This window comes from Dryobates pubescens, chromosome 5, assembly GCF_014839835.1.
Source record: "Dryobates pubescens isolate bDryPub1 chromosome 5, bDryPub1.pri, whole genome shotgun sequence".
Taxonomy (NCBI): Eukaryota; Metazoa; Chordata; class Aves; order Piciformes; family Picidae; genus Dryobates; species Dryobates pubescens.
The window spans coordinates 18659550-18731638 of NC_071616.1; the positions used below are offsets into that span (position 1 = coordinate 18659550).

The 72089-nt window shown below is 41.7% G+C and overlaps 2 protein-coding genes across 2 annotated transcripts; one reads left to right on the forward strand and one right to left on the reverse strand.

The window, feature by feature from the left end:
* Positions 1-17314: 17314 nt before the first annotated feature.
* Positions 17315-53063, reverse strand: C5H14orf39 (chromosome 5 C14orf39 homolog). The gene is made up of 18 exons (XM_054162161.1): positions 52904-53063; positions 49802-49858; positions 49432-49488; positions 46299-46425; positions 40425-40514; positions 35718-35905; positions 35207-35249; positions 34684-34804; positions 33455-33549; positions 28208-28347; positions 27550-27629; positions 24600-24685; positions 24442-24506; positions 22738-22808; positions 21364-21503; positions 20389-20524; positions 18894-18951; positions 17315-17763 (listed from the first exon to the last, which is right to left on the reverse strand). Exons 1-18 carry the CDS (start codon positions 53061-53063, stop codon positions 17561-17563), a joined length of 1917 nt encoding a protein of 638 aa, XP_054018136.1. The 3' UTR covers positions 17315-17560.
* Positions 53064-61627: 8564 nt separating this feature from the next.
* On the forward strand, positions 61628-63996 carry SIX6 (SIX homeobox 6). Its single transcript, XM_009903934.2, has 2 exons — positions 61628-62427; positions 63540-63996. The coding sequence occupies exons 1-2, from the start codon at positions 61856-61858 to the stop codon at positions 63706-63708; spliced, it is 741 nt and encodes a 246-aa protein (XP_009902236.2). The 5' UTR covers positions 61628-61855; the 3' UTR covers positions 63709-63996.
* Positions 63997-72089: the final 8093 nt, after the last annotated feature.

Sequence of the window (72089 nt, forward strand, 5' to 3'; positions counted from 1 at the left end):
GTGTATGGCTGGGGGGTTTTAAACCTGGGAGGCAGAGAAGGCAGGGCAGAGCAACTGATGGAGTCAGAACTGTCATGAAGCACAGCAGATAGTTCTAATGATACTGGCATTTCTCTAGCTCGGTAACATATCTTATCCACCTTCTGAAGAATGTTGACCTTCCAGCAGTGATCTACTACTTTGGGATGTCCTGTGGCAGGTGGCAGGCAGATGCATTCAGCACGCATGGGTACTGATGGAGCTGTGTGCTAAACGCAGCCCTTAGACTGGGCTACTTAGCAAAACTCTTCTATGAGGATTTTAACAGTAGAAATCTGGGAGATCATTTCTGCAGAATCCACTCTGGTCACACACAAGCTGCCACTGATCTGGGACTCGCCTCTCTCAACAGAGCTCAGGATGTGCAGGATGAAGGTCTCAAATATGTGGCAATAATTCGGTTTTAAGTAATCCTGCGAACTGCTGCAGTGCTCAAAAGTCTTAGTAATACTGGCAGGTAGTGGGGCCAGGAAGCATCTCTCAGATGCATTGTCCAGGTTGCTACCACCATTGCTGAATTACTCTGCTTGGAGACAGAATCATAGGATCAAGGAATTGTTTAGGTTGGAAAAACATTTTAAGGTAATCAAGTCCAACCAGTAACCTAAAACTACCAAGTTCACCACCTACCCATGTCCCTAAGCACCACAAATACATGTCTTTTAATTTCCTCCAAGGATGGTGACTCCACCACTTCCCTGGGCAGCCTGTTCCAGTGTTCGTTACCATTTTGGAGAAAAAAAGTTTCCTCATGTCCAAACTAAATCTCCCCTGGTGCAACCTAAGGCCATTTCTTCTTGTCCTATCGCTTGTTACTTGGGAAAACAGGCTGACATCCACCTTGCTACAACCTCCTGTAAGGTAGTTGTAGAGATTGAGGTCTCCTCTGAGCCTCCTTTTTTTCCGGGCTAAACCACCTCGGTTCCCTCAGCCACTCCTCATTAGCCTTGCGTTCCAGCTCATTGCATTAGAGCTCTTGATGGCTGCAGCCTGTCTGTCTCTTCACTGGCAGATTAAATGATGACAAAGAATATGTGCAAAGACCTTTTTCACCTGCTTTGTTTTATGCTCTTTCATTATCCTCTGTGGTTATACACCATGACTGACAGGATAAGCAAATCCTCATCCTGACAGTGTTGCCTGGGAATCCTGAGTACATGCCAGTAATTTCTACCTGGCTGCTGCAACAGGATCAATTTACAGCTCATGAATCATCTTACAGAGCTCAGCTTTAAGAAACAGTGACAGAATAGTCACCCAGAAAGAGGTGTTACTCAGATGCTCTATCCACAAGGCTGGAGAAGTAGGGCAGAGCTTGGGCTGTGACAGTCTCTATAGGTGCAGTGTCCATGACAGGACTATGGCAGGACATCTGAAAGAGGTGGTGAAATCAACAAGTCAGACAAAACCACTACATCTCACAAGCCCCAAGCAAAGACTTTTAACCTGATTGTCCAAATGTTAACTCTTCTTGGTCTGCTTTGTACATCTCCCTGGAGCTCAAGATAAGCAAGGGTCCACCTGCAGTGGGTAGCAGCAAGCTTCTGTGTAAGGTCTTCAACAATTTAATACTGTCATCCAAACACCAAAGCATTTTTCTGTTTTGGATGCTTTTTGAGGCTAGTTCTGACCATTTGCAAGACTGAGAGGATTTTTTTCGCCCTTAATGCCAAACTCAGAGGGTTGATTTGCTTTTCTCCAGTCTCTGTTGATCCTGAGATACTTTCTTGAGTAGTGGGTGATTTATCACAAAGTCAGGGTTAAACTGATGATAGGCTTGGAGTCAAGAAGGAATTTGTGCCATAAATCAGGAGGACATGCACTACTGGACTAGGGCTACAATAGTTTTGCTTTTACCCACAGTGTGTGTGTGGGTAAATCTTCTCCCCAGTATCACTGACACTTGGTAAAGGTGCTAAACACACTGATGGTTCTAATTTCACACACTGGTGGTGTTGCATTTGCTATTGATGTCTGTGTGCTGTGTGACACGGAGGCCAGAAATTATGGCACACAGGGACCGGCATGTGTGCTCTCCTGAGAGATATGTACCACCAAACTGTATTGATATGCACCACCAAACTGTTGCCAGGGGTGTACCTTGGTGAAATGAAAGTCTCTTTCCAAGCCTTTGTCTCCATATGTCTATATATTTCTCTATAGAACAAGAATGCAAGCATCTCTGCTTCTGCCTGCTGTTGACTCCTGTCTCTTCCTCTCATAGATTAAAGCATTAGCTTTTTTTCATTCTTTACCTAAAATTATCCACTTCACACCCATTTGCCACAGATTTTTTTTTGAAGGCAATTATCTGGTTTGTCTTAAATAAAAAAACCTGTAGGCACATTTTTTTCCCCAGACTAAATATGAATTTCATTATACTTTGATCAGTGTTTAATAGCACTGGGGATGTGGCATTCGGAGGCAGCCTGATTTTTGATTGAAAATGCCAGGTCTTTTTCTGAATAGCTCCTTCAGCTGGAGACCTTCCCCATCAGCTCCTTCACAAAGAAAGAGAGATAAATGGGAAGATAAGCTAATTAGGAAAGAAAGAGATATTCCTTCCCTTGACCTAGAAGCCTGGCAAGACTCTCTTTCAATGTAGTGTATTATGTAGTGGTTTTCACTGTTATGCATATATTTAGCACAACAGCTTGCAAAGGGAATAGGGTGGTGAAAGATGGAATTCAAGGGAGGAAAGAAACATGGGAGATCTCTGATCTTATGTTGTGAAGACTACACTGGAGTATACATAAGAGTGTATCTCCATTGTACTGTGGGGACTCTATAGCCTTTAACACATTTGGATTTCTCCACTAACACACTTCCTGGTGACAGTTCTGAACAACAACAACAACAAACCAAAAACACCCACCCCACCACTTCAAACTGCTGTCAAGACCAATAAAAAGCAGCTCATATTCCAAGCAAAGGTGAAAAGATCCACCACAGTCAAATGAGGAATGCAGGGGCCAGCTGGAGAACACATACCTAAAAGGTCCTCATCTTAGAATCATAGAATCAGTCAGGGTTGGAAGGGACCACAAGGATCGTCTAGTTGCAAGCACCATTTTTGTGAACGGGTGGTGAAGTGACAGAGAAGTTTGTAACACCTGAATATCCCTTGGCAGATGCAGCATTCAGAGCCCAGTGAATCTTTCAACAAAAAACATCCAAATTTATTTTTCTTTGTCCAAGTGATTATTGATTGGTTTACAGCAAAGCCAGTGACTAAGCATATGGAGATGTCTGTTACACGCTTGGATTAGCGCTTACATCTAACTTCACTCCATCTCGGTCTTCAGGATCAGCAGAAGACGATAAAGAGCAATTACCCTTGCAGCTTCATTCTATGTTGTAATTCTTCAGCCATACAGCAGAGAAAATGAAAAGAAAAACAACAAAAAACAAACAGAGAAACTAATTAGGAGAGTTAGCAAACTGGCTGTTATGTCTGAAAACCACCCTTCCATTGTTTCCTGAACTGAGGGAATATTTAGAAATATCAAATACAGATTCTTAGTTAGCTCAATGTGCTGCCCCAGGAGATGCCTCTGCTGCCCAGAAGAGGCAAAATTTTAAATGCTTTGGCTATAAATTGTTCTGTTAAAATGGTCAGAGAATTTGATCAAACTAATTTCTTTCTTCAAGGACAGAGATGCACAGATTTCACTCAAACCCACAAATTCATGAAGATGGAGTTTTCTCTATGTTCTTTCTAGACTATACTCTCTTCAGTCTGCTTTAGAGCACAGCACAGGGCTTTCCTGCTTTGAGATAAGCATGGAAAAAAAGATTTTAGTACGAAAGATCCCCCTACCTTCTAACATTAGGAGACGGCTTGGGTTACTAATCCCTGTTTCTAGGAGCAGATGCTGGTTGTCCTATTAATCAAAGGAAATCATTAGGCATTAATTGCACTTAGTAACAGAATAATTGCTTGGTTTACGTAAACTGTGATAGGAATGTTTTTTTCCTCCTGAGTAGGATAAGCTTATTTAAACTATGTCATGTGTACCCTCAGAAAACATGATGAATGTAGACCAAAATCTGGTTTACTTTGCACACATATGAAGAGAGCCAACCTTGGAAACCATGTTAGTGGGTTGATAGATGCAGTCTAAGAAAAGATCAGTCTCAGAGTGCTCTGGCAGAAAGGGAGATTGTTGTGATATGGGAGGAACCAGTCAATAGATCTTGTGTCTTAACTGGTGGAAGTGCTGGCAGATGGTTGTTTTTTTTTCCTGCTTACCCTAGTTGAGGTTTGAATACTGGGTGATCAGCCCTTCCACTGCAGTCTAGACAGGTGAGTCAGTCAAATAGAATCATAGAACCATTTTGGCTACACAGCCTAGGCATAGCACCTTAATACTGCCAATAAGAAGGATTTGTTGTCATAAATAAGTTTAAAATGTCTTATGCTGACAGGGATCTGCATTTTGCCAGCCAAAAATAGCTTCCTCTGCAAGAATTCTTACTCTGCTACCACAGTATCACAGTATAACTAAGGTTGGAAGAGACCCCAAGGATCATCAAGTCCAACCTATCCCAACAGACCTCACGACTAGACCATGGCACCAAGTGCCACGTCCAGTCTCCCCTTGAACACCTCCAGGGATGGCGACTCCACCACCTCCCTTGCAGCAAACACTCAGCCATGGTCAGAGGACACTGTTCCTCTCCTGAAGAGTAAATGGGAGCAGCACCCAGAGCAGACAGCTCAGAGCAAGCTTCATGCTGCTCTAAGAGTACAGATACTTCTAACAAATCTTGATTCTGATAAGAAACCTAAGTATTTCTCACAGTGCTTTTCAAGAAAAGCTGGTCAGCAAGGCATGAAAGAGTCAGCATCAGTTGGAATATTTTTTTTCCATCAACACTGAAAGGTTTACCAGATCTGGCCAGTCACAGAATTAGTTTTCAGAATGTCATTTCAGCTTTTCTATTTTGTACACTGTAAAGAAATCTAGGGTTTATGTATTTGAGATAAAAATATTTCAGCTGACCCCAGACACCCACAAAACATTTTTCTTGTGGAAAAGTACTCCCCTCCTGCAACACAAAAGCAAGGTAGCATTTCACAATGTCAAAACATGTCATAAAGCCTTCCATCTCCTCCCTAGCTTTAATCCCAGGTTTAGGTGGCAGCTGCAAAGTCAGTGCCCTGGGTGCTCCACTCCAGAGTTCTTCAGCTTAGAGTCAGTTTGAACAATCTTTGTAGACAGCACTGCAATGGGGCCAGTATTAATCATGGGGAAAGATGTTTTCAGATGAGACCTTTAAAGGATGTGTGCACAGGCATTCACAAAATCACTCCCTGATGCTAGACACAGGAATCAATTTTGCAAAGTGCGTGCTCAGTCTTTGTGAAGGAGTGCAAGAAGCTGCTGATGTATGAAAGGAGGGAACAGAAACAGAAGGAGGCAAAGTCAAAGAGACAGGCTGGGCACATCAGCAGAGAAGCGTGGTGGTGTTGTATGGGTCTGTTTTCACTGGGAATCCTGGGATGAGCCATGCTTATGTATTACTAAGATCATAATTCAGCTTTATTGGAATCACTACTACATTTTCAGAGACAAAAACCTTTGTGTAAGAGGCACTCAGCTCACTCCCTGTAAGATTCAGCATGCCCTGTTCAACTTGCAGTCTAAACAGAGGAGACACCAGCATGACTGAAGCAGAGACAAACTAACCAACCGTTAGCTTTGCCCCCGCTTTTTCAGTCTACTAAAAGACACTTTCTCTTCTTGCAGACCTTGTAGCACATAAAGATAATATTGACAACGATAAAGCCATTATTAACATGTTACTTTTTACCTATTGAGAACCCATTGAGAGGATGCAAGGAGACTACTGACTGGCCCAGTGACAGACCCAGCTCTCCAGAGGCTAAATGCAACAAATAAATTTGGAACTTGGCTACTGACCTCACTAAAACAGGACTGGCCCCAGCAAAGGTGACACAGCATCTATAGTTGTTCTCATTAGAAATTTCTTTAATGGCACTAACACACAGGATGTCAGTGCCTTTCCATTCACTCAGCAGTTTATTTAGACCCTGCACTAGCACCACACCTGCCTATATCCACACGTGCTTCGGGAAGCAAGAAGCTTACAACAGAAGCATGTGTGGAACACGGACTGTGTTGCTGCTTGTTGGGGTGCACAGGTGTCTGCTTCCACACACTCAGTTTACAAAGACAATGCCCTTGCTGATCATGAACACACAAACAGCCAGATCTACCAGTCATAGAGCATGAGTGGTACTTACACCATGCTGTAAATACTGGCAAGAGGAACAAAGATGAAAACAGCATGTGCTTTGGCCTTGCTCTGTTTTCTGAAGCTAGAGAAAGCATCGGTGAACTCAGACACAGCTAATGCTTGGCTTCTTATTAAACAAACTCATCAGACAGAACAGCTCTATCATATGATAAGTGTTGCCACTTCTGGATAACTGTCAACAAACTCATTTGTGGAAATCAGCTGGTAGCTCTAGCTGTCTCAAGGAGACAGAGAAGGAAGTGCGCTCTGAGTTCAGGGGGTTGGCTCTCTCCATCCAAAAATTCCACCCCAGTGATGCTCTGAGTGTTCTTACTTTCCTGATGGTATATCCAAGGAGCTGACCAGACCCAAGTCATGTTCTCACAGCACACAAGCAGCTCAGATGCAGAAATCGATTTTAGCAGAGGCTGTCGGGCTGGAGCAGTGCCTGGATTAAGTGCAGCCCACTTCACAAATAAAGAGTGACCACTTCGGCATGCTCAGGTCAGCACTGCAAAACAAGGAGGCATGTTGTAAGCAAACACCAGATGAAAAAATACTTTATGCCATGGTCAAACCAGGCCAGAGTGGCAGCATTGAGTGCCAGCATTGGCACTTTGTACAGCGCGGGAGTTACGTAAGTGGGAGCACACAGAGTCCTCTGAGGCATTTCTGCATCAGGATTTCCACATTTCTTTGTTACTGCCCGTCCCAGCAATGGTTTTACTAGCTATGTCTTTACTTCAGCGTCTCCTCAGATCACTGCCCATCTAAGTTGATGTAATCAGCTATTGAGGGTCTGACAAAAAGCTATAGAAGCAGTAAGAAGCAGAGGTCCCTGCCTAGCAGTAGTTGGCCACATCCTCAGAGTAGTGCCCAGTGCTCACTGGAGCCAGTGCACAGCAGGGAGGAGACACTGAGGAGATAAAACATTTGGGTCAAAGAAAAGCAAGTCAGCCAGAATTAACAGGACCCATTTGAGGATCTTTTCCCACCCAGTATTTCTTCTTCACGCTTCATGATCCTGTTCTTTTTCTGATATCCTGCTTCTTGCTTATTTTCTGTTTTCCTGCTTCAACCTCTGTTTGAATGCCCTCCCTTTTACTTTGTAAGATTCTGTCATTCTGCTCCAGATCTTATGAGACAGACACAGTAACTAACATTGCATGTGGCTAAGTGACACTCTGTGTCTTGAGAGTTCACCAGCCCTCAGATTGGAAGTGGCTTAAGTGAGTTTAATGAATCACATCTACTTCCCCAAATTTTATATTCCCTCACAAGGGATAGAAAAAACTAAATTAGTGACCTGAAACAGTGGCCCAAGCCTGCCTGGAAGCAGGTCTGCTCTGGCTTTGGTCCCATGGTTCTAGGACAGCAGCCTATGACCCGGTGTTTTCCCCACTAAGCTGTGCACATCTGTGACACTTTGTGTATAATGTAATGCAAAAACAATTGCCAGGGATTAAGGTTTTGTTTCCGCTCCTACTAATAAATGCTAAAATCCGCATTGACTGCTGAAACAAAATCAGGCCTTACGTGACTCACCCTCGGCATTTGTAAGAATCTTCCTGAAAACAAGACACCTTTGATGCAATGCACAGCACCATATGGACACCCTTCATTTCACCTCCCACAACAGCTGCCAGAAGCTGTAATGCTGTCTGTAGTAGTGGCAATAAAGATAAGCTTCACAGAGACAGTATTTATTGTAGGAAAAATAAGGCCAGCTTCCCAGGCCAATTCCCTGGCTGCTGAGTGCAGGATCTTTATGCTGAATCAGTGCTGCACTGTGGTGATGCAGTGAAACATGCTAAATGCCGGGCTGTGCACACTTGAGCTGCATGTCTGCCTTACTCTGCTTGAACGCAGCTCTGAAAGCACTGGAGCATGCAGACATTGTGGCTATAGTCTCATCACAGTTTGGGGGTAAGAAGGAATAATTATGTTGCATCTCTGGCACTAATTACCAGCCTGACTTATCTTCCCCCATGACTTTCTCCTCCTTGTTATTTGCCTTGCTTTCCCTCATCAGATTTGCTCTTTCTAGACTGACAGGCACTTGAAAGGACATTCAACACTTTGAAAGCTGCTGTTTTTCAGATTTTATAAATTTCTCCCAGCTTAAGTTCTTGATGACAACTCTGCTCAGAGCACAGCTTGTCATGCACCGTTTGAATCTGTTGCATGACACCTTCTCAAGTCATTCTAACAAAACGTGGCCGGCAAGGGGAATTTTGTTTGATTTCCAACTATCACATTTTCCAAAAGCCTAGTGTTAAGGTTTCTTCCCCTCTGAAATGCTATGAAACTAGAGAGAACTGTTTATTTTTTATTAGTTCAGGTGATATTTTCTTCTTAATGTGTCCTGTAGGTTTGAGGGAGCAGGCTGACTGGTACTGAGAAGAGCTAAGCACCCTTAATTCACATCGGCTTCCCTGGAAACCAAAGGTGTTCAACAGTTGTGGGAAGCACTTGGTGTTTTATCATGCAGCCCATCATTGTCTGCCCAGTCTTTTTAAATTGTCAAGGGCTGAAGGCTTGGACTCTCTCTCACTAAAATAATGTGGCCCTAAATGAAGTTGTAGCCTGTGGGCACTCCTATAATACGAATGGTAATTGCTAGGTATGTCTCCCAGCTGTAACTACAAAGTAATTCAGACACATGGATGCTTTCACTGATGGAGGGAGGATGGGTTGCTCCCAAATCAGACTTTGGAGTTCTAACCACAACAAATTTTCCCAACTAGGAATGTTTATGCAGTTTATCCAGTTGTCACATAAACTGAGCAAGAAAATCAAGCTATTTTTTTTACTTAGGAGTAACTGCTTCCATAAAGCTCAGTTTTATGAGTTCATTTATTACACAGTTCCTGAACATTCATGCATATTTATCACAAAGATTTAGCAGTGATAATTGCTTTGCCAGCTCCATACTCACACTGGTTGTACTTCATAAATCCACACACCTACACTGCAATTACACTACAATGCAGCTGTGTGTTTTGCTACTTACCATGTAGTCTTATGAGCGAAGAATTAATTTTTTCTTCAACATTTAGATTTTGCTGGGGTTTTGGGTTTGGGTTTTTTTAATATCCTGGTGCATTCATTAAACTGTATTCACATTACAATCCCCAGTGATAGAACTGTGTAACTTACAAGGACGAGATTCAGCTGGGGAAATGTAACACACAGTAAATGTTACGTGTGCAGATCATTAGGTTACAGAACTACAACAGCGTTAGAGTCACTGTCCTGTAACACATGACAGAACCAGCTAACGGGAGCACATTCACTCGGATAAACCCTTCCACTCAGGAACTTGCAGAGGGCTAACTATTTTCAAGCCCCTGCAAGTTTTCAAGAGACATGCTCAGCACAGGATTATTATTTTCCCTGCTTCATTACAGAAGAAAAATCCCTGTTCTTTGGAGTTGTGCTGCACAATTTAACAAGGACCAAGAGTTTTACCAAGTCTGAGTGTAAGTACATGAGAAATAATCCTGTGGAATTAACCTTATGAAAGGGGAGAGATGCATTGCTGCTCCTAACTTCATTTTTTTAATTTGCAAAGACAATATAGCAGCTGTCAGTCCTGATTTGATGATAATAACAGATAACTTAACCATTTCTGAAGCTCTAGAAGAAATCACTAAGCCAGCAGCACTCCCTTGTCAAAAACATCACTGTAACTGACAACGTAACCCACGAAAGACAGAAAACAGAAATTTGAATCATTGTTTTACTTCATGCCAATACTTGCAGATGACGCAAGCACTCTGCCCAGCCTCTGACAATCTGCTTTATTCCAGCACTGTCAGCACAGATAAAACTCCACAAAAGGAACTGAAATACACAGTGTATCCACCGGAGTACCTTTCTCATTTTTTTCTATTTGTGATGTGAAATGTTCTGTGTTAAAACACTGACACTTGCAGTACGTGAACAAAGAATCTCACACTGCTGCCAGCCCTATGCTGCTATGAACATGACATTTCCATCCTGAAAAAGTCTTAGGCCTCACCCCTTTGCTTTTGCTGTGGATCACAGAGCCCAAGGTAATGCTAAAGCAATTTTGGTGGAACAGGAATTCTTCTGGTTAAGATCATTGGTGCCTTCCTCCTCCTCCAAACTAAGCAGGAGGATAAGAGCAGATGGTATGGGTGGATCTTCCATACCCCAGCAAACCCCGGATATCATAACTACAGAAGCAGCAGGTAGACTTTAGGACAACCCTACAGATGCTTTACCAATCTGTATCTCACTGTTCTGATACAGTATTTCTGATTTCTCTGAAAAATAAACTCTTATAGTCCATTGATACTACCACAAAAATCTCTTGCCTACCATCAACATTTTTAACTCTTCTACGTGGATGTGTAGCTGCTGGACTCTTGACAGCCAGAGAGGCAAATGTCCTTTACATACCCATATGGTCCAGCAGTTGAGGCAGTAGCAACAGTTTCAGGAGCTAATATCTTTCCTTTGGTCTTGCCTGTGGACCTGTGGGAAGACTGCAACTATCCAATGTCCCTCAAACAGTCTGACCCCAGTCTCACTCCCTTTTGATTGAGACTATGAGGTGTGCAGTGACTGTAATAATGTGTCAGTATCATCACCTAATTCCAATGCCACACAAGATGAGTAATCCAAGAATCCAAGTGTCCTACTGATAAGCAACTGTATCGCAGGACAATTTAGAAGAATGATCTGGACAATTAACCTCTTCTGTCCATCAAATTATTGTCTTTTTACACAATTCTTTAAAAAATCATCACTACATCTGATAACTTGAGTACAACTCTGTCTACAAGTGATAATACACTACATTCTTTTCATATGTGGCACCACACTCGGCTGATTCCAATTCTTAGTTATTACTGCACTAGGGACATAGTTTAGTGCTGACCCTTCGGTACTGGGTGAAAGGTTGGACTGGGTGATCTTTCAGGTCTCTTCCAAACGGATGTATTCTATGATTCTGTGATTACATCCATTTGCAATTGGCAAACAAGAATTACAAGTTTTTCTAGCAGCAATCTCAACCCCTGCAAAACCTCACCATGTGGAGCCATTCTCATGGCCCTTAGCTCTAATGAAGTAAGGCAAAGCAGAAGAATCTATCCCAACAATTTCTGCAGTGGTCTGGTAATCAGAATGCTTCCCCTTCACTAACAATGAAACTGTCTGGTTTTTTGAAACCTGGTAAGAGCACAATCCAAGGTAAAGTGGAAGTTTACACAAACTCAATACCTACTTCAAGGAACCAGCTGCTTTGAAGTACTCTGGATGGATGACCAGCATGAGTTTAAAAGCGCCTCTGAAGTTCAGTGCTGGTTTCCACACAATCTGTGATTTGTATCTTTTCTATGAGAACTCTTCCGCCCTTTGGCCTCTGATGAGGAGCCACAAGTATTAGTTCAAGATGGGAGAAAAAATAATCTGAGAAGCCAACTTCTGCATCACTCTTCTTACAACAAAACAGCAGAGTCAATGGGTTTGCAATGAGTACAGGTGATCAGGGCCTTAGTGTAGAACCTGACCCCTAAGATTGCACTGGTAATTACTAGCATATTTCTGAGAGCCTCTTCCAGTTGTGAGGGAGAAAAAGAAACAGGCAACTGCATACAACAGCTCCTCCAACATTTGTAGTAGTGAGAGATATGACTGGTTAAGTGTTTAGGGTGAGACTCCCATGGCAAAAAAATCACCTTTAAGTATGTATTGTATCCAGCAGTATTTGTCAACCCGTGTGGCAGGATCTGAAGTTGTGGTGCACACCAGACCTGCTTGGGTAACTGCTAGAGTGCCTCAAAGGCTTGGCACAGCCCTGAAATGAAATGGAGGATTTTTGTGGATGTTAAGAACATTAAGAAACATTTTTAATCACTTCTGATGCCCATAGCTTCTGGACATGAGCCCTTTGCAGCCATGGCAGTGAGTGACATCACCAATCACAGCATCATGCGTTTTGTGGAAATAGTAAAATTAGCCAAACATGTGCCTCAAGAGAAAGAAAAAACAGCAAGAGACCACACTTAGCTCAAGGCAGTCCTGCACCAGCAGAAGGGAGCAGTCAAGAACTGCAAGCTCCAAACTGAGTTTCAGTATGGACTGTCAACTACCAAGCTTCACAGAATGTCAGTTACCAAGCTTACCACCAGTCACAACAGCTGGTTCCCCACTAGCAAGAACTTTTTATACTTAGCCTTGTAATTCCTTCCCTGAATTTCCCCAACCCAAGTCTCAAAATATTATGGAGAAAGTCCTCTGCCACATGAAATCATTTTTGGGCTGCTTTGTAGATTGTGCTACAATCCAGAAAATAAGTTCATGTTATCAAAGCACTTAACATTTTTTCAGCTGGGGAATCATAACAAAGTATTTGCCTACCGTGTATGTTTTAATATTCTATTAACATGGAAATGTCTACCTTTTGATATCTTCTTTTATACTTTTTTGGCAGCATCTTATGATTTCAATACAAGCTACCTGTGATTGCTGAATTGAAGTGATTCTACTGAAAATAAGAACTTCTAGAATGTAGCCATTTGGGGGGTGGGGGGGAGCGGGGATGAAATTTACCTTTCCAAAGGTAATGTGTTGCAAGTGCTAAAAAGAGCATCATCTTCACATCAAATCAAGCAAAGTGCAGGACTCAAGAAACAACGTGCCAAGAGGCAATTTCTCAGCAAGATGTTAGCATCAGAACACAAAGTGATGTGTCTGGAAGCAAAACTGCTGAGCTGCAAACAACCTGAGTGTGAGTCAGAGAATATTAGGACAGTGCCTGTCCACCAGGACTATAGACTTGATTACATGTGACTTGTGTCAACTCCGGAGACATCAAGAGCAGAACATAAAAGCAAGGCAACAGAGATATTTCTAAATGAGCCATTCAGCCTCTAAGGCAATGAATCTGGCAACAACTCAAGTTCCAAGAGAAAAAGTCAACATTCCAGATTTGTATTCCATGGTTACATCCTTCATTCACTTTTTTTATTTTTTCCAGGAAGAAGGTCACAGAAACATTAGGTTTTAAAATCATTAAAAGACACAATCACTTCCTTTTAAACTAGCCCATAACTTTGAAACCAGAATCCAATTGCCTGTTCAGGCTCATTAGCGTCTTTGGATCCTAATGACCCACTCAGTTGCAGTAAATGAAAAACTAATCCTTGTTTTATGCCATTGGCTGAAAAGGATTAGCCAACTCTTGCTACCCATGCAATCAGCCCTGCACTGGGGAGATTACTGCCATCTAATACTGTAAGACTACACATTCCAAGCTGTTACAGTAAGTAGCACTTAAAGCTTATTTCCTTGAAATGCTTAAGTGTATTAATGCTATAGTGTAAGACTGTTTTCTTATGATGCAATGATTTTCCTGGCCCTGCCCCCAAAGTTTACAGTTACCCACACATATGCACTGATGCCCCTTTACTTCCACAATCAAGTTTTAGTTATGTTCATAATCATGGAATGAAAGAGGAAATAATTGTGGGGTTTTTTTGTTTGTTTGTTTGTTTTTTTTAGGGTCCAAACTAGGCAGGCAACCACATACAGAATTTCAGTGGGGCTGAGTGCAGTGATTTTATTGAATTGTGTGGGAAAGCTGCAATTCTGACTGTAAACAGCTGCAACTGAAACCAAGATTTTAATTAATTCAATATCTGGGTGATTTTTTTTTGCACTCTACTATTAATTTTAAGAAGTATCTAGAAATAGAGCCACTATTTGCATCTCCTCTAATCAACATTGTGGTTTGGTTATATCAACTTACATCACTGCAATTTTTCCAGCCCAGAATTCTGGTTGCCCTGGCTATATTACACATACAGTGACTGACCGGTGATATGAAGCCATAGTGCGATGTAATAGATTTCCCACCCCCACCCCCAAAGCATTCACACAATGTTATCATTAAAAATTTATTATGGTAAAGAACCAGTCTTAAAAATTCTCACATGCCACATTCTGGGCCTCTCAGTTTAGGAAGGATGGTGACTTGCTGGAGCATGTCCAGAGAAGGGCAACAAAGTTGGTGAGGGGCTTGGAACACAAGACCTATGAGGAGAGACTGAGGGAGCTGGGGTTGCTTAGCCTGGAGGAGACTCAGGGGTGACCTTATTGCTCTCTACAACTACCTGAAGCGAGGTTGTAGACAGGCAGAGGTTGGTCTCTTCTCCCAGGCAACCAGCACCAGAACAGGAGGACACAGTCTCAGGCTGCGCCAGGGGAGGTTTAGGCTGGAGGTTAGGAGGAAGTTTTACACAGAGAGAGTGATTGTCCATTGGAATGGGCTGCCCGAGGAGGTGGTGGAGTCACCATCACTGGAGGTGTTCAGGAGTAGACTTGATAGGGTGCTTGGTTGCATGGTTTAGCTGATTAGGTGGTGTTGGATGATAGGTTGGACACAATGATCTTGAAGGTCTCTTCCAACCTGGTTTATTCTATTCTATTCATACTTTAACACTGAACAGTTTTTCTGACATCAAACTAAGGAACTCGGGTGGGTACATTACTTTAAGCATTATATATGATCAGAGAATGAAATTTGTCCTAAAGAATGTTATGCTGTAAGTATGTACTTTATATTGATAGACTTAGATTGAAGTTACAGAAAATGAATAATCTGCTTTTAACTGGAAACCTGATTTTGGGGTGGGAACAGTTTGACTAGTGTCTCATTTTCTATCACAGCTGGTGTGTGAAGCCATGGAACAGCATTACACTAAAACAAATGCCCTATCCCGCAGCTGCTGGAAGTCATTCCATCAGTCTTTACCTCCCGATTTCTAGATGAATTGTTTTAGCATCAGACCCGCCCAGATGTTGCTCATTTGTTAGCCAGACACTCCAGACTCTTTATAAGCATGTTTTGCATTTATGAATCAGTAAAATTAACAGTAACCTAGTAGATGGGACTGCAGTTAAAATCTTACATCGCCTTACAAGTTGTAACAATTTATTTTTACGCTGGAAGATCACTGTGCGCAGAAAGGCAAATGCAGAGAAATGCTTTTGGTGTGTTTTCTAATCAGAAAATATAATATCTCACACAGGTAATTTTTCTCTGGGAAAAAGAAAGCTGAGACATACGTGTCTTCCTCCTGCTTTCTGCAGGTAAGAGCACACAGTATAACCATATTACTGCTCCTGCTGCTGGATGTTACTGGTCTTTAGTTAACTTGTAGTCATGTGCTTTATACCTGATCCTAGTCTACTGAAGATCACAGTCAGCTTAAGTTAGCTTTCCACACCTATAACAGTGACAAAAATTAAACTTATTGACTCTGCATTGAGGAACAAAGAGCTAGAGTCAGCAATCCAGCAGCATAACTGCTGTTGATTTTATAGGCATAATATCATGGGACAATTTTTAGGCAGAATTTGACAGATACTTATGACAAATCTCCATGGATGTTTATAAGCAGCTCATGCCCTTATATTTTGGAATAGTATCTCAAATACTGAGTAGCTGCCTCTTCTGGAGTAGCTCTCTCCTTTATGTTATAATCAGCCTATCCAATTTGTGTAAGTAGACATCCAGCAAGACCTGGAACAATGGTGTCTCCCACTTCAGTCAGCAACCTTGACTTCCAGAACGTAATGTCAGAGATATGGATGGCAGAATTCATTAGAAGACAGGAAAGCAAGCTTCAGTTGTGGAGTAACAGAGCTAACAAAATTGTACTTTTCAGCTTTCTAAATGATCTCAGAATATCTGTCAGTAGTGTACCCTATAATGTTACCCCCAAATAGCACAGAAATTCTCTCAAACTCACCTGTTAGGTCATGGGGCTTTTTCAGATTGTGAGTTCTTCAGCAGATTAGAAAATCTGTTTACAATAGACTAACAAGGAAACTTGTGTTTGGGGAGCATGAAGTCCACCAGATCCATATGTCTTCCTTCCTATTAAGCAGGATCTCAGCAGCACTGCACTAAAATTTCCTGAATCCCTCTCCAGTAAAAAATACTTTCACAATCTCTAGGCACAAGTACTGAAGCTGAGCTGCACAAAAGTAGTCCTAAGACATATAGCAGTTTGGCTGAAAAGAAGTGGTGGCATAGACAACCAAGTTTTTGGTCTCCTAGGGCTTTGCAATTCAGCAGAGGGAAGATGACTCTACTCCTCTTCGGACTTTGTTGACACTATTGGCAGACTGTGCAGACTATTCTGGTAGAATGCTTTTTGTCAACTTGTTCACTTAGTCCATGTGCCCTTCTGACTAGATCGTGCATTTGCAATACCTTCTCTGAAGTCTGCTGAATGATATAGTCTCGCCATTAATTGCTTTGTTCCCATTTCACATCTTGCTTGCCTGCTCACAGGTATGTTTTTTATGTCATAGTACCTAAGAAACTCGATTTCCCTTATACATTTATAAGGAGTTTCAAAAATCATTAACCTACATTTCACACATAACAAAAAAAAAACCCAACCCACCTCCAAAGTGATCTGGTATTTCCTTCAAAACCCAGAAATGTGAAAGTGCTGGTTCTAAAGATGGTTAGGAGGGGTTCACAGGGCACAGTGTTGTGATGGCTCAGAACAGTCAGCATCCCTTAATGAGTAGCCCTGATACATTTTCACAACCAACCATTCTATAAGGAAAACTATTTGTGGAGAACCTGTGGATATACTTGCTGTACTGACCAGTTAGTTTCTGGCCACTGTCTGCTTTTGTGCCTTTTTATGGAAGATACCAGATCAATGGGAATGAACAGAAGTTGAAATGTTAAGTATTGTGACTCTGACATTGTTTCACCTCAGATATTAATACCTACAAAATGCTACATAAAATTAACTAAAATGTTTATTTCAAACATTTGATAAATATTTTGTGTGCAACAGCTAATTTAAGAACATTGTCATTAACTCAAATTCAGCTGTCACTCTTACTAACGCAAGTTTATTTTATGTCAAAAGGCTGAAAGCACTCATGCAGAAGTTTAGAAGCTCTCACAGATGTTTAATTAATTCAACACACTACCACAAGATTCTCATAAGTGTCAATTTAACAGCAGTCTATTGTAACATTTTATCAAAACAACGTATTTAGAAAACAAGGAAGAAAAATTAAAGGTGCACCTCAAAGCACATATGCCTGATGAACATACTCATGCTCTTGCAGCAATTGCAATAACATATTCGTACAAGCAATGAAAGAAGATGAAATGCTTTAACTAAAGAAACTGAAAACATTTGTCAAGGCTAAGCAGGAAAAGAATGTAAAAGGAAGTCAAAGGTATTCAAAAGAAGGTAAATGGTTTTGTATTTTGTAAGGAAGAATGAAAACCTTTCACAGAAGGAGACTCTGATGATCTCTGATCCTGTCCAAATGCAAATGGAAAACTGAAGTCATCTTTTCCATCTCCGAATGCATGAGAAGTCGGTCCCGAGGGGAAGGGGAAGGCAAATGCATCCTCACTTTCTGATTTCCCAAACAAGCTTCCTGTATGAATACATACTAATAATTAGATTAACTCTTACTGAACAAATACTGCATACAATATAATGTGCTTCCTTAATAACATTGTACTCCTGCTGAATGTCAACCTCTGCTGTATGTTTACTAGAAACAGTACTTCCAGGACAGCATTACTAGAATCTACATAGAATGAAGTGTGAAGTACTTGAAGGACTTGGAAAAACAAGACACTTCTGCATAAGGTACTGGGTGAAATATTTTGAATACCAAGCAACAGAGGTATTTGCAAACTGATAGATGTTTGCAGATCCCTTCTCTAGAGAATAATGCAATCAAGCACTGAAATTCTTGGAGAAACAAAGGTACAGACAGGAGAACACCTGCATTTTGTATTTAATAACACAAAATTCACCCTCTTTTCTTTATAATAGTTAGACAGATGCATACAACCCAACATTCATACACTTAAAAAAATAGCTTTGCACTTGCAGCACCTCCACAAAAAAAGGTAGATTACAATTCCTTCCAGAAAGGTGTGTGATCAAGAGTAAGTTTTGATCCAAATGATACCAGGAAAAATTAGCCTTTCATCACACAGAATGCATATGTGTGCAGCCCACTCAGCATGAGTGGAAGATCCTGTTTAAGTCTGATTCTCCTCTCTCACACTTGTGCTCTGAGAGGAACATAATTATTTTCATTTTAGCTGAGAGAAGTTAAAAAAAATCCCAACATGTATTCTTTCCAACACCAAGCGTCAGATAGCCCTAAGTTAAAAAGTAGTATTTACCAAGTATTACTGCTTTTTACATTAAAAAAACCTGTTCTTCTCATCAGTGAAAAAGCCTTGACACTTCATTTTTCATCCTTGCAACTCCTCTTAGTCTGTTTCAAGCCCACCTAACCCTATCCCACTCTTTCTTTCCTTCTCATACCTCTCATTTCAAGATATCTCATATATTTGAAGTCAGACATGCTAAGTAAGATTTAAGCTAGTCAAAACAGAAATTAACTCAATAAGCCTCTGAACTACAGTATCACAGCTGAACATCCATCAAAGGTGCCTTGTTAAGCAGGATCACAAGCTTGTCAGTCACACAAGCACAAGCAGAACACAGCTGCTATACACAAGTACATCTGATTTTCAGACTTACCAATATCTTTCTGTGGAGAGAGAGGGTTCAAATTGCCCACAGGATAACCTTCCTCTATCTGAAATGTAAAACAGTCATTTTTTTTTAACAAATAAACAAGACAAAAGATAAGCTCTAGCACTGATATGTAATAAGTTACTCCACTTCTGGTGAGAAGGACACTGTTCTAATGAATGTTAGTACTCTTCACAAAGTCTGCATTTAAATGTGTACATCAGACCCAGGTAAATTCTTCAGTGAGACAGGTTTCATGCTTACATTTGCAAACACACAGCTTTCATTCTTCTGGAAAAAAAGCAACAGATTAAGAATAGACCAAAATCTGCCCTGTTTTGCCACTGGTTTTTAAACTGAAAAGTTTCAACATTATTTTATTATGTGATATTTTAGGAAACCTCTAAGCAACAACATAATTACTGCCTAATGAGTCAGAAAGAGTAGCAGAATAACCCCTCAGCAGTCTTGAAAAGAGTTCTTAGGCTAGATTTATAATAGATACTTAAATCCTTCAAAACTCCCATCTCAGAATCTCACATGACTGCTACAGGCTGGTAAATTTCTGCCACTGACCAGGCACAAGATACAGTGGGTTTCACAGCACTGGGTGACTTGATACCTACCTCCTTCCTAAACAATTCACAAAGTACTCACCAGGGCATTCCTGCCTACAAAGAGTGGATGCTAGGAGCTGTCAATGACATGTATCTTGCTAACACAAAATAAAGTGGTGTTTGCCCTATTCCTTCCTTCAGCTTTTATCTAGCAAAATCAAGACTGAGCACAGCCACTAAAATAAGAGATTCCTGCATAATGGGGTTGAATCTGCATTGCTAGCAATGACACCTAACCACTGTGCTACATACTGATACACATCCTCAGAAACCAATTATCTAGCCCAGTGAAAATTACTCTAGAACGCTGAAGCTGAGAAACCTGCAAAGGAAAATAAAAGCCTGGGTTCCACTCCCTGCTCCAATCAGTTTCGTACATTTCTCCCCACATTTAAGTGTATCTAATCCACATTTGCTCTTCAATATCCCTAACAGATAATCCTTTCTTCCTTTTGTCAGTGTTCTGCATTTTGTGAAAAATGGAGGGGGGAATAACAATTTAAGTACCTGATCTCTACTTCAGCAATACAAAAGCACACAAGATAGGTGTATGAGTTCTGAGTTCTGTCAGGGTACCTAAAGTTCTGGGTTGCAATGCTGAATCAGAAGCCTTTTTGCGAATCTAGTCACCTATATATTTGCTCAAGATCTGATTTTGCCTTTACTGCAAAGCATCATACTTCATCAGAAATCTTCATAGCAGGACTGCCAGGAAAGGAGATAAGCATTTACAAAGGATGTCAAATGTAAAATTGAGCAAGCTAGTAAAAAAATTATTTGCTACAAAGATAATCAAGCTGAAAAACCTCAACCATTGTCAATGCTGTTTTCTTATCATATTTTGCGTTCTGGAAATTTAATACCCCCAAATGTTCATTTTTTACCTCATCAGATGAATTTTCTGCTCCAAACAGAGAGGAATCAAATAAATTAAAGCCAGGTGACTTCTGGGAGAAGTTCATGAGAGAAAAGAAGGCAGGAGATTTTGATGTTCCTTCTTCACAACCTAAATTGTGAATACTGTAAAAACAGAGAGGAAGAAACCACACTAAGATTTTTTTAAAGTAGCATAGATGGATATTTTGTTCTATTTCTTCTTTATTTGTCACTTTCCTAGATTCCCATAGTTTCTGACAATAATTTCTTCTTCCAATATAAAGCTGCTAACACAAGTAGTTAAAGAAAAATGAGGTGGTGTTACTATTAATTCCTTACCCTTTTACCAAAAAGACTCTTTAAAGATAGAAATGTTACTGCAGGAAAAGCCAACAATTGCAGCTGAGGAGCTACAGAATACAGAACTAACCAGGTTGGAAAAGACCTTTGAGATCATCGAGTCCAACCTATTACCCAACACCATCTAATCAACTAAACCATGGCACTAAGTGTCTCATCCAGTCTCTTTTTAAACATTTACAGTGATGGTGACTCCACCACCTCCCCAGGCAGCCCATTTCAATGGCCAACCACTCCTTCTGTGAAGAATTTCTTCCTAACATCCAGCCCAAACCTCCCCTGGTGCAGCTTGAGACTGTGTCCTCTTGTTCTGTCACAGGTTGCCTGGGAGAAGAGACCAACCTCCACCTGGCTACAACCTCATTTCAGGCAGTTGTAGATGGCAATAAGGTCTCCTCTGAGCTCCGTGTCTCCTATTTCTAAGCAGTCTCCCTCTTTGAAAAGAACTCCAAGTAGAAGTGATACATAAGAAGAAAATCTTATAAATTAGATAGAAGTCAGAAAAAAAAAAGTCAGAAGAGCTTTCTAGAGAAGTTTTTCTACAGTGTCTTTCAAAACCAGTGGAAATGCTTATACAATAACAATAAACACAAGTTTGCTCAAAATCAAAGCTGAAGTCGTACAAGTCAAATGGAGGTGTTTTAGAAAACTGAGGTTCCTTCCCCTTTGACACAGGTGTTTTAGGTGGCCTCAAGAAATGTTCTGCACTTTCTTCTGCTGTGTCCGAATTATCTTCATTTGACTTAAAGCATGTGTGTATGTCCTAGTGAAAAGAAACAGACAATAGCGATTATGGCGTATAATATATCATTAGTCCATTTACCTACAAATATGTTCTGCATCTGGTTTAGGATTAGTTAATTTTATTCTCATGAAAAATAAAAAGGTTTTAATAAAATACTTACAGTGATGTATTTACCATACCTAATCTTAAATGGACATTTTGTGAATGAAACTATATATGAAAGTTTTAATAAAGAAAAATAATTAAAACCCCCCCAAACCTCTCAAACTGACTGAAAACACTAATTCCCTCTAAAATAAGTCTTAGGATAATGCTTAAAGTCACACTGGAATCCTCTTGATATGCCCCAGGGAAATAAAGAAACATCACCATCAGAATATATTTCAGCTGACTGAGGTATTTCCTCTTCCTCAGAAGATGATAAATGACAATGGATTATGTTGGATAAATGACAACTTGGATTCTGTTGATTTCCATCAGACTCAGCATTGGCATCAGCCTATGGTGAGCCATGGAGAAGATGAGGCATATACCAAAGGTTTTTTTGTATACTGGTTTTGGCTGAGAGTTGGAGTTGTGGTAAGAACAGCATTAATAGCATGGGAGTGCTCCAGTTGTTGCTGAAGGGTGCTCACACAATGTCAAAGAATCAGAAGATAATTTCTCATGCTGCCCCACTGGTGAGTAAGTTGGTGGTGCACAAGAAGGTGGGAGGGGACATAGCTGGGACAGTTGACCCCAACTGATCAAAGGGCTATTCCATACCATATGATATCATGTTCAACAATAAAAGCTGCAGTGAAGGAGGAAGGAGACTATTTGAGTTACAACATTTGTCTTCACAAGTAACCACTACATGTGAGGAAGTCCTATATTCCCAAAAAAGGCTTCCTTATTCTGTTTCTCTGGTGTACACAGTTTTTGCTATACCTGTTAAACTGTCTTCAGTCCTCAAGTTTTTGCATCTTTACCCTTCTGATTCTCTTCCCTATCCCACACCACTTTATACAAAAAACATGCTGCCCACAGGACAGTCATCCTAAATAGCCTGCTATTAAGATAGCATAAAACATGATCAAGAACAATCACCATATTAATAATCAGAAGGCATTGATTTGCTTCTCATCTCTCGGGTGCCTTGTCATGAGTCACTTTGCCAGTTTCTGAGACTTACCTCTTGCCAATCCAAAAACATCAAGATACTGCAACTCTTCTAAATAACATAATTACTTATAAGAAATTATTTTCTTACTTGAGGTATGTATGAAGAATCCTTTGGTTCCTCTTCTGCTTCTTTATTAACACATTTGGCCTCTTGATCTGCTACACAAACAAGACACCAATGCCTGTATTATAACAGCATTTTAAACAGATAAATCAAAATTACATTGCAAGAAAAAAATGTTTGAGAAAGGTTTACTAACTTGACATTGCTGCTGGTAAAGAAATGTTCTAACTGTAGTTTTCATAATAACCCACTTTGTGGCTATATCCATTGTGGTGGTTTAAGCCTTAACTGGGAGTTAAGAGCTCAGATGGGGGCAATGCTGAGAATCTCTCCCCCACTCCCCCCTCCTCCCTCCCAACAGAGAAGATAAAAAAAAGGAAGGAGCAAATCCACCAAACAATAATTTGGAGTTGGCTTGGAAGTAGAGAGGTAAAGAGTTTTCTTTAAACAATATATATATAACAATAACAGGTAAGGTTCACAGGGGCAAGGAACAAGGATGGATGGGAGGGGGAAAAAGAAGAATAATACAAAACCAGTCTCTCTCTGAAGAGGCGCGGAGGCAGCAGGGAGAAGGATCAGGCCCGACCACGTGGCAGAGGAGCAGGAAAAGCAGCCGCAGTAGCTCTCGTCCAGGAGAGGCAGGAGCCAAAAGGAGACCTAATAGCTGCAATGCCCTGCTTTTTATACCCTAGCTGGGCAGGGAGGGGGGAGTGGAACAGACTCAGCTTCCCAGGGGGAAAACACCCTGCAGGGAGGGCAAAGCACTCACAAGCCCTCCCCCCTTTGTTTTCAGAATGGGCATTAACCCACAACATCCATACCCATTGTTTTGCCACTTGTGTACTATCCTTAAAGCAATGTTCAGGCTGGTTTGGTGTGTTGTTCAAGCCTAGCTACTTTTGCCCAGGAGTACTGTGTTCGTCTAATCCAACCATTGTCCTCTGAGAGTGCAACCACCAGAAACTGGGAGGAAACAATCCAAAAGGCCCACCCATATGACACAAATGAAACATATCTTAGAGAACTGGGCAAAAGCCACGATGAGTCATGAGAAGAATGGTATCAGACTGCTGGTTTTCAGTGAAACATTTCAGGCACCATGGGGTAAGATCTTGTGTTTCAGGACACATAATTAGGATCCTAGTCACTAAAAAAACAGACTATATTTTCTGGCATACATCTGAATTGGCACTACAATTAGAAAAAATATTTAAACTGAAGCTCAGTGCCTTGTGATTGCAGAACAATTGGTTAATTTGCAACTCCTGGTTTGTTTCTGTAAATATTCTGTATGTATTTCTCAAGCTAATTTTATTGTATTAATAATCTTAATTAAGATTTTTAAATTACTGAGATTTTTTAGCCCTTTTCTGTTCATTTTCTCATGCCTTCTGGGAAGAATTTCAGACTGGATTTCACTTTACTCAAGTAATTTGAGACTACATGAGACTGGATTTACAAGAGATGCTGAAAGGTTCCTCTCATTAGCAATGGTCAGTGCTGAATGAATCTCATATTATTGAGCAGTTCAGTCAATTAAATTAGGACACGACCTGTCTGTTGTATTCTAAGTTTGAACTAAATAATCAAGGTGGAAAAGGAATACAAATGGTGGCCCACTTAATACCAGAATGAAAATCTGGCCCCTCGAATTTGTTATAATTATGTGATCTAGCATGCAATAACAGCACAACCTATCACAAAAAATGAGAGAGGCACTTTTACCTATAACTGTATTTTCATTCCTAAACTGTTGACTGGAAGTCATCTGCTTTGGAGGAAGTACCAGTCTAAAAGACAAAAAATACTGTCTGTCTAAATATGGATTGTTTCCATAAACTTTAATCACAAGAATGTCAATTACTTTGGTAAATAAAAGTTACCTGAATTGCATTTGGTTTTGCAAACTTGCTGTTGATGGAACTGGGGAAATTTGTGGATTACTCTTCCCTGCAGTTTCAATAACCGTCTAAAACACAGCAAAAAATTCAAATGAGGCAGCATAAGAAACTGTCACTTCAACAATATCACTCAAATTTCTCCTTAGACTGTGCAAATCCATTCTTTTAATCACTCTTTAGAGATCAGGCAATAAACTCTTGTTTACTGTCTTTGCTTCACCTGCATTTTAACGGCGTGATACCCAAAACCATTTCTGTATTTTTCTATAAAGTTGTATTCACAGCACTGATAACAAGAAGTGAATAATTAACTATTCTGTTACACAAATAGCATTACATAATTTACAAACTTCATCCAGGTTTTCTACTACTGCAGAGAGGCTGCGCTCCTGCTTGACAACACTGAAAGGGCTGGAGCCTGGCCTGTCTCCACCTCCAAAGGCCAAAGTTGAGTGTGTGCATTAGTGAAAGTCTCCTGGGTAGACTAAAACATGCAGAAAACATGGAAATACCCTTGCCTCACAGATATTCATCAAAGCAGAAGCCCTAACTCTGTATTGTAGCATGTAGTTGTGCCTTGAGGGCAGAGTAGCAGTAGGAATCTATGCCTCGGATGTAGATAACACATTATTTCACAGGGAGCTGCTAGTTTTACCTTGGGTTTAATTTGTAAAATATATCAAACTGAATTCAGTTCAGGGTGGGGGACAAAAGTGCTGGTTATGAAGAATCTGTGTGGCACTTCACTTCTGTAGTTTACAGCACATCTCAAGCACAGCAACCTTCTTTCTTCTAATCTAATCTATTTCCCTACTCCATCTTTTTCTCCTTGTTGCCATCACTCTTAAAATTCCCTTAACTAATCTTCAAGTGCAATTCTCCATGTCCAACTCCCTCAGCCAGTCACAAATCAGAATTGCTTGAAATTTCTTCTGGTCTTGTTCTACTCAGTGTAGCCATTCCCTTCATGTTGTCTTATCTAATGAAAGCTGCTGCTTCTTCCACAGGCTCCACTTTAAACTATTTAGCAATTTGCTCACTTGGTCTTTCAGTTCTCTTGACATTCTTAAGTAAAAACCAACTGATTCTGTTAACTTTTTACATTATGATTTTTGTTGTTCTTTAAAATTTAGTTTTAAATAGATCCAATGAGATGTCCCTTATAAAGAAAAGGTTTAGTATAGAAACTTCCCCAACCTTCTGCACAGAAAACACACTTGCAAACTATTTCTTTCCTGTGGTCTTACCTTGTGTGAATACACCTTTAATTCTTTAACAATCTATTTGTTCTGTGAATGTTCTCGCACTTCTTGAGATTTTATTTGTGGTCTTCTTAACTGTGCAAGCTGTCCCTTCAGCTTGTTTCTGGATTGATTTATTGTGCTTGCATATTTAAGACATTACAGAATCACAGAAACATTCAGGTTGGAAAAGACCCTCAGGATCACCAAGTCCAACCCATAACCCTACTCTACAAGGTTCACTCCTAAACCATAGCCTCAAGCACTACATCCAAATGACCTTTAAACACATCCAGGGTTGGTGACTCAACCACCTCCCTGGGCAGCCCATTCTAATGCCTGACCACTCTTGCTGTGAATTTTTTTTTCCTAATGTCCAGTCTAAACCTACCCAGTTGCAGCTTGAGGCCATTCCCTCTTATTCTATCACTAATTAACTGTGAGAAGAGACTAGCAACAGCCTCTCTACAACATCTTTCCAGGTAGTTGTAGAGAGCAATGTGGTCTCCTCTCAGCCTTCTCTTTTTCAAACTAAACAGCCCCAGTTCCCTCAGTCATTCCTTATAAGATTCATTCTCCGGGCCCTTCATCAGCTTTGTTGCCCTCCTCTGCACTTGCTCCAGCTGTAATACACTTTACCTTCTCAAAAATAGTGCCATAGGAATTATCTCTTTATATGTGAGAGACAGAAAAATGTAGTTGTGGATTCCTCGAGTGTACAAAGAAACACTAATCATGGTTTTATTCCTCTCAGACCAGATTTTTGATCCCGGTTAAATCTTGGAACTGAGCTGTTAACTGCAGGCAGACACATACAGCATAATTGCAGGCAATCCTGTGTAGTGCCTTGCACATTTGGTCCTTTATGTATTCAGCCTGATCTAATTGGGGATGTCCCTGCTTACTGCATGGGGGTTGGACTAGATGATCTCTAGAGGTCCCTTCCAACCCAGTGCATTGTGAGAGTCTGTGTTATTCTCTGACATCCCTCATTATGGAGTAGATGTCTTACCATAGAATTGTTAGGGTTGGAAGGGAACTCAAGGATCATCTAGTTCCAAGCCCCTTGCCACAGAGAGAGACACTTCATGCTAGATCAGGTTGCCCAGAGCCATATCCATCCTGGCCTTAAAATCCTCCAGGGATGGGGCTTCTACCACCTCCCTGGGCGACCTCTTCCAGTGTCTTACCACCCTCATGGTGAAGAATTTCTTCCTAACATCCAATCTGAATCTACCCATTTCTATTTTTGCTCCATTCTTCCTAGTCCTATCACTACCTGCCACCCAATCAGTTACAGAAGATTGCATTCCTTCTTTAGAATTCCAAAAATATGCTACATACAATGACATGAATCTACAAAGATTATTCTAATTTTCAAAAACTACACAAAATTAATTGGATATATGATCCACCCTAAGTTTGACATTAGAATGCTCACTATGACTACCAGCTGCAGTTTTTAAGAACAGGTATGTTTTCAGTGGAATTAGAAATTATGCCAAAGAAAAAAAAAATTATGATGATTACCAAGTATCAGCACATTGTCAAGATTAGCATCTTGATTACCATGCAACAAGTTTTGTGTAAGATATAATAGCACTAGGTATATTTGAAGTGTTTTAAATTTAAGCAACCACATAAAATAGATTTGATACTCCAATGATTTTACCAGAGGGAGAGCTGCATACCTGTGATGAGTTTTCTTCGAGGCTGGAGGAACTGCTGGTGGTCACTGGAGGTTCCACAGGTGTTTCTTTTTCTTCTCTCCCTAAATTAGCAAGTATTACTTTGTATCATAGAATGGTCTGGGTTGGAAGGGACCTTCAAAGCTCATCTAGTCCAACACCCTCTGCAGTAAGCAGGGGCATCCTCAACTAGATCAGATTGCCCAGAACCCTGTCAAGCCTCACTTTGATTGCTAGGGTCCCAGCCACCTTGGCACTGTTAAACAGAGCTGTGGAACAAAGCTCACACATTGTTCTGTTAATAACCAATACAAAATATTTATTATAATATATGGAAGTATCTATTTGCTGCAAATATTTACTAATATTTACTGTATTCATGCCAAGAGTGTTAAAAGTAGGGTTCAGATTTTTCTGACACTATGCTTTTCTGACACTATGAATCAGATACACCTGTTATGTTACTTTACTCATTGCATAGATAAGAGGGAAGTTGGACATAGATTTTTCCAAAAATAAAGACAGGTAAAACCCAACTTCCACTGAAAGCCTGGCTTCAACTATCACAGCAGGAACAGCTCACTAGATCTGTTACAGTTTCCATCCATTTATATGAAAACAATCCCAAATCATCATGGAAAGATCATTAAACACACCATACCTTTTTCTCCTTGTTGCCTTGAGAACTGAATACTCTGTACAGACCGGACTAATCTCCAAGGAGCGCATGGGACACGCAATGGCTTACACAGCTGACGTTTCTCATTTAGCGAAGATGTAGGTTCACTTTCTTCAAATACCCTACCAAAAAAAACGTTAGCAATTGCAAAAGAAAGGAAAACACAAAATCGAAGTGCTTCAAGTAAGTACAGTTTTCAAGGGAGATGAATGTTTCCAGGGAGGTTCTACCTCTTTCAGCTCCAGCAGATGATAAAAATTGATGTTTTCTTTAAACAATGTCAGACAGAGAATATCACAAAAAGAAGATGCCATAAAGTAGCACTAAGGCAATCTTAAGTGTACTGCTGACTCAAATTTTACCAGTATCAAAGAAAAATATAAGTAGTTTGGAGTTTTACACTTTAGTCAAAGTACTTCATTATTGTAGTTCTGAAAGCACATTTTCACATTTAGAAACACTTTTTCTCTCCCTGCAATTGTCTGGAATATTTGCTACACAGACAAAAGCGAAAACTGCACCAAGTGTTTTCACTTGTGGGGTAATTATGCTGTCTGGGGGTGATAAACAGCCTTTCTTAAAGTGTGGGAAAGACAAAGGCTAGCAGAACAATGAAGGCTAAAGTGGCTATTTGGCATAGGAGCATTTACAATTTTTTTTTTTTAATAATGAGTTTTATTTTATTTTCTCTCTGGCATTCCTGCTTAGAACCTCTGTGCTTCTAGCTACAACATCTGGTTTAGAGCTGACTAAACAATGCTCTTCAGAACAAATGAAGAATTGCATCGGTTGTTTTGTTCTCCTGGAAATTTTCCATAAATTAAAATAAGATCAAATGTAGGATGGACTTGTAGTAGTGGAGGGTAAAATTGGTGACACTGCTAAGAAAATGCCAAACTCAAAACTCTGGAGAAGATAAATGGACCTAAGAACACATTAAACTAATATACATGCACAACAGTGACCACATAAAACCATGAATGTACCCTGGTGAAATAAGTGAAGAAAACACTGTCTTCAGCTATATACCCTAAAGATTTTTTCCAACACAAATGATTCTATATTTCTGTTCTATGTACATTTAGTGCTGTGCTGGACTAAGACCTAAGAATCTATATAAAACATATGCCACAATGCATCAGTTAAAAACAATCAATTGGAATAATACTTTAAAAAAAATTTAAAATGTCTTTCAGTTTACAGTAATTGTAGATACTACCTGTGTGAAGAATGAGTACTACAGGAAATAAGATGTGTATATGGCTGGTGTACCTTTAAATTCAGATGCAGAGAGCACAAAAACAAGGAGAAATAAACCCAGAGCTAAGCACAGAACTCTGGCAAAAACAGCATCACTTTATCCAAAATGAATTATTTGCCTGCTTTACCAGAACTGTTATTCAAAAATTAACTGCACAAGGCTGCTCCTGCTGAGGTCCTGAGTTAGACTGTTATAAACTTAAACTTTTTTTTTTTCTTCATGGAACTTAGGATGTCAAATTGTGGTTTTAAAAGTTCTTGGAGTCAGTTTCCATGTTCCTAGTAGACACCTCTGTATTTCTACAAATTCACTCTCCATGAAATAAAGCATTCTTTTACAGTGCATGTCTGTCCAGGAAAATGTGCAGACGACAGTTATAAACAGGACTCAGAAGCTCTTAAAAAATGTGGGGTTTAAGTAAAAGAACTTTCCAAAAGAACCCACAGTTTAAATTTATGCATATGCAATGCACCTGCTCCCTTCCATCCCCCAAAATGGTACTGATAAAACCCAACATGCACCTACTCTGGCATAATTAATAACCATTGAAAGGAAAACCAAATTACATCCTGAAACTCAAAATAGTACAAACTGTAACAAGGTAATTTGTCTTCTTTCTCCACTTCATTGTTAGTAGACATCTGAGAAGATATGAAATCTTTATCTACATCCATATTGCAAAACAGAGAATACCTTTTTTTAATAAAGAGCAAAGAAAAAAAATACATATTCTTAAATAATTTTTTTTTAATCTCATTTCCTTAGCATTGGTTTATTCTGTGCAGAATAACGAGGCTCAAAGATTAGTGTGACTGTATCTCCACTATAGGAAGCAAGTGTACTTGGTTATGCATATGAAGAATCATGCTTGCCACTATGGAATTTACCAGGGCTGTGTATCGAAGCCATGTTCAGTATTCTAATCAGGCTCATGCCAGCAAGTTCTTTTCCAAACAGGACTTTTAACAACTTGTGCTGCAAAGATACTGAAAGAGCTGCACTAATCCACTATGCCAGATCCTTTACAAGCAGTTTTAGAAAAAAAGAAGAAAAAATCTCACTTGGAACATCAGTTATTTTAGTATTCAGAGGTGGAATTAATACATAATTAACTTGAAAAATAACCAACTCAGAATTACAGAATAATGGAAATAAACCTCTCTCAAATATTTTACAAGAGCAAAGAGAATGAGCATGATACAAGCCACAGCATGGTTCAAGATGTCAGCCTTCCTATAGAATAAATATAATCTTTAGTGGAGACCAGAGCTTCAAAATAATTGAGTCCTATTTGGTGACTGATGAGATCTCTTGATTTGGAAATTTTAACCACTGTACTAGTCTGTGTAACTGGTGAACTAGGAGAGTACACTAATCAGAGAAAACAGTATGAGAAGAGGAATCTCTTGCAGTCAGCCTAATCAGTAGCTAGCTGGCCAGCCATAAGGCATTTAAAACAGAATGTTCCAAGCGTTTTAAAAGAACAGTTATCACTGCCACCTTCCTGCCCAAAGGGTAACATCTGTTATCAGTAGCTATTAATTAGCTTGTGTCTTGATTTTTTGTCCTACAGCCCTCTAAAACATTTCATGGCTATTAATTTGTACATCACCCTGTTCAGTGCTTTCATTGCTCTGGATAGTTCATTCCCTTCATGCTGCTGGCTTCTCTTCATGCTAGTCTGCATCAGTTCATGGAGATTCACAGTATAACTCTTTTGTTTTCTCCTTCTTTTGTGGCAGAAAATGAAGGTATCTTCTTTTTCTTCACCATGCTCTCTTTGCTCAGTAGTAACCTTCTAGTGACCCACCAGCTCCCAAGAAATTACTGCCTTTAGTACCCAAATCCTGCCATTACAATTTTGTGTACTGCCTTGTGTCTGCAAAGGTTTTCGTTCCTATGAGTCATTATGTCAGCAAGTTTGCTGTTTGTCATTTTTCTCACTGTGTTAATAATCACAGATTCATAGTACACTCATTTTTAACCCCAGAAGTCACTTAATCAGATGCTTCTGTGCTTTCCAGTGAAGACCTTTTTTTCAAATACTCTACTATTAAATGAGAACTTTCTAAAAAACATTTTATGCCATTTTCTGCAAATCTCTATATAATTAATATCTTTTATGTAAATAAGCCTTAAAATTTACTCTAGAAAAAACATACCAATTAATAATCTGGTAATGGCCTGATACCATATGCTATATCACATAAATGCACATGGAGGTCAAAAGGCAATTTGAGTTAGGATGGTATAAAATGTTTACAACATCTTTTAATTATGACACAAGCCATGGAATTATTGCTTCAATAAAAGTAGCCCAAAAAAAAATCTACCTGTATGCAACTTCAGGTGAAGGTACAAGCACCTGAAGACTCGAAGACATGAAGACAAATAGCGTGTCCAGCAATGCACCCTGTGAACTTCTCTCCACAAGGAACCTGACTGAGTGCTTCTTACATGTCTGTGCACAGAGCACAGATCTCTACCTTTTATAATTGGTCTTTGACTGGCATTTTTCTATCTACAGATTTGACAGGCATGGGTTTCTTTGAAAACTCAGAGGAACTGTTTCACTCTTTTTTTTTTCAGTTAGTCTTAAAACTGGGTTTATTGTTGCCTGGTTTCTGAAATCTTGCCAATTACAAAAATCTTACGCAAGAAGGTAGAATAGTTTACAGGTCTGTAAGAAGATATTAAAACGTCCCTGTGTGAAGCAGCCTAGGGATGATTAAAATGACACATTTCTACAGATAGAGTCTACTAAACACCTATTTAAAACACCTCAAAACTCTTCTATTTCAAGCACACTACAAGCCCCTCACTACAAAAATGACACTGGGTTGCTGGAGTGTGTCCAAAGGCCAGCAAAGCTGGTGGTCTAGAGCACAAGTGTTATGAGTGGCTGAGGGAACTGGGGTTGTTTAGCCTGGAGAAAAGAAGGCTGAAAGGAGACCTAATCTCTCTCTACAACCCCCAGAAAGAGGTTGTAGTGAGGTGGGGGTTGGTTTCTTCTCCCAGGTAATGAGCAATGGGATGAGAGGAAACAGCCTCAGGTTGTGCTTAGGTTGGATATTGGGAACAATTTATTTACTGAAAGAGTGGCTAAGCACTGGAATAGGCTGCCCAGGGAAGTGGGGGAATCATTGACCCTGGAAAATGTCAAAAAACTTGTACACCTGTAGCTTGGTAACATGGTTTAGTGCTGGACTTGGCTGGGTTAATAATTGGACCCAACAACCTTGGAGGTCTTTTCCAACTTTCATCATTCTATGACTAATGATTCTACAATATAAAAATCACCTGGACAAAGTCTTTGGGACATATTTGCAGTTTAAGACGGATTTTGGTCTGAAAGTGTCAGCTCTAGGGGTGATATTTTGAGACCTGCAAGATCTCCAGATAAGTGCAAGATGGTCCTGATGGTGATTTTAATTCATTCTAATTTGAGCTCAAATTAAAATGAATCCCACTTGTAACTGACCACCCACTCATTTGTTAAGCCATTATGCCTGTGTATGAAACCTTCATTCATGCTTGGTATTAAGGTTTAAATTTCTTAAGTAGTTCAGAGCTGAAGATAAATGTCATGTGGAACCCTGACTCCTTTTCCCCAAATGTTTTTTTAGTAGAGTTAATGTATTTTATCTGTGGTTGCACAGTCAATGTAGCTGTATTCAAAACTATTCATATAGATCTATCATCAGTGGCTGTGAGGACCAAAGGTTTCTACAAAATATTTTTTGAATAGTAAGCTTCCAGAAATATTTAGCTTCCAAGAATCAAAATTTGACACCATCTTAACCCCAAGAAATATGGAAGTTTTTTAATTGCATGAATAAATCTCATGATCAGGGTTAGGGAAGCTTGCCAGACGTTTAACAAGGATTTGTGGTTTGTGACAGTATGTGTGTGAATGTTGAGATAGTCCTCTGGATGAAAACAAGGGAAGAAATTATTTTAAAATGTACCTTTCTTTAAACTCCTTCAGCTTCTCTAGACTTTTCTGCTTTTTTCCTTCAATTATTTTGGAATTATTTTGATCTTCTGTAGTCTCTTCAAATGTCTTAAAAGATAAACAATAAATATTTGGGTTTGTAATTTGAAAAATTACAGATATGTAATGCAAATGTTTTCCTAACCTGATGAAGAGTTTTTGTAGCCAAGACTGTCTGAAGAAATAAGCAGAATGGGGTTAAACAGAAGTAATATTTTTTGTTGGACTAATGGTGACAACTGAATACACAGGTGTTTTTGAGTACTGCATACTCTAAAGAGTACTCTAAAGATCTATTCAGAACAACTTGCTCCTTTCCTGGTCTCCTTCAATAGATGCAAATAAATTCACCACATCCCTTCTTACTATACATTTATATGGCACATACCACATTATGTGAGTGTCAAATAGTACCACAAAACATCAACAGCAAACACCACCCATGCAGGATACACTTCTATCAGCCTGAGGCTGGCTGAAGTGCACATAGCTGAGACGGCAGTAACTGCAGTCTCCAATCATATGGTTCAGAGAGGTAAAAGTGTCCTGACACAATACTATAAAAGTTTACAACTCTTCACAAGATTGGGCTGCTCAGGCTTAGGAGAGACCTTTTACTTTCCAGCAGAGGCATGGATCAAAATGCTGTTCCGACAAAATCTTTCTTTGTTTGTTTTTTGAAAGCTTCTTCCAGTCATTGTAACTGTAGTGATATCCTGTCTAAAACCAGCCAGTTCTACTTCTGAGTTTTATTGAACCACACAGTTATGGGGGGGGGGGGGGGGGGGGGGAGGGTGTGCAGGGAAATAAATTTACTCAATTCTTTTTGTAAAGCATATTTAGACAAATACATGTGTCTTAACAAAACCTTTAAAACCAGTAGGACCTGTGAAATCTGTATAGTCAAGCCCTGGGGCACACTAAGGAATGGCTCTGCTTCATTTTGAAGTGTATTCTCTGGCCCTGTCAAGCTAGCCCGATGACACATGGTGTAAATCAAGGTCAAGAGAAAGCAAGACTTAAGAGCCTTTACTTTCATGGATCCCCTTCTGTAAGAAAATATATGTGATACTATAGACACATAATTACTAATACTGGAATCATCATATTGGTCTGGGTGCTTGAATATACACCACTTTTTCAGGTTTCTGAAAATATAATGGTGGCACACATAACTACATAAGAAAATTAAAATACCGTTACCTTTTTTAAATACTTGATTTTCATTTCTAATTCCTCTGCTTCTTTTTCTAGTTCAATGGATTCTTGTGTAGCAGCTGCAGCAAGCTTTAACATTTCCTGTGTTTTTTGCCTCGAAGAAGCACTTTCATGTTATGGAATATAGATTGCAACATTCCTTTTTTGAAGGAGACCCCAACCCTTTGTCAGGTTCTTCAGCCTGGTATGCCATGAGCTCAAATGTGCAGTAATAGAAAGCTCTGGCAGATCTATGTTTCCTGGACAAATCTTCAAAGCTCACTTCCTTCATGAAGTATTTTGAGAGATGTCATAAAGTAAAATTTTATCTTCTTTCCTCAAAATGCTCCCATAAATTTAAACTGAAGTATAATAGTTGACCTTCAATTTTCTCACAGAGGAATGTCAATGCTGCCCCCCCTAAACACAAATATATAAATAATTGCTCTGTTTTTCGACAGGAAGTTGTGAAATGTAAATATAAACTTTCTTGCCTGTAAACTCTACAAACCCTACAAATCAAGGATACATCTGCAAAGCCCAGCCATTTAGGGATTTAAAAGGAACAGGATCTGCAGAAATAAAATTTAGTTTTGGATCATTAACTCAGAAATCGAATTTCCATTACAAATATAAGATAAATTAATAGATCAGGAGCACTTATGTGTGTGTATGTAACAGAACTAGCAGTGTAAATGAGAAGAATGCCATTAAAAACAGCACTAAAAATGTGATAAATTCATTCAAAATGTTGAGAGGTTAGTTCTAAAGTAATTTTAGCACTTTTTTTTTTCCTGAGAAGCCCAACAGCAAACCTCTCCCCATTACATTCATGGGTTGAAGGAATGAATATGCTTACTCCAAATACTTCTTCAAAGATTTTTTTTTGGCTACAGACTGTTTTCCTAACAAAACAAATACCTTTTTCACTGGCATAAAAGAAACTCTGGAAAATTAACCAGAGGATTTCTGTACAGCACTTTTAACACACAGTGCACTGCCAGTAGGCTCTACCATAAAAGCATTGATAAAAGTAGTACCCAGTCTATCCAAACAGGCATCTTCTTTCCATTTATATTTTTCACACAGTTTCAAAATTCTGCTTTGGATTTCTTCAATCTCTTTCCTTTTTTTGTAATACTCCTGTGCAAGGGCAGTTTCTGCGTATTTTTCACAGTGTTGCTTCAAAACCTCTTTATATTGAGTTATGTAATCCTGATACATTTCCCTATAGAAATACAAGAGATTTAAATTTTTACCACATGAAGCCATGGTTTATAAGGAAAAATAATATTAATTTATGAAATCAGCTCATTTAGACTTGCTGCTGTCCTGGAACAATATGGATTAGAATTAATATATCATTATTTTGCTCTCTCCATCTTCCAACTATTTTCAATGACGACTATGCTGTATGTAACAAAGAATACACGTGTGATGCAGAAAACAGGCAAACCTCATTGTTCTGAAAGAAATGCAGAACATAACACATTTAAAGGCAGCCCAGCAGAAGAGAAATTGTTTTTCCTATGTAATTCTCATGAAACTCACTGCAGGCCAAGTTATCTGCTCTTGTGTATTGGCACAGCTCCACTGGTTTCACTGGAGCTGTATCAAACTTACAGTATGAGGGAATTTGGCCTAGCATCCCATATTTAGAGCAGTCTGATGATGCATCACTGGACTAAGAGCTGCCTCCAAGGAGATGCTGAGTAATCTGTCTCAGAGAAGCCTTAAATGCACATATTAGTCACACTAAAACAACAGGACTAGTCATGCTTAATGTTAAGCAAACACTTCAGTATTTCACTGGCAAAAAGCCAGAATGCTCATCTTCTTGTAGGACTGCCCTCTAAATTAATGTTACACTAATATAATTTCACCAAGATCATGTGAGCACACAGCTACAAATTATTAAAATTAGTAGCAGCAATTAATGTTCATGGCATCTTTAAGACTTTAAACAGCTTTTGAAAAGACTGTACTACAAAAAACAAACAAACAACCCCAAACAAACAAATGCCATAACAAATAAAGCTGAAATTTGATCAATATTGTGTTTGGAAAGAAGAGGAAGAAAAGTGCTGTTCCACAGAACAGCTGTCCTCTAGTGTTAAATCAATGACAGTGACTACACTGAAAAAGACATTTATTTTTTTTTTAGTCAGGTTTTCTCATTCAGACATGGAATTTACAGGATAGATTGCTAATGACAGATCAAATGTTCAGCTATCTCATTGGGATGAGTCTTTTACTACACCAATAATGCTGCTAGGCATGATTTTTGTTACAGGTAATTTTCAGCACCAAAGTGGCATCATTTGGGAAAGCTGAATAATTAAGAATGCAATCAGGGAACTAGTTCTGCTTCTTAATATCACAACGATGTAATGTAGGCATAGACTTGCAAGACGTCTGTATTTCCCACATAGGCAAGAGTTAATTATTAATAGATTTTAAATTATGAATAATAATACCCAGAGCCAAATAACTACAACTCTCTCTGCATTTGAAAGCAAACACTTAGTAAGTGCTTAATAAATTAAAATGTCCTGTTTTTTCAAATTCTACATTCTATGCCACTTATTCCTGAAAAACAAAAAAGGACAAATTCAGTCATATGCAAAATACATATCAAGAATCTGATGGTGCTTATGCAGATGGCAAATGTTTATGAAGAGATATTCCGGCTACAAACACTCAGCATGTGCCATTAACACAGATCAGTCCTTCAACTGATAAAGAAATATAGACAAAGTTTCTTGGTATTAGAATACGCCAGTATAAATCACAGAATGTGAAAGAAATGCAATCCTCTAGAATATAGTTATATGAACAGCAGAGAGAGGCAAATTTTTAAATGCTAAGTTATTGGTACTCCTGTAGATTATCCGGAAAGTCCTTTGTGAAAGAAATGATGGTGCATAATAGCAACTAAAGCCAGAGATCCACCTGTTCACCTGCACCATGAATCAAGCCTGCATCAAGCAGCACCTCTCACTGCTTGCAAAGCACACAGTATTCCTCTTTAAAGAATAAGTTTTATTTCAAACTGCTATTCATCATTTCACACAGCAAGCCTGAAAGGCAGACACTCCTGTCTGCCCACAGGCTTGCCCAGGCAATGGAAGGGAGGAAAAAATGTGTCTAGATTCAATAGTAGAAGCTCTTGTTCTTACAAAAGGAAAAGTCACAGGGGAGGAAAAAAAAAATAAAAAGAAAAAAAGTAAACTCTTAATTTTCAAGGAAAGCTGTGCTCCAGACACTAGTTCCTATTAAATGGACTGAAGTTCATACACCTGTTAATACACCTGTTAAGGGGAATGAAGCTTTAGATCAACACTCTGAAATCCAGGAACTGACACTTCCCAAATTTCAGGTGGAAAGTTACACTCATTTATTTATTTTTCTACATAAATGGTCTTAGGAATCTAAGTTTCTTGATTCACTCAATACTTGTGCATGCTGTACAAAAATCCCAGGTAGGAAAGATCGAAAATCTTCAGTTCTATTGAATTTAGTTAATGGATGCTATGAATGATAGCTGAGCAACTAGCAAATTTCCTGATGTACAATTAAGGATGTATTACAAATACATTTTTAAAAAAAATATAAATAAGGAAAATTATTTGTTGTATTTGGTACATTCCAAGCTTTTCAAAATAATCCTCAAACATTATATTCTTTTCCCAAAATGTTCTTTCCACAGACTCATATTTATGGCCATATGTTGCATAGTGGACTTGAGGATTTTTCACTGTTTTTAATATTTTTGCTAAGTAATTCACATCCTCTAACTCAGGCAGTTAAGCAGAGGCTCTTTAGAATTCAGAACTAAGTAAAGTTTTCATCTAATGACAATGGCAAAAGGACAGCACCCACAAAACCCCTGAACCCATGGACAGTTGTTTTATTTCTCTTCCATTCTTCATATCCCTTATGTTTAGCATCAACTTCCAGTTCATATAAGATTTCTTCTATGTTCTTGAAACCATAATAACAAAAAAACAGGGAGGGCTTTGAAAGTCTCCATAATAAGTGCCTAATTAAATGCAAACTGATCTGCCCATCTTTTTAAAACTTCTTCCCATCTCAAGCAGCATGGCCTCAGTGTCCCCAAAAGCCAGGCTAAAAAGCTCATTCAGCATCTAAAGTTCTAAATGCACTTATTTTTCTTCCTAATTTAAATACTTAGAATTTGCTGAATGCACATCTCACTAATCTGCATGCATCATCAACTGCTTCAGTACAGAAGGACTCTGTTTGAGAGACCACTTTTGTAAAATGCATGAATTAAATTTATTTTATGATTTATATTCATGATGTCTTATAATTAAGCTCAGGAAAACAGATCAAACACTTTTATGCTGGAATCAAAACTAGTTATCTAAAGAAGCAATTTAAAAGTAATGCTTCTTTGGCTTGTCAGCTCAAATTAGTTAAAGCCAAAATGGCTTAATCATATACTCATAGAAAGCCAATTTAGCCTGATTTTTTGCCAAATAGAGCTCTGAACAGGAAGAAGACAGATAAGCTACTAACTGAGTTAATTAAAGGCTATCAGGCATGCTATTCCTGCTTTCTTGGACAACTGGCAAAAAGAATACTTACAAAAGAATCAAGGCCAACATCTTAAATTACCCCAAGTTACACCTCTACATTGGTCTTTAGATTTCTAGGTGGGTCTACCATGATTTTTTTCACCACAGGCCTGACAATCCTTTTCCTTGTCACAAGCAGAACAGTGAAGGTGAGCAACCCCTCTAAAATGAAAATCTGTTTTACCTGAGAAAATTCTGTATCAGTGAAAACCCCCAAGGACTGTTCCTTATTCTACTGAATCCAGGCAGCTACACTGCACAACTAATTATTTCTTTAAAATGCAGAATCTAATTAATGAAGATGAAACAACTTAAATGCCACTTACTGAAGAGAAAGAAATTTGCAATTAACACTGACTAGAATCTTGCCCACAACTGGTCTTATAGTGGTTTTAGACCAGGCTTTCCTGAGCCACTCAACCTATTTTTCAGGATTTAATATTGGATTTGCATGCTGTGTGGTTCATCTGAAGAATATGGAGCAGTAGACAAAAATGTGATGTGTATATTCTAATAATCAGATGCAATTCATATTTATAAATTATTTATAAAATCATTGGAATGCTTCTAATTGTTATCTTACTTAGTCCATATATATGTTCAAAGACTTACATTCAATTAAATGATACTTCTGAAAAAGAAACAAAGTGCAAAATCATCATTTTTTTAAAAAAGTCTTCCCAAAGCTGAATATCTGAAGCTCAAGAAATCACAGTGTACATGAAGATATTTCATAGTAATGGCCCCCAGAAAATCATTCATAGATAAAATCTCTATATATTCTGGTAAACATGCTCTGATATTTCATATTCTGCCAAAGCTGAAGCATTAATTGCCTTAAATTTATTTATTTATTTAGATTTTTTTTTTTTTTGGTGAAATTCTAGGGAATTGAACACGCTAAGAAACTATAATCAGCATTTGGAAAGCAATAAATTTGAAGAAGCCATATTTTATCCTGTCCTAGAAAATAACACGTGAGCTCATATTAATGTAAACTGACATTTCTTTTAATTAACTCAGCCAATTGTATCGTCCTGAAAAGTTAACAACTTTGTGATGCAGCCTGGGCTATCTTTGCTGATCAGTTCAGACAGGGTAAAAAGCACTATTGCCAGAACCCTCATCCCACGTGAAAACAGATACCTCTCTTTTTCTACAGCTTCTTGTAAAGATTCGAGTTCATTTTTCACATATTCTTCATGCTTGCTAAGAATTACATAGGTAGGTTTCCAGCTGTGGAGAAAGTATAAAAAAGAAGGCATGTAAGTGTTCTTTCCCCAAGCAAAAGCCATTTGGAAATTAAGACATCAAGTTATTCAGCTAGCTTACTAGAACAAATACATTATCTGATGTTTTGAAAGTCAAGCATAAATGGGTTTAACACAGAAAGCTTTTATATGCACATTTATTTTCTTAAGATTTTAAAGGTGCAAATTCAAGAATATACAGTTAACAAAGATTATAAAACACTCTTTTAAGGAATAAAGAGAGTGAGCTTCACAAATTTTTTGGACCCTAATGCTAAGCAGTTAGGCATCTAAATTCCTGTTAGGTATTCAGAGCTGTGCCATCAGTAAATCCTTTAGATATGTACAATATTCTTGACTAAGATGCACCTCACTTTGTTCTCATTGCTGTCACCAGCACCTATTTCATACCAAAATGCAAGCAGTAGTCACAGACTCAGAAATTCCTCCACTTGCTAAGCAAGTCCTGCTCAGAAAATAGCCAGAAAGAGACTGCATTTCAGTACAACAGTCCAGACACTGAGAGAACTGACCTAGCAGTGTGGAGTTACAGGTCCACATACCTGCCACTTCTTACTGACTAGATCTGAACTCATATTCAGCCCCTACAGGAAAACATGCCAGCTAATAATGAACAATAAATTAATGATGAAAGCTGAACTTAGTTTCTGTCCAGCTACATTCTTTTTCACCTCTAAGTCCATATATATTTTCCACCTCATCCACATATATTTTCATATTCCACAGAGTTCAGAGGATCACAGGATGTTAGGAGACCTCTGGAGGTCTTCAAGTCCACCCCCCCTGCCAGAGCAGGACCATATCATCTAGCATAGGTGGCACAGGGGCGCATCCAGATGGGTCTTGAAAGTCTCCAGAGAAGGAGACTCCACAACCTCGATGGGGAGCCTGTTCCAGTGCTCTGTGACCTTTACAATAAACAAATTCTGCCTCACATTGAGGTGGAATTTCCTGTGCTGTAGTGTACATCCATTGCCCCTTGTCCTGTCACAGGGCACAAGCGAGAAGAGGCTGTCCCTTCCTTCATGACACCCAGCCTTCATGTATTTATATACATTTATTAGATTCCCTCTCAGTCTTCTCTTCTACAGACTAAAAAGCCCCAGGTCTCTCAGCCATTCCTCATGAGGCAGTGCTCCAGTCCCTTAATCATCCTTGTAGCCCTCCATTGGACTCTCTCAAGTAGATCCCTGTCCCTGTTGAACCAGGCATCTGGCTGTATAGGATGTCTACACAGCTAAATGTATCTGTTCTAGAAACACGTCCTCAGACACAAGGTGCTGAGTGGCTCACACCAAGCTCATAATTACATTCCTCTAGAGCAAATATGGCTCCACATCTGTAATGTTTACTCCAGGTCTCCTCTAGTGTGGCTCCCCTAAAAGCCTTGAAATACAATTAATCCATTTTTGGTTTTACTTCTTATTTCTGGAGTCTTGTAATGTAAGTGCTATGATGCAGTCAACCAAAGTGACTTTGTTATAGCAGGATGGTATAGACTGCTTTGAAAGTACAGCAATGTGAGGAAATGCATGAAGGGCACACAACTAGTAAACTAACAGTACTTAATCAACATTCAAGTGTTAGAGATAGCACTTCCTTGGATGTGGGAACTCCAGAAAATCAGGCAAATAAACTTTCTGATTCAGATGTGATCTTTAAAAGAGGCATATAATGTCTCTTTAGAAAGTAAGCATTCTGCCTGAAAATAATGTTGTTAGGAGCACAAGCCAACCAGGCCTGGACATCTCCTACCCTCTCAGATAAGGTAACATAAAGGTATCTGCACAGAAAGTTGTAACTTCCAAACAGCCATTTAACACTTAACAGACACCAAAGTGTTTTGAGGTGAGGGAAGGGACAGAAAAATTACTTAAGTCTACTGAGCTAAACAGGCATATGTGCTGCTGACAAATACTCTGCTCAGTCAGAGGGAGTAACCTCTGTAATGACAGGTTGTCAGCAGGTATCTTCTGAGGTTCTGGGAGCCGAGATTCAGATGATGGATGAATAATCTGACAGACTGGGCTAGTGTAGGACAGAGACCCTATTTCCAATTTTACAAAATCCCATGTTTCCTCCAAGGGCACCTCCCACATGAAAAAAAAAAAAAAATAGCACACCCTGTCTTCAGTCAGGGCTTAAACTGATTGATAAAAGCAGCTTTTGTCCAGAATACAAGATACCCTAAGGCAACACAAACTCCCACAATGAAGTCTGAGTGGATCTATCTGTCCTAGGAGATGTACACACAAGCCCCAATTTTAGGAACATATATATAGACACTATTAAAGCTAAACATTGTGGAAATATGGGAAGGAAAAATCCATACGGACTGAAGAGACTAAATGGAACAGTATAGATACATTTAAAGAGTTACCTCAACAAGAAGGAGGGGAGAAATGGCAATACAGAACAAGGTTGCAATCGAGCAAAGCACATAACTCATCACTGGAGACATAAGACCAACTGAGGGTGCATATGGCCCACTTTGCACTGCATGTTCATGAGTAGGGTAAATGAAGGGCATATTTGGATGTGAGTATGCCCTATGATTCAAAACAGAAGAGTTTGTAGTATGCAATAACACAAAGTATGAACATTCATTTAGAAAATCACTCCAAAGGTAGAATATGATAGAGGCTTCGGTAACAGCTAATTTAATGTAATTCCATCAAGGAAATAAATAAAGAACAAAGACACGATAATTAACTTGCTAAACCAAAGCCAAATAACCTTGAACAAAAAAACAAATGTATTTCAGGTGCTGAGACAACACACTAAAGAATCAACATTTACAACATCAATAATGATGGCCAACAAAAACAGCTGAATGAGAAATTGCTTCATCCATTCAGGAAATTTAGCACTGTTGGCACAAATTGTTTGACATCACTGGCGATTAAAAATCTAAATACAAAAAGGCTGCTTCACCAGATCTACTACAAATTCAGTAGAAAGCTGGATTTTTAAAGGCTGAGGTTTTTATAAAACTAGAAACAAACATATTTATATGAAAATCTACTGGCACGCAAACTTTTCTGCTCCAAAAACTCAGTGCCTTTCTTTGGAAGAGAAAAAAAATTTCAGGCAATGTAAAAGTTACAGAGCTTCTCTTGATCAATGTACAAACTGTGTCGTATTTTGTGTTCACATCTATTCAGCAGACGTGAAAGAAACAAGTAGTACAAGAACACTGTTTTGTAAACACAGGGTACACAGGATTCAAGTAGCTCATCTAAAAGTTTGCTAAATGCATCATTGCTTCACAGATGTTCATGGTAGCTATCACATTTATTTGTCCTTTCATGAGCTAGGGTATAAAAAAACATCTTCATCCTCACTTTTTTGAAAGCTAGTAGGACAAGACAACAATTTCTTTTTCAAATTAACAACATTCCAAATTCATCTGGCTTTTATTTTTTATTTCCTAGAAATCTCACCATCCTTGAATCCAAATTTTAAAAACAGAAGAGAATCAATACAATTGGAGTAGGTTCAACCAGATGTATTTCACCACCACGTATTGTTCTGGAATCAGTGTTTCTAGTTTGAATCATTCAAGAAAATAAATACTAGAAAAATGTCATCACTTATCTAATCATACACATTTCTTTTTGGTCATGTTGTACATTTGGTTCTTTATTACATAGACAAAACCACAGTAGCATCCCACTTCACCTGTCTCATCTATCATATTTTCTGTAGACTTGTTGAATACAAAACCCCCACATTTTGTTCAAAGGCTTCAGAGATACTTCAGCATACTTACAATGTCTAGTGATCCAGATGAAAAGTTGCCTCCCTGAGAGCTCTATTGGGCAGTACTGGCAATTTGTCAACTATGAGGGTGAGTGTGACTTCCAAAATTATATTTGAGTTTGCAAAACCAACATCAGAATCATGGTCAGTATATATGGAGTATCAACTACAATAAATTTTAGAAGTTTATGATTCTAGTACCTAAGTGCTCTAATAGTCTGTTCTTATAGCTAGGGCTTGTTTATCACAGCTTTCAGTATGTCGTTAAATGACATTTTCAATAATTTAAGACACAGTCTCCTCTCTTCTGCAAGCATTGTCCTTCTATGAATACATGTATTCATTAATGAGTCACTTCTCATTTTCAGTCTCTTTACGCTAATGCCATTAATTATTCTTTGTAGGACCTGAGCCAAACCCCATTGAATTCAATGATTAAAATTTAGAGCAGATCCTTAGTTCTACCCTTCATTTTTTAATTTTTTTTAAATTGCATCACTTAAGAGTTTATCATTTGCAAATAAATTTGCAACTTCAAAAGGTATCTAAGGAAGCAGTGTGAAAGGTATCAGAAACTTACAGATACATTCATTTCATACTGCAATGGAGGCAAGAATTTAATGCAAAATAAAATTGGAATTTTCTTGTCAAGGTCAAATATTTTCCTAAGTCTTTTTATGTTAAAGTTACAAATCAGTATGGCATGGCAACTGATGCAAACAGCTAGCCACTATACCCACTTAAATCATTAACAGTTCCATTCTTTCTTCTGTTTTCAGAGAGTTCACAATAAACCTAGACCAGGCCCCAGTGCTATCTTTACTTTTCTTTTTATTCTTAGAAAATCCACACTCTCCATTCACATCTTTAAAAAAAAAAAATAATAAAATTTATGTTACAGACATTTTTATTCAGTTCCTTTATATTTTATTATTCATTATCAGTAGGTATAGAATTTCAAGAAAGCAAAAAACAGAATTTACTAACAATTCATCACTTCATCCGCCAAAGACCTAGGCAGTTTGTGGAGAGACAAAAGCTGCAACACGCCGAAAGGGCAGGACTGTATCATTTGGGCCAAACTCTCTGTATTGTCAAATATGGATTTGCCTTTTTAGCTACCCTTGCAACATCTGAGATTGTCATTTGTAAACATTAGATATTCCAGGTCAGTTAAGAAAAAAATCCTTGTAGACAAATTCTGGCTTGAGAAACTTAACTAAGATCCAAAAGCGATCTGCATTTGAAACTTGCACTAATAATCTGACAGAAAATTTTCTATAATCAGAACAGTGTGACTATTTGGTATTTGCAGTGTTTACTGCAAATAAATAGTTAGTATTTAGCATTTGGCAATCTGCAGTAAAAATTACACCAAAATCTTCTATTAGAATTGCAGATATATCTGTGTGTGGAGACAGTTCTGAGAGAGAATATGTATAGAATAACAACAGAAATCTTAGGAGAGAATATGTATAGGGCAAAAAGATGTCAACTAAGAATAGAAAGATGCTTCCATTTCAGAAGCCAAATTCAGAATTAAACAATGAACATAATGGAGACTTACTGTCAGTAATAGTTATGAACTTGTTTTAGTTAACAAAAATTAACTTTTTTTTGAACAGTATGCTTAATAATGTCCAAATTCGACAGAACTCACATGCACCCAAATATAGAAAAGTTATGTTTCTATCACCTTACTACTTTGCATGCTTCAAAGACAGTACCTGTCGTCTCTGCAACCTCTTGATTCTAATTTTAAAAAATCCAAAACTTCATTGTATCCTGGTTTTCTGTAATTTACTTTTTCAGGGGATAGATAATACTGCTGGTTTTGTACTCAATGATTTGCAGCTTGAAAAAATAGAATACTGGTGTTTAACATCACTCCTGCTAGAGCACATACACACACATAATTTTACATTACTCCCTCACTGACTTTGTTAATGCCATCCATAACTGAAAGTCCAGGCTGTATTATACTTACGCCTTGCAGCTCTCCTTACTACTCTTATTTTGCTTGTGCAAATCAGCAATTGCATCATTGCTGTTATTTATATTTTCTTCCAACCTAGCAATTTCATTCTTTTTTTCTATTATTTTTGCAGTATGCACTAGAATTAAAAATAAATACAAAAGTAAGAACATGTATTTTCAACACACCTGTGAAATAAAAGTCTACATTCAGAATTACTTTATCTCTATTTTTTACACTCAGAAATACTTTATCTGGAGAATGCCAGATGAGTAAACAGCCTGCAACTGAGCAAAGCAACAATAAAGTGAGTTTTGACTATGTAGTACACAATTATCATTTATTATTGTGTGACTGACTTCGGAAGATTATTTGTGCTGTTTCTGCACCCTAGTCTATATAAAACCAAAGTAACTCTCAGTGGTAGAAAGCAAAGCACTCTTAACAGCTAGAGCTGAACCTGGGGTGTTTTTTTTTTGAAGTCCACAATGTTTGCAGACACTACAAGTAGTGTACAGGGAAAACACAGTGTAATCCACTTTGCCCCTGTTCACAACTGGGGAGACTGCAGTACAAAAGTTGCCTGAAATGAAATTCTCATTTAAACATTTGGTTTCTTTTACAGAAGTCCAGAGACACAAATATTTTGAGTGGGAAAGCTGACTACAAAATTGGAGAAATAAGAACTTCACTAGAAGCAAATAAACAAATTGTTACTAGACACAGAAATAGAGAAATTAAAAGAAAAAGGAAATTTACTCAAGGTGGAAACATGCAATGCACGACAAATTAACCTAGGAGACAGAGGTTAATTAGTGAAAAAAATATGTTATGATGACAAATCCTTAGGCACTATGATACCTGCAGAGATTCTTAAGGAAGATCCTTAATTCTGCTTTTTCTAACAGCAGACAGCTGCTAACATTTTCCAAATGAGTGATTAGTGGAGAATCCATGTTGTTGAATGATCAGTGCTCTCTTTCACAAGTAGAAATTGTGAGAGCCATCATGCAGGCTCACCTTGCAATGCCATGAGCACAACTATGTGGACTTCTTTTTTCCCTCTGTACTGTTTATTTCTGATTGTTTTTCAGACAAGGTTTCAGATTTAGTAGTGCAAAACCACACCTTCCCATCACTGCTACCCTGTTGCCTAAACAGAAGTCAGTCACAGACACCAAATTCTCCTCATCTGCTGAACCAGGAAGGGCACCTTAGTTATGCAAGGCACCTTAGTTACTGCTCTAGAGCTTCAGGTCATCCTGAAGTTTGGGTCTGGTTTTGCAGAACTTGCTAAATATGAATTTTAAATGCCACATGCATCTATATCAGGAAAAAAAAAAAAACACTTCTGAGGAAAATACCAGTCCATGAAAACCAAGATGTTCTCCGTGTATTTTAATAGCATGACTTATTTCAATCTAGCTTCAATTAAGATTTTCAATATCTTCGTATTTTCCGTATTTTAAGTCAATAATTTGCTTTTACTTAGCATAAAGCCTAACTATGGAACAACCAACATATACTTCATTTTCTGTAGAAAAAGCAGATATATTTGGAAGCAAACTGAAGATGACAGTTTGAGATTTAGCAAGGTATAAGATAACCCTTAACATAGCTATACCCTTAACATTTGACTTAGTATTTTCTATAAATTAACACTTCTGTGTCAGATGTGAGCTCTTCTACTCACCCTATGCTTTCTCAAAGACCCTGCAGATGAGATTTATCTCACCCAACCTCATAATGCAGGCACCTGCTTCAGAACTAGACACTCATGGCTACAACTACACTCAGCACACACAAGCAGACAATTTTTACAGCTTACATTATCTAATCTACTTTAAACTCTTTTTTTCAGGGCAAAACAAATCACACCCTCAAAGTCCCTATTTCCCTCTAGTGATTATAAAAAGGCACTCTAGCCAAAAACACTCATGAATCTCATACTAAAAGTCCAAGGCTGAATGCTACAACTGTTCTGCCAAGTAATACACAGAGACAAAATTAAATGAGAGGAATGATTTCTGGGCAAATTTTTGAAAGAACCAAAACTGTAAAAATATGGAGTGTTGGCAGTGAATTCACCTATATTTAGAAATCTCTGCGCTGTACACACAAATGGCTATAAGAGATGACTACACAGACTTTGGATTTTCCCTGAAAGCATGCTTATTTACCATAAGCTTGCACAAATGTTTAAAAAAAAATCAACTCTGACTTCAATTACATGATTGAAGTGTTAAAACAGGTGTACCAGATTTAGTATTACAGATGTTTTCATGATTAAAACTTATTATTGACAATCTTCTTAATGAATAAGTACCAGCTTGGACATCTCAGCCAGGATTATTAAAAATGTTGCCATCAAAAGGAACACCAACCAGACCACAATTCTCTCTCCTTCTTTTTCATGAACCTTCAATATCTATCTATGAAGTACCAGTGATGAACAGAGACGTCCTTGGACTGTAAAAAGAATAATTTCTCTACCACAACCATTTTTGTGAGCGATTCCACATAGTAACAGCATTAAAATAATAATAATAAAAAAAACAGTCTTAATTTCATAGTACTATGCTGTCTGTAACTCTTGGCAGGGGGAGAAAGAATTTGATGTAGAGCACGACTTTCTCATTGGGTCTACTATTTTTATTATCAAACAAAATCACCAGCTGCTTGATTGCAAAAAAATAAGAACCAGGCTTGAGTAGGTAGTAGCAACTGAGAGAACCTTCTTTATTTTAAGAAAACAGAGAGAAGAAGCAGTGAGGCAAAGGTCCAAATCTGGATAGAACAAAAACCATGAAGAAAGGGAGGCAAGTGGCAGATGTATTGAGCAAACACAGCTGAATCAAAGGACTGCCAGTGATTGTGAGGAAATAGAGTAAGAGCGGAAATGGCGCAGCATGGAACTGGCTGTCCACGAGACAGCTGAGCAGCATTGGCTAAAAGTAGCAAGTAAAAGCAAAAGTCTGCTCAAGAGAATGCACAAGTATTGATGGAAAAAGATGAGATAGGGTGAGAGCAGGACACAGGACAGCTTCTATTATTAGGCTTGCTTCCGCTCCTGAAACACAGAACACGTACCAGAACAAACAAACCAAAAAGCAGTCTAATAAAATTATAATTTATCACTACTCACGATTTATCTGTTGAGTCACATGTTCCTTGGCATACGAAGTTTGCTCTAGCTGGAAAACTAAGAAGAAAATGAACTCTTTTTCATACACACACACACACACACACACATATATATGATTTGAGCTGTGAAACAAATGTTTGTTGGGTGGCATTAATTGCACAAGCACTGATTAATGAAGAGTTTAACAAAATAGCACTTTTACTATTAAATAGCTATTACTACCCATCTCCATAACCTCACAGCTAACAAAAATAGGCTAATATCATGACCTTAACATTATATATTTATTTGAAGCTAATATAACTGTTTAAAGCAAAAAAAAATCACTCTATGTACTGTGTTAGTGATTATTTTTGATATAATGACCTACCAAAATGAAGCAGAAGTTTGTCTAAGTTGTTCAAAAGCCTGTCACTCATTCTGTAAACTATGAAAGAAAAATGCATTTTGAGGATTTATGCACTCAAAAGCTTTACTGATACAACAAACAAGTCAAAATTACAAGAGAATACCATATATTTTAAGATAAAAGGAAGAAAAAGAAGTTTTAACTGCATTTGAATTAGTATGCAAACCACTTCAGAGGAAACAAATTTTTGAGTGGTAGTGGTAGTGGATTCATTGAAACTCTAAATCAAAGTTAGCAAAAAGGAGGCATATCATTTAGGTAAAGCTTCACTCCTGGAGCACCTCTATGTTTGAGAGCCTTTGTGTTCTTAGAAGGCATGAAGAACGAAAGAAAAGATGCTTGTGTACAAAACGTGTAACCTCTGCTCCAGTTGGTTTACTAAGCTTATCAACAGTGATGCTGGTAATGGAAAAGCTACTTATCCATTCTGTACACTCCTCCCATTGTAACTGCGATGCACATTTAAATCAGAAAGTATATCTTCTGGCTGGAATCAACATAAAGATCTTTTCTAACCTAAATGATTCTATGATTGCAGATGTCTAACTGAGATTAAAGACAGACCTCACATACAACGGAAAGCAGATTACTACAAATCCATTCTTCTGTTTGTGTAGTGCTGCTATGTGCAGAAATTTAGTTATAGGCCTTTAAACAGTTTGTGAGTCACACAGTCCACTAAAAAGGATGCAATAACCATTTAATCAAAATGCTGTTCACTCAGATACACTCCACATTAAGGAAAGTTATATGATACTTACCTGTTCCACAGTGGCTTCTTCACAACATTAGTTCTGTGTAAAAAAAGTAAAGCCACAACAAACTGGTGATGAGGATGAGATCCTAATCCAGGATAAAGTGGAATAGAAAACAACTGCAGAATTTAACTTAAGTGGCATTAAGGCTACATACTATAGCATTGAGGCTGGAAGCAGGAGGGGCTGGGGAAAGCATTTAAAATGCTGGATGTTTGACAGAAATGAATTTGCCTAATAGTTAAGTGAGGATCAGAACACCTAATCCAAGTGACTGGATTAGTATAGGCTCTGATAAAAACTCTGAGAAAGATAATAGTTTTACCAAATGTATTTAAAACCCTAGTTGCTAATGCCTGGAAACAAGATAACAAACAGATTCTGAAAACACTAAGAAAAATACTAAGAAATACTGCATCAAGAAACAGGTCAATGCAGAATATTTTTGCTTTTACATATTATGAAAGAAAATCCTAAATAATTCCCTTGGGTGCAAGAATTAATTAGGAGCATACATTAAAAAACTGTTCTCTAGAAACAGTTTAACAGTGTTTGTTAGTTGTTTCCCTGATAGTTCTCATAAAAAATGCAAAATATTGGGTAGTACACAGAGGACACACAAATGCAAAATAAAAAGCACAAACACTAAACAGCAAAAAACTTCTATTCATTAGTTTATGTATCACAACACAAAGTTTATCAATAGAGCAGATTCTACAGCTGTATATTACTGAGATACAAACTATGCTATCATCGAACCACCAAGTTATGATTAATCTTATCTTTTGAATGCTTCTGTAGAAAAGAGAAACAGAACTGAAGCAAATGTTTAATGTTTTGCTGTAATTTTCCAATACAATTTATGTAAACAGTAAAGCTGCAGAAAATGGCAACACTTCTGAAATCATGCGTATGTAGAATACCTGCCATTATAGATAGTTAAAATGAAGTAAACTGCAAATAACTGCAAATGACAAATGCTATCCTGTGTTGTCAATTGCAAGGATACCTGTCACTAGGAGAAATGCTATCCTGTGTTGTCAGTTACAAGGACACCTGTCACTAGGAGAAAGCGCTGAGAGATTCAATTGCACTAATCATCTGTAGGGTGTTTGTAGATTTTAAAACAGTAGCTAACACCAGTCAGAAACAAAAGCGATCTACATTTTGGACAGCTGATAACTTCCAGGATGTGACTGTAGTGAAGACTGATTCTTGGTCTTACTGGAGAGAAAAGTAGCATCCAACCATTAAACAACTCTGGATGATAAGTTCAGAGTTTGTTCTTATATGGGGCTATTATTTTTGTTAAAGAGAAATACATAATATTTAGCAACAGGTAAAAGAGCTTCAAACTTCATATATTACTTCTAATGATGCTATCCAGAATGCTGCCACCAGAAAAATTACTAAGCATCTTGCATTTTTGTACATTAATGTAATTATATGGAATTCGATTGTGGCAGAAAGCATTACAAGACTGCACTGAGTGTGCAAACCACAGACAAACCGTCTGATGGAGTCTCTAGCCATTATCATAACACTGTCATTAATGCCACTTCTCATAGCAGAGTTGCAGCAGTAGCTTCATATACCATCTGCCAACAGCCATTTCTAGGTTCTTCATGAAGAGATGAAAAATACCCCTAATCTGTGAGGTAAAATTCTTCCTCAATTCTACCCCCTGTCAGTTGTGCAACAGTATTGATTTCTGCTGTAAATTATAATTGCTCTTTTGGGAGCAAGCTGTATTTCTCTTGTGCTATTCATTACTGTTTTAAAACTCTCTTAAGTGACCAGTTATGTGACTCTTCTTGAAGTTAAGCAAGTATTTCAATTTCTCTGTTTTTAAAAAAAAAAAAAAAAAAAAAGCCTTTCATTGTGTGGTCCACAGTTTTAGGAACCCTGAGGGCAGACTGAACGCTGCCTTGAAGGTGATGACATGTCACCTTTTTTGAAACTGCTTTTGCTTTCACTGTTCCCCACAGCATCAAACTGTTTTCCTGGCCAATGAAAACTGTAGTTATTACATCTGAGTTTTAAAAAATTGTAGGGCTCTTCATTTATTAAGTCCCTGTTTCTCACAGTTATTTTGTTTTTCTCTTTTAAAGCACATGGCCAGCGTGCATTTTGTACCCTGCCTTCATCACTAGCTATCGACATGTCTCTGAAGTCCTCAGCAAATGTATGGGATTGCCACGTTCTAAACACATGGAGGGTACTGAAAATTATTTCCTAAATTCATGGAATTTAAAAATTAAATGGATTTATGTAAAAATAGTAGGGGGAAACCCATCCTGTGGGATACCAGAGGGCTGCAGCTGAGGGCTATAAAACGGTGACACAAAAAAAGGGTTGAGGCCCTCCTGGCCGAAAGTGGTAACAGGGCCGGGGAGGCCAGGCAGCCCCTTGGCATTCTGGGAGGCCATCAGCTCCCGGAAAGTGACCAGAGCGTGGTGGTTCTGCATCGCCTGAGGTGCTAACAGAAGTGTATGGGCAAGGTGAGCAGTGGCAGCCGCCAAGGGCCTCACCCGAGGCCATCAGGCAGAGGCGGGTAGAGCACGGCCACCGCCCCGCTCTCTTAGCTTCGTCCCCCCATGTTCCGGAAAGGAACAGGGGCAACCTGGATCCGCACCCAACCTAGCCCGGGAGGAGCCTTCCACACCTACAGGCGCCTCGGGGGTGTGATCATCGTCTCGTCGCTCTTCCCCACCGCCGGCCACGACCCATGCCCCTCACTGCAGCGAGGTGGGAAAATGGCCGGGCAGCCGCCCGCGGCCCTGGGCGTCGCGAGGGGAAAGGTGGCGGGAAGGAGGCAGGGAGATGCGGTCCGGACTGCAGCACCGGCCTCCTGAGTGCTGGAATGAGCCCTGTCAAATGGCGCGGAGAGGCCGGCAGGTGCCACTTCCCAGCCGACGCCTCGTTGCCCTCCTTGCCGTGAGCCGCCGGCAGCGAGGGTGAAAGCTGCCAGAAGCCGGGCTGTCAACTGTGAAACCTGGAGCATCTGCCGGGAGAAGAGGCTGAGACCGTTTTGCTAGCTGGTCAACCAGCAATGGCTATCGGGTCCCATCGCCAGAAGCTGCAGCTCTCTGCATCCTCGGGGGCGTTATCAGCGGGATTCCTGCCCCTGCCCGTCAGGGACCCACTCGTTTGCCGTGGCAGTGAGAGTTAGGAGGTGACGATGAATATTTCCGAGGGCTGCGGGCCGAGCCGGAGGTGCCGGCCGCGAGTGAAAAGCGATGAGGATGCTCCATCTACCGGGCAGAGCGCGCAGGCGGGCGGGAGCCGGACGGCTGCAAGGAGAGGGGGCCGTGGAAGAGGGGTAGCTTCTGGAAACCTCCTAGGGGGTTAAACATACACCGGGATGCCACACAAAATTAAGAGACTGCAGCATGTAACTCGCTTCATCCACCCTCCAAGCGCCGCGCGTGTTGCTGACCCGGGAATAGTGACTGCATAAAGCCTTCCTGCCCTCCGTTAGCTCACATCTAAAGGTGCGGCCCACTCCTCTGGCAGTTTAAAATCGCATTGAAGTGTCACACTTCACATCCAGGAACAGTGCTTTGCATTGAAGATGCTGGGGAGCATCACCAACCCCAGCAGCTCAGATGCGCAGGGCAGCCTCACCACTCACCTGAGCATAGGTTGTCTCAGTTTATTTATTTATTGATGTACAGTATTACAAGGCAAAAAATGCATAGCCCAGGCATGGCAGAAAGTAGAACAGGACACTTGCCACCAAACTGCGCTAGCTGCAGAGTTGATTTTACCTTGCTGTTGGAGGCTGATGGAGGCAGAGGATGGATTTAAGACTATCCATAAATAAAGCAAAATAAGATTGGGGGGGACAAGGTGGAGGACAAACACACAAAAAACCCCAAACACAACATAATAACAAAATGTAAAAAAAAAAAAAAAAATCAGCATGGCTGATGAAAGAAGAAAAGACAGGGAAAATAGAAACAGGATTGAAAAGACAGAAAACTATTTCTGCCACTCGCAGCATGGGTGTTGGCCAGATGTGATGCAAGTCAGTTCAACCAACAAGAAATGCAGCTTCAAAAAGAAACAGCTGACCTACCTGGCTTCAGGTCAGCAATGAAGGAGGGAAAAGAAAACAGAGAAAGAAGTGGAAAACGGCATGTCCTTTTGGAAGCCACGTGTCTGCAGCCTCTGCTCTGTGGACCCCGATGACAGCTTTGTCCTTTTCTACAGCATCTCCCTGTCATGGTGGGGCGAGAGCCTTCTCCCTGTCCTGCTCTCCAGGAACACCTTCATTCCAAGAGGCTCCACAAGCAGGTTAGCAAACCCTCTTCCCAAAACATGTAATAAAACCTAAGGAGAAATTGCTTTAAAGCAATTTGTCTAAAGACAAGCACAATCCCACACCCCCTCAACATGTAGAAATAGGAATTTAATATCAGAGTAGCAAATAACGTCAATGATGCTCGTTAACACCTCCCAATATCCCAGCAATTTAAGAACCAGTGTCAAGGGAGTCTGAGGTTCCCAGAGATCAAGGACCCGAGCTCACCCGGAAGGTTGTCAGTCATTTCAGCAGGCTTTGGTTAAAGCCAGCAGGGACTTCCCGGTTAATTCCCTCTAACGACTGTCAAGAGGTGGTCCCGACTGGGGCTTTTCAGGACCAGGGAGCTCCATCTATTTATTACAAGGACTCCCGACCCGAAGTTATCACTGTGGCATCCACCCCAAAAAAAAACTGGTTTCTGAGTCTGCAGAAAGGAGAGCTTTGTGTCCCGCAGATTCTGCCTTGTTTGTTTTACATCGCTTGCCAATAACATCCCTAAAAAACCCCAACAAACAAACATCAACACCCCAAAGTCATAAATAATTACTTCCTTTAGTGGTCGGCAGGCAGGAAGGACTCTTTCATAGTAGCATCCCTAGTCAATGATGAATGGGTTGCGTACCTCTGAAAAGATAGATGATAAATCTGAGGCTCAGCAAGAGCACCAAAACCTACTCCACAGCCGCTGGCAGACCCCCAGGCCAGCAGCGAGCATCTCTCTTGATGGCCTTCACTTTCCCCATGACCCTCACCTCTGGTTTTGGCTGCTTCCCCTCAGACCATCAGTTTCCAGCTGATGGAGGGAGCAAAGAAACCCAGGACTTCCCCCGTGGAGAGGACAGGGTACCCTGTGACCCCGGCGTCCCCAGCAGCACCTCTGATGGGGGTTGGGAGGCTCTCTAGAGGCACCTGCACCAAATTCCCCCTGAAGAAAGCAGGGGCGCACCCCTGTACTGTGCTCCTTGAGCCTCTCCCGTTTGTCCTCCCGCCAGAGGGAGAGTGATCGCTGCCTAAACTCTCACTTAGGGGTAACGACCGGCTAGAAACAGAGTCCCTGCGGTGTTTTGTGGGCACAGGAAGGGGAAAGATCACGGCTGGAGAATGACAGGGACAGTCTAAAAGTGTCCCAGACAAGTGCTATTGTTCTGGACTTGAATAACTAGCTCATAAAGGCAATGAGCGGAGTGGTTTCAGTACTGGCCAAAAACTCGGCAAGGTTGAGGGACCTCCTAGGTGTTAACTTGGGAAAAGAAAAAAAAATTATAGCAGTTTCTCTGGTAAGGGATGGATGATTCCCGAGCTCATGCGGCTGCTCTGGGATAAACTTGCTCCTCGAAGCAGCATCGTGACTGCTGGAGCCCAGCCGGGACTGCTGCTCACCTTCCGCCGTGGCCCTAATCCTGTTTCTAAGATCGAGGTGGTGCCAGGCAGCTGGACCAGGAGCTGGACTGGTCTGGGCGTGATGCTACCGACTCCCAGACTGACCCAAACCTGCCGAGAATGTCCCTCACAACAAAAGAGAGACACAATTCCCAAGAAGCCCTCACTCTCAGCAAGCAGCCTCCAGGGAGGGGGGAAAAAAAAAAAAAAGAGAGAGAGAGAGAGAAAATAAAAACTTATTGGGGTCGGGGGAAAAGAGCCTCCGAATGGTCAAAACAGTCCAGATTTATTTAAATATTTTATTTAAATATTTTGGAGTTTTGCTTGATTTCTGTTGTTGAAATTTTCAGTGAAAACCCTAATGGAAACTGTGGCTTTGGGGAAGAGTGAAAGTTTCACATGATCATGCCTCAATTTAAAAGGAGGTTTGATGCTGTGTGTATTTCACCACAGGTAAAGGCAGCAGCCAAACAAATCCCCATGGATTGGGGACTTTAAAACCAGGGCCACTGATACCCTAAAGAAAATTAAAGGTAATCTTGGGTGGTAAATCATTTCTCCCTGTAGCCCTGGCCTTGAGCAGGACCCTGTACAAGGAAGGGTTTTTCTTACCAGTCTCAAAATAATACCGGTGCTGGGTTTTATTATTATTATTTAGTTTTCAGTGTTTCTTTGTTCTAACGTCGAATATACCAGCCATGATCTGATACTTCCTGTCAGAGGTAACCTAAATAACACGCCAAAGGACAAAGATATAAGGAATACATCTGAGAATGAAAGCAGGTGAACATTTGTGTTGGCTCGACAGCATTTTAGGAACTCTTTGGTGCTTTCGATGGTTGTTTGTAATTTCAGTGAGGACCCCCCCTGCACACTCTCCCTAATATTAATCAGATTACAGCTTTAAGCATAACTACTTAGGAAGGAATGGAGGGATTGATAGCTGCTCTTTCAACAATTATGACACCCTTAAGAATACAAAATGCAAGCAGACAAAATACATCGAAACAGGCGTCATTTCCCTACCAGATGTCCCTCACCACATTACCCTCAGTGGCTTGGTGGGAAACGCTGCCGGGAGCCCCGGCCCCTGTCCTCGGAGGAGGTGACATTTTTAGTAACCTTTTCTAAAAGCGACAGCGGGCACTCTGCTCCTCCTGAGCATCCCTGTGACGACCAGGCGGAGCCAGGAGGAAGACGGGGAGCTGCGTCGCTCCCCAGTGCCCCCTCAAGTCCTGCCCGACCCGGAGCGCTCCCCAATATCAGGCTGGGTGCTGCCCGTACCGACCCAAAGCCAAAAATCGTGGCTGATTTTTCAAGTACCGGCCCGAGGGCCTTCCTGCCCTCCGTCTCCCTCGGTCACCACTGCAGACTCGCTTAGCATCACTTAGTGAACTCCCACATCTCCGGCAAGCCTAGAGAGACCTTTGAATTAGGGCTTCTGGTTCCCGGGGGTCTATTATTAATGCAATACTTAACGCAAGTCAAAGATTTTTTAAATGTATCCACACTTCTGCTGTGCATGAAAACTGCAACTGGATAAAATGATCCCCAGGGACCACGACTGTGAGACTCAGGGGAGCTGATAACTGCTGATACGGAGGTGTACAGACATGTTGCTAAGGGTATTTGTACTTTAAGGCTCTGAGAGGGATGTCCTGTCCCAAGGCCATGCACACCATGTCGATGCAAGCCCTCATGGATTCCTGGCAGCACTTCTGGTTAATCTTTTTTAACGTGCTGGTTTATTCCTCCCTCTCCAGTGGGCTCACCTCTGCAGGGATAACGCCACCTTCTACCTGTAGCAAGCTTCAGAGTCGTCACCTAAATTAAGGCAGTTATCATTGCTGGTTACTAATGTCACGAGTAGTGTCACTAATACGCGGGGATGAGGCAGGATGAAAAGGGGTGGAGGGGGGTGCAGGGGGAAGGGCGTGGAGAAGGGCGAAGAACTAAAAAGAGAGGAAAAAGCAGAAACGAAGCAGAGACGCCCGAGTGCACACCCAAGCTCGCAGGCAGTTCTGATGAGACGTAGGGACTAGTTCAGGAACCTGGACGCCCCAGGACATTCCTGGGAATCCTCTCCTGGGTCTCATAGGGTAGGGCTCGATTTTGGGGATCTCTCCCGGTCGCACTGGGGAAGTAAAGCCCCGTCCGGCAAAGCTCCTACGGAGCGAATATATGACAGGGAACCTGCCAGGGTCCCGGCCACTGATATAGCTCCCCAAGGGGTGGGAAAAGTACGCGGGGGCCCCGTCGGAGCTGATTCCTGTCTCTGCGCTGGTGGCAGAGAGCAAGTAGCCCCCGTGTCCCTTCCTAGCCAGGGACCAGATGTTTTCCCTTGACTGTGCCGCTTTCCCAAATATAGAGCCCAACGTTCACAGCTGGAGATGGCAGAGCTGCTGATTTCCCGCCTCATGTCACCCTTGAAACGGTTAATACAGAGTTCTTGGGCCCAATTTGGTGGCTCTTTTTCTTTCTTTACTTCTCCCCTTCTAGCAGAGCTGCCAGCATCTCCCCATCCGGGCCGGTTTCTGAGGAACAAAGGCTGGGGACCTGGGGGACAGGCCCTCGCCTCTGCGAGCTGCGCTCTCTGCTCTTAATGAGGATTCATTTCTTTAGCCTACAGTCCTGGCTTTCATTATGGAGCCTGTCTCACTCTGTTCATGATCATTAGGCTGCAGCCCAGTAACCCCCTCTCCAGATCATGTGCGTGCTTTCTTTGCCCCCCGCCTTTTTTTTTTTTTGTTGTTTAAAAAAAAAAAAAGGAAAAAATAAAAAGAAAGACCTTCAATAATATTAGCCATCATCACCATCGTCGGGCCGGTCTAAATTAGCTAGCTAGCCATTAACACGGGCTTTCCTCCTCTCAACATCTTTCAAAGCAGAGGTTGTTCTCCGTCGGCCCCTGTCCCGGGATGCTTTAGGGGTTGTGGGACCTCCGAGGGGGTCTGCGGCGGAGCAGGCTGCGGGGTGGCGGCTCCTTTTCCCGCGGGGTCCCCACCTTCTCACTCACTCCCTGGGGAAGTCTGATGCTTACACCGAGGAGGTTTGGGGGCTTTCTCCCTGCCCGGAAAGGTTATTTGGGACCTTTCATTGAGCTGCCCCAATTACTGTTTCTTCCTTGATAGAGAGGACGGGTGGAGTGTAAGAGGTCTCTTCCTCAGCAATATTTGTACATTATTGTGGTGGGTTGAAAATTCCCACACACACACTATTAAATTTGCCAGACCAGCTCAGTTTTCTTTTTTACACCCAATAGTGATTTATTTACATTTTATTACTTTCTGTTCAAGATCTGTGGAAAAGAAAATTAAAGGCATAGCCTAGAACTACCACAATTGTATTTTCTTCTATGATTTTTTTCCTTATTCCTCTTTTTTTTTTTTTTTCCCCTAAGCAGAAGGGCAAATCAAACCTGGATCTATAAAGTGAAGCCGAAGAATCTCTTCTTTCATTTTTTAAGTTTCCGTGGAGTGTCTCTGAACCCATGAGTTTTATCTGTGCTTCTATCTCCCCAGCTCTGTCGGGTTTTATGAAAATGAGCAGTATTGAAAGCTTTTCCATCCCGCTAGCTGTGAGCCTCACATAAATGATGTAAATGGCTCCAAGGGTTTTTTTCAAGTGAACTGTGTAGATCTGTGAAAATAATATCAGGGTTTTCCGTCAGAATGAGCTTAGCACTGTACTGAGGCATACCATAATCTGACCCGACACCTCCGACCATCTGCGCTATCTATCTGCCTTCTGATTTACCGAATCTTCACGAGCAAAAGACAAATTGTACTTGATACTAAAGAAAAGACGGCAAGCCCCAGTCCGTTTCTGTGGAGAAATGATTGGAGAAAATGTAAATCTGTTTAATTTCAGACTACGAGCAAAGGAGCGAAGCAAAGGAGCTTTCTTTAAAAGGCAAGAAAGGAAATTTAAAAAAAAAAAAAAAAAGGAAAAAAATTTTTAAAAGGAAGAAAAGGGAAAGGAGTAACAAGAACAAGATATCAAATTAAGAAGGCATTTCTCTGAATGCTTTGACAAGCGTTCTAGGAAAAAAGGTGGGGGGGGGAGGGAAGGAAATTGCAAAAAGAGAGAGAACATATTGAGCTTAATTCAAAATATATTCTGCCTTCTCGAGCGCAGATTCTAATGTTCCTGGGAAGAAATTGTCACTGAGCATCTAATATGTAGAATAGAGATCAGCTTCTTGGTTTCCCTCTCCACCCCTTCTCTCTAGAAAGCAAACGGTATCCTCCCAGTCTTCCATCCTTGCCCCGAGATGGCTGGAGCTTTCCCTGCACCTCCGAAGGGGCAACAGTGCGGCCCCAGCCCTGTGGTTACTACCTCGGGGCGCAGAGGGGGAAAAAAACCACGGGGAACGATTCCTACTAGGTGATCAATATTTCAAAAGACTCCTGAAATCTGCTTTAAGTCGCTGGCCTGACCTACAAATGACTTCTCACTCCCTGCGACTATTCTAGGCGTCTATTCAGGACCACTCAGCCGAAAACAATAAGGTTTTAAATGTAAAAAAAAAAAAATTAAAAAAAAATATAAAGCTGTAGCTGAACGGCGTAGGGCGCTGGGCTTCCTCGTCTTAACGGAGATGGGAAGTCGGCTCTAGAGGGAAGGGGGGGAGGTTTTTCCCTATATCTCAGGTTTTCTTGCGGTACTCTCGCCGCATCCATTGTCACTGTCAGTCCCAGCACCACTGTCACTGTTCTGCCGCCGTTTTTTCATCTGATTTCTCAGCCCTGCCTTATCGCCCTCCCCAACCCCGGGCGCTCTGAGCTCTAGGTGTGCAGCACCGGTTTGGACCCCACCGCTTTACCAAGGAGAGTGCAGGGGGCTCCCGGCCATCCCATAGCGGAGCCGCTCCCTCCAACTTTCCGGCAGCAAACCGCAGCGGGTGCCGGGTGTCCCCTTGCCCGCGTCGCAGTTCTGACCCTGCCCGGAGCGAAGGGGCAGGGCGGCGGGGTCGCGGTCCCGCGGGGAGAGGGCCGGGGCGCCCCGGGGAGCGGGACGGGGAGCCGAGGCGGGGAGCCGAGGCGGGGAGGTGCCGCCGGCCGGCGGTGCGGGACCGCCGCCGTGATTGGCAGCGGCTGTCAGTGAGTGGCAGCTCCACCATGGAAACTCGAGAGCCAATCTGCCGAGCCCGGCAGCAAATCAGCCGCTCCCGCAGCAGCGCGGCGGCGGCGCTGAGCTGGGCTTGTGTCTTTTTTTTTTTTCCCTGTTTTTCTGTCTTCTTTTTTTTTCTTCTTCCCTTTTTTTCCTTTTTTTCTTTTTTCTCCTCCCTTCCTCCCTCCCCCCACGCCCGCCCTCCCCCGCTGCTCCATCCTCCTCCGCCTCGCCCCTGCCCACCGCCCCCAGTCGCCGGAGCCGCCGAGCGCTCCCCATCGCCTCTCCGCCCTCCACCGTCCCTCCCGCGGCAGCTTCGCCAACCCCAGAGAAGGCAGAAGCGGAGCGAGCGGCGGCCGCCGGGGCCGCTGCCCGCTTCCCCGCCGCGGGGGTGTGCGGGGCGGCGGCGGGCATCGCTGAGGGTGCGCTGAGCGCGGAGCGGAGCTTGGCGCCGCCTCCATGTTCCAGCTGCCCATCCTCAATTTCAGCCCGCAGCAGGTGGCCGGGGTATGCGAGACCCTGGAGGAGAGCGGGGACATCGAGCGCCTGGGGCGCTTCCTCTGGTCCCTGCCCGTGGCCCCGGCGGCCTGCGAGGCCCTCAACAAGAACGAGTCGGTGCTGAGAGCCAGGGCCATCGTGGCTTTTCACACAGGGAACTACCGGGAGCTGTACCACATCCTGGAGAACCACAAGTTCACCAAGGAGTCCCACGCCAAACTGCAAGCCCTCTGGCTGGAAGCGCATTACCAGGAGGCGGAGAAGCTGCGGGGCCGACCCCTGGGGCCGGTGGACAAGTACCGGGTGAGGAAGAAGTTTCCGCTGCCCCGCACCATCTGGGACGGCGAGCAGAAGACACATTGCTTCAAGGAGCGGACAAGGCATTTGCTGCGGGAGTGGTACCTGCAGGACCCTTACCCAAACCCCAGCAAAAAGCGGGAACTGGCTCAGGCCACGGGACTTACCCCCACGCAGGTGGGCAACTGGTTCAAAAACCGCAGGCAAAGGGACAGGGCAGCAGCCGCCAAGAACAGGTAAGGTGCTGCCCGTCCCGTCGGGGCACAGGGCCCTCTTCCCGCCCCAATTTAGGGAGGCTTTTCCCTCCGCTGCCGAGCCCCACGGGCCACACAGACCGGTCTGAGGATGCCGGGCAGAGGCAGCGCGGCCTCGACGCTGAGGCTAGCCCCACCTCGGGGGACGGGGAAACGAGCCTGGGAAATTTCTCCCAGGAAAGTGCAGCGAGATGAAGTAGGAGCAGAGGGAAAATCTTCTGATTTTAAAATTTATTTACTTATTTTCAATACGGAGGTGGTCCTCGCCTGGGCTCCGCTTTGGATGCTCTTGGAGGAGCGGGACGGTGGAGAGAGATCAGCCGGGCAGCACGGCTGACGAAGCTGCCGTGACTCCGGCAGGACCAGGTGGCGGCGAGGCCATGTTCTGTGGCTAAGGGGAGACAGCCTCCCCCTTCAAAATTCTGACCGGACATATATAGCTATTTCATGTATGTCCAGCTGAAGCAAAGACTACAGTACCCGTTTGGGGCCCAGGTCGTTTGCAGAGAGCTGCCTTGTCCTGAGCATCCGCCGGGAACCCTTCTTGGAATAATTCTCTAATTTCTCTTCTCCTTTTTTTTTTTTTTTTTTTTTTTAATTTCAAACCCACAAAATCTCAGCTATAAAGGCGCGGGGTTGTCCCAACTCTAGTAGACGCCCCATGAAGCGGGGAAGGGCGCACAGCCTCCCGTTATTTCCTCTCCAGAATCCTTTGAGGGGGGAGGTATCCACTCGTCACTCCGTAGCTGCGGAATGGGGCTATCACCCTCATCCCGTTTTCATCGGCTACGAGGGAAGATGTAAGGCCTGCTGGAGGGTAGCCTATGCCGGGGGATGCTGCAGCGATTTACCGGCCCTTCGGATGAGTCCCAGTTTGGGGACAGGCTGCTGAGTGGGGGGACAGACGCTCTCTCTCTACAGGCCCAGGAGTGGCGCTAGCCCTGGGGTGAGCACCCAGTTTCTCAGACAGCGCCAATAAACTGGGCTAACTGGTGTGAGCTGGAGGTGGGGGTGCCGGTGGGAGTCCCTCAGTGGGGGGAAAGAGGGGTGTTCTCGGCAGGTCCGGTGATGCTGTGTGTGCCGGTTCCTTGCAGGCTACAGCAGCAGGTCCTAACGCAGGGCTCGGTGCGCTCGCTGCAAGCAGAGGAGGAGAGCGGCGGGGAGGCGGGAGGGGCCGCCTCCAGCCCCACAGCCAGCCTCTCCAGCAAAGCGGCCACCTCCGCCATCTCCATCACATCCAGCGACAGTGAATGTGACATCTGACACCACCGCCATGACAAACTGGGGGGAGTGGGAGGTCCAGCTAACCGGTGCCTGCCTGCCTGCCCACACGGCCGGAATAGTGGGGCTTGTAATCGTCCAACCGCGGTCCCCAAACCCGAGGTATGGGGAGCTCCCCAGCCACACGCCTCTCGCCCGCGCCTCCCTCCCAGGCCTGCAGCAGACTGCATTAAAAAATGTGATAAAAATCGTTGTCGCCTTTATTTCGAAGGATTTGCAGAATTGATGCCTAAAACAAAAACAAACAAACAAACAAAAATCCCACTCAAAAAAAAAAAAAAAGCCCACAAAACTTAAAAAAATAGACACCTCCCCAATGCCAAGTTGCAAACTGTCTGAGAGAGACTGCCATTACCCCTCGGGGGTGTTTAATGTTGAAAAGACGCTGTTCTTTTGGTTGGGTTTTGCTTTACTTTAAAGTTTTGGGTTTGTTTGTTTTTTTGTTTGTTTGGGGTTTTATATATATATATATATATATAATGTTTATTTACTTATTTAAGGGATTGCTATGGTAGATTTTTTTTTCTATTGTTATTATTAATTATTATTATTATTGGCTTGTTCTCTATGTGCACAGGTGACTTGTAGAGCATGTGCAGGACGAAACTGTATGAAACAGCCTAAAACCATAATAAAATATTTGGTGAACGACCCTCGCATCTGCGTTGAAATGACGGTGTCGGTCTCAAGACCACCAGTTTACGCAGAGCAGATTTCCAAGGCCACCGGTATTTCAGCGTCAGCTTGGCAGGAACCGAAATAGCCGGGTCCCCGGGACCGGGGTGTGATGTTTTGGTTAGGCAGAGAGCCGGAATGAGGCGAGGGGAGCAGGGTCGAGGTTGGCGGAGGATGCGGGTGTCCGGGGAAGGGAAGAAGAAAGCATCGCCGCAGCTTCTCCTCTCTCAAGGGCTTTTGGGATTATCAGCGGTGAATTTTCGGACACAGAGGAGGGAAAAGCGAAAAAAATGGGGCAAAAAAAAAAAAAAAAAAAAAAAAGGAAGAAGAAAACCGGAGAAAACTTTCCTTCCTTCCTCCTTGGGCAAATGCAAATGCAAATGCAAAAAAATAAAATAAAATAAAATAAAAAATCAAGAGCCCTTCATAACCGGGAAGGGCCGGATCGGGGGCGAAATAACCTCAAATCTCGGCCCCTGCGATGTGCCAGGGTTTGTCCTCATTATCCTCCTCCCTCGCTTTGTTTTGGGGCGGTTTTGCTGTAGGATACCAAAAGCCAGGTCTAAGGAGCGTGCTAATCTTTTTTCCCTAGCAGAAGGATTTTATATTATACAATTTGACATTGATCTTTAAATCGCCTGAGCTGTGCTTTTTTTGTCTGCTCGGTCTCATCGCGTTTACTGCCCTGTCCTCAGAGGGATGCCTCCTTGGTAAGCTGATTGCTCGGTTCGTTTTATTTAGCAGGCGAAGCCGGGCAGAGCTCACCCGCAGCAGCTCCAGGGAACGCCCCGGCCCCGCTCGGCTCCAGCTCCCCTGCAAAGGCACGGACGGAGAGGGCACAAGGCCATCTCAAATCCGTGACATTAATTCAGTCGTGCTGCCTTTTATCGGGATGTATAGTCCCTTCTCGGCAGTGGCTTCTCCCCCTCTGCCTAAGTTTACATTTAAAGCCTGAAAGGCTTTGGCACCATCGATTTCTAGAGCTGCGTTGCCCAGTGCTTGTGCCTCGGTTTTCCTTACAGACCATCACAGTGACGGGTCAGGGAACAGGTATTTATTAACTGATTTTTTAAAGTTCATTTACAAGCAACTTTCCCTGGCGAGGGTGTCGTGAGTGAGGTAAATAGGTTGTATTTTGTGAGAGCAGGAGCAGCGGATATTGGGTGTGGGGGCAGCGCGGGGGTTTCCAGCCCCTTTTGAGGGGTACTCACCTGCGGGATGGTTCCCAGTTCCTTTTGAGGGATACCCACTGCGGAAGAGTTTCCAGCTCTCTTTGAGGGGCATCCACTTGAGGGAGCAGCCACTTTGTACCCAAACCCTACGCTAGTTTTGTTGCCTCTTAAAACCCCAGGTTTGTCCCCCACTGAGCCATGCAAGAGGACCCCGGCTTTGCTGCTCAATCCTCAAACGATGTGGGGAGTTTTGCTTCGGTTTTGAGGTTGGTGGGTTTGCAGGCGAGCAGTGCTTCCCACCTACGGGTTTGGTTGTTTGGTTTTTTTTGAGGAGTAAAAGCGGGTTTCGCCCTCAGAACGGAATCGTCTGAAACACACCGTATTCTTTCCTCCCTTCCTCGAGAACCATTGAAGCGGATTGCAATTTCCTCGGGCGGAGTGGACAATGTTTTTTTTGTGGGGAATTAAAGCTTTGGGGGAGATACACGCGCTCAGACTCTGATAGCGTGGATTTTATTTTATTTTTCCCTAACTAAAAAAGCAGGAATTTGGACAATAAGCAGCTGCGTGAATATTGTGTATTTCGACAAAGGGTTTAAGTGGCATAAAGGATGCTGTATCTGTCGAGTGGGCTGTGAAGGGACCCTCCGCGGATGCTCAGTGCTCCAGCCGCGGCGAAAGGACAAACCAGCCCCTTCCGAAACAGACGGGGAGCGGAGCACGGAGCCCTGAGAGGAGAAGCTCCGGTGCAAAGGCCCTTTTTGGTGCGGGAGGATCAGGGGAGTTGAGCATCTCCCAGCCCTGCTATTCACTGCCGGAGCTCTGCGGAGCTGCGCCGGCCGCCTTTGGCTGTACCGATAAAACCCACGAAGAAAACTGCTTCCCATCACCACACACCCCCCGCCCCACCAGCCCTCTTTTTTTCTTTCTTTCTTTTTTTTTTTTTTAATCCCCCCCCACACACACACACTTCTGCCCTTTCCATCCCCGCACCGAAAGGCAATGTCCTTCCTCTGGCATTTTCAGCATTCCTTTTCCCTAAAGATCAACCCAAGGCGTCGCCCTCCTGAGCCTTCATCTGGTTTAAAAATAGTAGCAGCAGTGGTGACAATAATAATTAATAATAATAATAACAGCAGCAACAGCAACAATATTAATAATAGGGGAAGAGGAGGGGGAGCTTGTATTTACATTAAAAAAAAAAAACGCTCAGAAAAAGGTCTCTAAAAAGTCTGCCCTGACCCCTCTCCCTCTGGCTTAATAAAGAAGGAAAAATATTGTACGAAAAGTGAAGTGAATGGGAAGGGAGGAGAAGAGAAACAGCTTTTCCTCTCTTCAGCTGGTGGCGGGCGGGGGTGGGGAGGGAGAAGGGAAGAAATGTTTGAATATTTCCGTTTCTTTTGAGAAGCGGGGCAGCCCCGGGCAGAGCTGAATGGGAAAGTCTTGTAAGCGGGCTGGGAAGCTGTCAAACTGCTCAGAGTAATCACTGCTAATGAAGGGGTCTCCAGCCCTCCCTGGGACAAAGGATGCTTACGAGTGTTCGCCGGGGCTGAATAGCTAATAAGTTTGCAAGGGGGAAAAATGAGTGAGCTGTCCGCAAATTGATTTTACAAGAGGGGGAGAGGGGGGTAGGGGGTGGGGAGAGAGGAAAAAAAAAAAAACCAAAAAGAAAAGAAAAAAAAAGGAAAGCAAAAGCCTTGCAGGTTGGGGAGAGCCTGGCCCTAGTGCAGCTGGGGACAGAAGGCCCACTTATCCGTGGCATATTGTCCCAGCCCCAGTGCCGCAGAAGAGGGCTGCTGCTGTTTGCGGTGCAAATCGGAGGTGGAGAGAGGGGTGGGAGATACAGGAACCTTGGAAAAGCCACACCAGCCTCTCCAGGCCAAGAGCACTGCCCCAGCTGCTGCCTGGCACACGCAGGTGCTCCCCGCACGCCCATATTCACGCTCCAGTTTGCACGAGCCCTGCAGAACGTTCATCCCAGTCCTGTCCCGCAGCTCCATCCCACAGAAGGGAGCGACTGTTCCCTAATTGTTCTGCCATTGCCTTTTGCCTCTCATCTAACTGCAGCATTCTCTTTGCAGAACAGAAAAAGAGGGGGGATGTCTAAAAAGCTATTCAGTGTTACACCAGCACCCTGCTTAGCTGAGAGGGGTCCTTTGCAAAGGGTCTGCCTTGACTTGCTGGCCTGGGAGCTGGATGATATCAGAGGTTAGAAAGGAGGCTGGGTTCTTTGAAAAGTGCCCTTGTGTGACAAGAAGATTGTGCATCTCATAGATGGGGGAAGCATTACAGTGAGCTGCATTTTGGACCTTTCACACATCCAATTAAAGGCTTGGGAGGATCAGACTCTATCACAGATCCAGTTACCCCTGGCCAATGCAGGAGTAATACCCTGAGAGATAGCGTAATACTGTCCAGCAAGGGCTGGACCTGCCTCTCAGCAATGCTGGGTGCTGGTTTTTCTGTCTTTGTGCTATTTCTTTGTTTTCCAGGAGAAGATCCAAGTGTATTTGCTGGAGGGGAGGATGGAGGTGTGGGAGCCAAAGGGAAAAGACACTATAGGATGCAGAAGCTGCCAAATGTTGACCTGTCCTTTCCCCAGCCCCCTTCCTAAGGCCACATTGCAGCCCCAGCACCCACAACAGACCTCAAACCCTGGGCTGACCTTGGTGTGCCTGCCCCAATGGGGCCCAGAGGGTGAGACCTCAAGGAATCAAGGGAAGGAACATTTTATCTTTAGATCCCTCAAGGGATGCATCACTTTACACTCTGTCGGTATTTATTCTCAGCACTAGGGTGATGAATAAAGCCCTTGGATTTCTATTTCCTTCTGTTTGGGGACAGGATGTGCAGCAAAAGTCCAGGTAATGGCTCCCCTCCCTTCATCACTTGCTACATTCACTCCAAGCCCTCCCACCCCCCGCCACCCCAAATGCAGAAATTCCCTGGAGAGCCCATTTTAACCCTGCTACCTTCTGATTTGTGACACTGACCCCTCTGACACATCTTACCCTTCAAGAAATATGATTTGGAGGGAAGTTTCCAGCTTCAAATCTTCTAAAAGCAGAGTGGATTCACGTATTTGTCCTCTCTGCCTCTTCTCAGAGGTGGGGGAGAGAGACCATGGACCCTGAACCCTACATACTTCATTAGCTGTCTCCTTACACTTTAGCAGAGCTGGTGCTACTCCATCCTACTGGAGTCAACTCCAGGGCATTAGCCCTTACCACCATTTCCACTGTTGCTAACCCAGAAAGGCTGTTGTGGGTGAGATGAGATCTGCATGTTCCCCACTTATAGCTAGGGGAAGTGTGTCCTCTCCAGCAATGCCCAAGGAGGGGCTTGATGGGACCTTGAGGACTCCATCCCCAGTGTGCCTGTCCCAAGCTGAATAAAGGTGAAGATGGTATCAAACAAGACAGGTAGCTTGCTGTCCCTCCAACCTGAATTTGCAGCTCACCCTCAGACAACCAGCACAGCCTTGTCAGGAGGGTATCTACATGAAGACCAGACTCACAGGGTGGTGTCTCTCCCCTAGTATGTCTTCATCCAACACAGGCTTCTGACTGGAAAACATCATGCAGGGTTATAGCTCTTTGTTGTTACAGCAAAGACCTGCCATGGAGCAGGCAGCCACTATGGCAGGTCTGTGCTATTAAATGACATATCCTAGCACTGCTGCCTGCTGGTTGGGAGCCCTGCTCCATGCTTTTGAGCCCTTTCACCCTCCAAATAGGGTGTCTGTGTCCACACTGCTGATGGAAAAGCATAGTGTGCTAGCTATTGAGCCATTCCCTTGGGACCATGTGGTACAGGTCTGTTTGGTCTGAAGCAACCCTGGGACTCTTCTAACATTTTAATAGGATAAGTGCTGAACCTCAGTGCCCTCGTACGTTTTAATGCACAGATACAGCCAGACTAAATCACTTGAGACATCCCAAACAGCCTAAAGGATTTAGACACATCTCTTTATTTCCATTTAAAGCTGTTCCTCCTGATACTTTTATTATTTTTTCCCCTGTGGTTATTTGTTAGTAATCTGATGTAAAGCAAAGATGTGAAAAGAGAGGTTATCATAACCAAGTGGCAGGAACAGAAAGGAAAAGTCCATTTGTCCTGAGCTTGCACCTCTTATTTTCATTGTTTCACAAGTTTTGGAGGGAAGCCTCCAGGAGACAGCCACTGCTGAGGTCTGCATCTGCATCTACAATCAGAGGTATTGATCAGCAGAACAAGCTTCTTGACCTTTATTCGATAACTCCATAGTAACCTGCAGTGACATACTATCTGCTAGGAAAAGTGGGGAGGCTTTTCTGCCTTTACTTTCTCTTTTTCAAGACCAGCTGATTTCAGTGGAGAGTTCTACAGCAGAAGAGCAGAACGTGACTTTTGTTTGTGGTTTTGTTTGTTTGTTTGTTTGAGCTGGATAACTTTTGCTGTGCTGAATCTTCTTTCAATAACTTTTAGTGGCTTCATACAGAACAGAGACAGCCCATTTCTCTCAGTTTCACCTATTGAAATATATGTGTGGTTTATTCAGAAGCAATCCTGCAAATGCTTTCATATGACATAGTTGTAATACCAGGCTAGTGAGAACGGCAGCTTTTCTTCTGGAACATCATATTGTAGGAAAATTCCCCCATACAGTGAAGCCAGCCACACATAGAAGAGGGTGAGCATTTTTCAGGCACTTCAAAGAAATACAAGGACGTGCAACTGTGTCTACAAGCTGGTAAAAAGAAGCCTTCTCATAAATATCTCTATCAGGACATTTATACTGGAAACTACTCTTAAGTCAATACGAAAGCCCTGTGGGTTGTTCTTCAAAATGTCCTTGGCTTGCAACCACTTTCTTGTGTGCTTGCTCCCATGCAGACCAGCAGTTGGCCCCTGGAGCTGCCATGGGGACAGGTGTCCCCAAAATTGACATGAAAGAGGTTGATCTCTGCAGGCTGGCAGTACTGGGAAAGAGAAGTTCTCAGGTAGGTGACTCAGAGCACCTAATCCCACTCTAGTTATGCTACCACAGTAATCTAGCACCATTAATCTGTCTCTGTTGCCTGGAGAGACAGTCCCACTCTCCTCCCCCTCCATCCTTAGCAGCAAGAAGATCTAGGTAGTTTTAACCAAGATCAGCTCTCTAATCAAGTTCACCATCTGCAAAAGCTTGTCTCTGCCTATTGACCGCAGGTGGATGAGTCTCCTGAGGCCACAGCTGAGTTTCTGTGAGTATTGCTCCCACGCAGTTGGTGATCCTTTCTATCCCTTGACATCCTCAAGTGCTGAAGGAGTGATGATAACCAGTTCGGCTGTTAAGTTTCAACTGCTGGAGTATTTCGCAGCAGACTTGTTTCATGGGTCACTCATGGCTTAGAAGTGCTTCAGGGCTTTTGTGATGGGATGTCTCCTATAAGCAATGGTTCTTGAAGCAATACTAGAGTCACAGAGATACTTAGAAACACATAGTTCGTGATCACTTGGTGGATCTTCCCAGTTTCCACCTTTTTAAAGCTATTTCCCCACTAATATTTCATTTTATTGCTATACAGTTTAATAAACATTCATATTACAGTATTTCAGCTGGTCTCCGCCACTTACTTTTGACTGTACTTCTTTTGGGAACTCACTGTCTCCAGATGCCGAGTGTCAGCAGACTCATTTCTCTGTTCCAAAAGCTCTTTGCTAAAGAGCTGAGTTACAGGAACTCTGCTAAAAATCGTCCTTAGGGTGGCATCCTTCATGTGTGTGGAACTGATGGATATGGCTCTTCACCCTGGGCCCCTGCAGCCTCGCCTTTCACCCATCCTTCATCACTAGCTGACTTTCAAATGTCTCATCTCAAAACCACGTATTTGTAAGACTGGGGCTTTAAACAGATGAAATATAAAGAAATAAGGTTTATAATGCAGCCTCAAAGTAAAGTGAATGAGCTGCTCTCTCTGTGGCTTGTTTTTTTTAGAGACAAGTATTTGTTCTATTACTTATTGATGTTGCTAATTGCCATCTGAGGATTTGGATGGGAAGGGGAGCAAGCTGCATTGCTGGGTGTGGAGCCCATCTGAGACCAACAAGCTCTGAGAAGTAAAGAATTTGCTGCAGCAGTCCTGGAATATGTGCTGCATTTTGCAAAGGCCCCTAGTGCTCTGCATCTCCTTGCAAAGCCAGAGCTGCTGGTGCTCAGCTCTTCTATTTAAGAAGCCACAAAAAAATAGTTGCTTCATCTTAAAGTACGGAATTTGGAAGTGCTGACCCAAGAACTCAGTTTTGGGGCATGCTCAAAGAGTGGAAGAATCCATTAAAAAAAAAAAATTAAAAAAAAATTCTTTGATTTCAGAAAACTCAAATTGAAATGCTTTGTCACAGGGTGGGATTGGAACACCCCAGCCAGGAAATGTTTTCTTTCCAAAATCGAAGACAAAAGTCTTCTCCCCCTCCACGCTCACATACACAGCTGTGAAGGGAGGAGAGGGAGGACAATATGAGGGAGGCATCTCTTAGTGTTCTATATAAACTAAA

Coding starts and splice junctions, on each gene's coding strand:
- C5H14orf39 (XM_054162161.1), bottom strand. CDS start 53,063: ATGCAGAACCACCACGCTCTGGTCACTTTCCGGGAGCTGATGGCCTCC. Junction 33,550..34,683: donor AAATCAAGTATTTAAAAAAG/GTAACGGTATTT, acceptor TTATCTTTTAAG/ACATTTGAAGAGACTACAGA. Junction 18,952..20,388: donor CAGAAAATTCATCTGATGAG/GTAAAAAATGAA, acceptor TTTACATTTCAG/ATAGAGGAAGGTTATCCTGT.
- SIX6 (XM_009903934.2), top strand. CDS start 61,856: ATGTTCCAGCTGCCCATCCTCAATTTCAGCCCGCAGCAGGTGGCCGGG. Junction 62,428..63,539: donor GCAGCAGCCGCCAAGAACAG/GTAAGGTGCTGC, acceptor GGTTCCTTGCAG/GCTACAGCAGCAGGTCCTAA.